This window comes from Bos indicus, chromosome 15 (assembly GCF_029378745.1).
Source record: "Bos indicus isolate NIAB-ARS_2022 breed Sahiwal x Tharparkar chromosome 15, NIAB-ARS_B.indTharparkar_mat_pri_1.0, whole genome shotgun sequence".
In the NCBI taxonomy this organism is placed as follows: domain Eukaryota; kingdom Metazoa; phylum Chordata; class Mammalia; order Artiodactyla; family Bovidae; genus Bos; species Bos indicus.
Window position 1 is genome coordinate 54,451,728 of NC_091774.1, and position 60,948 is coordinate 54,512,675.

The following is a 60,948-nucleotide window of genomic DNA, read 5'->3' on the forward strand; positions in this document are numbered from 1 at the left end:
GCGGGCCTGCCTCAGTGATGAGAGTGTACAGTGATGAGAGAGACCAGACTGCTGCATGGTTTAGAGGTCATTCTGCAAAAGTTCTCAAATGCCAGATGAATTTAATCTTTACCCAAAAGGATGCTGTGAGGTGTAGCGAGTCAAGAGACAGGATGGAGACTGAGCTCCATCATTTACTAGTTGTGTGACCTTGGGCAAGTCATTGAACATCCCTGAGCTTCCATTCCTTCATCTGTAAAATTGGATCACAATAACATATAATGTGCAGGTTAAATAAGATGGTGTAGAGCGAGCACCCAGCACAGAGCCTGGCACACACATTTACCTACAGGAAGGGGCACCTGTGTGTCTCCAGCAGATGTCCTGGGCTCACACTGGGTGCTCTGCCAAGACCCTGAGCTGTACCCAATTCCTTAGACCTTAATAAGCATGTCCCACCCAGGGCTTGACCCCATGGAGGGTCAAAAGTGAGGGGGATTCCTTCTCTCTAACCTGTCACAGAACTCACAGTCTTTCTGAGGAGCTAGCGGTGTGCATGCTGTGATTCTTACTGTTGACGGATCAGATATGCCAGGACGGGAGCAGATGTCCTGGGAGGGAACACCTGGAGATGTGGGGCAGAGAGGCAGTTCTGGCCCCACCACATGCTCTTTGGGGGTAAAAGTTCGATTCTGCTCTGGACGCTGGTTCCCAGCACAAGGCCAGGGTAGGGCAGACATTAGGGAGTCACAGTGGGCAGCCCCTCCTGCTTCAATTAGACCCCTCTCAATATAATTCACAGGCAGCCAGGGATGCTGTAAAGACCACATACTCAGAGGCAGCTCCTCCTGGGCACAGCGCAGCTTCTCTGCCACTAACAGTACAAAGCAGGACAAGCCTCCCAGCGGCCTTGTTGAATCTCAGTTTCTCATTTGCAGCCTGAGAATAATACCTGATGGGGTAGTCTCCTGATGGGGTTGATCTATTCCATGAAATATCATGTACAGAGCACACCCTCTGCATGACGCTGGCACAGTGGGTGCTCTCCAAAATGGTGGCAATTATGTTCTGTGTGAGTCCCATCTTCCCAGACAATGAACCCTTGGAGAGCTGTGTTAGGGTTTTTTTCTCTTCTGCCCCTCAGACCCAAATGGTGCCAGGCACCCAAGGTTTTTTTTTTTTTTTAATCCCTGAACCATTGATCAAATGACAGAAGAATCTGCTAACCTGAGAGAGGGAAGAAGGCAAGGATTTGCCATTTGGTGTTTTCACGCGGCTGAGGTCATAAACGATGAATCACGTGTAATTGGATGCTGAGTCTCCGTGTGGTTTCCAAATTGTGATCTCATTTTATTTGCACAGCCCCGCCCCCTGCTAACATCATGTTTTGTAATAGGAAATGGAGAAATGGGGATTGGTTGCCCCAATTTCCAGATGGGAAAACTGAGCTTGAGAGAGGCTGAGTGACTGAACTGGGTCACCTGGCAGTTAATGCCATGGCTGGGCCATTCCTCTCCCTTCCAGCCTGAGGGTTTTTGCAGGAGTCCAGTGCTAAGTGCGGGTTGCTCCAGGTTGCAAGGAATGGAGATCCACTGATTATTGTGGGTACATGTTGGAGTGGCGAGGGAACATGGGACTTCTCAGGAGGAATGGCCTTTTTGATACCAGGGTCTAAACTGTGGCTTTGTTGGCTTAGCAGCCCCTCCAGCCCCCTTGAGAAGTGCAGCCTCAGCTCCCACCTTAGCCCCTCCTGGTCCCATGACCCAGCCTTTTGCAGTCTCTGCTTCTCTTTCCTGCCTGTGTTCTGTACTTCCCATTTAAACCCCCTAAAACACAGAATCTGTTAGCTAGACAAGCGTTTTGGTTGCAAGGCACACCAGTTCTCTCAGGCCATCTTAGGAATCAATTTCTGCATTGGGGAGACACATGGTCTGGAACTGGAAAGAGCTCAGGCACCAAGGCAGCCCTCCACCCACTCCACTCTCATATGCCACTGCTCTGACCTGCTCAGTCCAGACTGAGGACTGCAGGGCACATGCAGACAGACCGAGCTAGTCACCACTGGTGAGCTAATCATTTCACCAGCCGACCCTTTGCAGACACCAACTAGGGGTCCAGGGACCCTGAGAGCTGATGCTCTCCTGACCTCTTGACAGATCAGTGCCCTTCCCTGGACAAAAACACCTGCCCGGCAGTGCTTTCTCAAAAGAGTTTAGGGTAGTTGCTTTACTAGAAGAAAATATTGGACAGGTTAGGCTGTGAACATCGTTATCCATGTGCTCAGTCAGGTCAGACTCTTTGTGACCCCATAGACTGTAGCCGACCAGGCTCCTCCATGGAATCTTCCAGGCAAGAATACTGGAGTGGGTTGCCATTTCCAACTCCAGGGGATCTCCTCCACCCAGGGATCAAACCCATGTCTCCTGAGTCTCCTGCATTGGCAGGTAGGTTCTTTACCACTGAGCCAGTGTGAACATCCTTACTGCCTTCAGATTGACTCTGCCTCTACTTACCCATCACAGTAATCCAAATCTATGCCTCTGCCACCAATGCCGAAGAAGCTGATCAGTTCTATGAAGATCTAGAATACCTCCTAGAACTAATACCTAAAAAAAAATGTTTTATTCATCATTAGGGATTCGGTTCAGTTCAGTCAAACAGTCGTGTTTGATTCTTTGTGACCCCATGGACTGCAGCACGCCAGGCTTCCCTGTCCATCACCAGCTCTTGGAGCTTGCTCAAACTCAAGTCCATCAAGTCGGTGATGCCATCCAACCATCTCATCCTCTGTTGTCCCCTTCTCCTCCTGACTTCAATCTTTCCCAGCATCAGGGTCTTTTCCAAGGAGTCAGTTCTTTGCGTTAGGTGGCCAAATTATTGGAGTTTCAGCTTCAGCATCAGTCCTTCCAATGAATATTCAGGACTGATTTCCTTTAGGATTGACTGGTTGGCTCTCTTTGCAGTCCAAGGGACTCTCAAGAGTCTTCTCCAACACCACAGTTCTTTGGCTCTCAGCTTTCTTTATAGTCCAACTCTCACATACATACGTGACTACTAGAAAAACCATAGCTTTGACAAGATGGACTTTTGTCAGCAAAGTAATGTCTCTGCTTTTTAATATGTTGTCTAGGTTGGCCATATCTTTTCTTCCAAGGAGTAAGCATCTTTTAGTTCATGGCTGCAGTTAACATCTGCGATGATTTTGGAGCCCCCCAAAATAAAGTCTCTGTTTCCATTGTGTCCCCATATATTTGCCATGAAGTGATGGGACCAGATGGCATCGGGGATTAGAATGCAAAATGCAAAAGTAGGAAGTCAAGATATACCTGGAGTAACAGGCAAGTTCGGCCTTGGAAAACAAAATGAAACAGGGAAATAATTAACTGAATTCTGCCAAAAGAATGCACTAATCATAGCAAATACCCCTTTTCAACAACACAAGAGATGACTTTACACATGGATATTCACCAAATGATCAATACCGAAATCAAACTGATTACATTCTTTGTAGCTAAAGATAGAGAAGCTGTATACAGTCAGCAAAAACAAGACCTGTGGCTGACTGTGGCTCAGATCATCAGCTTCTCATAGCAAAACTCAGGCTTAAACTAAAGAAAACCAGGAAAAACGCTAGGTTAGTCAGGTATGACTTAAATCAAATCCCTTATGAATTCACAGTGGAAGTAATGAATAGATTCAAGGGACTAGATCTAGATAACAGTGTGCCTTTTAAGAACTATGGACAGAGGTCTGTAATATTATACAGGAAGCGGCAAAGAAAACCATCCCAAAGAAAAAGAAAAGCAAGAAAGCAAAGTGGTTATCTGAGGAGGCTTTACAAATAGCAGAAGAATGAAGAGAAGAAAAAAGCAAGGGAGAGAGGGAAAGAAATATCCGATTAAACGCAGAGTTCCAAAGAGTAGCTAGAAGAGACAAGAAGGCCTTCTTCAATGAACAGTGTTTAATAATGGAAGAAAACAACAAAAGAGGAAAGCCTAGAGACCTCTTCAGGAAAATTGAAAACATCAAGGGAGATTTCTGCCCAAAGATAGGCACAATAAAGGATAAAAATGGTAGAGAGCTAGTAGATGCTGAAGAGATAAAGACGAGATGGAAAGAATACATGGAAGAACTGTATAAAAAACATCTTAATGAACCGGATTACTATGATGGTGTGGCTAGTTACCCAGAGTCAGACATTCTGGAGTGCAAAGCCAAGCAGGCCTTAAGAAACAGTGCTGTTATTAAAGCCAGTGGATGCGATGAAATTTCAGCAGAACGATTCAGATCCCTAGAGGAGGATGCTCACTATGGGACAATCGCACTTATCTCCCATGCTAATAAGGTCATGCTTAAAATCTTGCATGCTAGGCTTCAGTATTATGCAAACCAAGAACATGCAGATGTCCAAGGTGGGTTTAGAAAAGGAAGAGGAACTAGAGATCAAGTTGCCAACATTTGGTGGATTATAGAGAAAGCAAGGGGATTTCAGAAAAACATCTATCTCTGTTTCATTGACTACGGTAAAGCCTTTGTCTGTGTGGATCATGACAAACTGGAAAGCTCTTAGAGAGATGGGAATACCAGACCATCTTACCTGCCTCCTAAGAAACCTGTATGCAGGTCAAGAAGCAACAGTTTGAACCCTGTACGGAACAACTGATTGGTTCAAGATTGAGAAAGGTGTACGACAGGACTGTCTGCTGTCACCCTGTTTGCTTAACCCATATGCTGAGCACATCATGAGAAATGCTGGGCTGGATGAGTTATAAGCTGGAATCAAGATAGGCAGGAGAAACATCAACAACCTCAGATATGTGGATGATACCACTCTAATGGCAGAAAGGAAAGAGGAACTAAAGAGCCTCTTGATGAGGGTGAAGGAGGAGAGTGAAAGAGCCAGCTTAAGGCTAAATATTAAAAAAAAAGAAAAAAAAACAACTAAGATTATGGCATCCAGCCCCATTACCGCATGGCAAATAGAAGGGGAAAAGGTGGAAGTAATGACAGATTTCCTCTTCTTGGGCTCCAAAATCACTGTGGACAGTGATTGCTGCCATGAAATCAGAAGATGTTTGCTTCTTGGCAGGAAAGTGATGACAAACCTAGACAGTGTGTTGAAAAGCAGAGACATTACTCTGCTGACACAGGTCCATATAGTCAAGGCCATGGTCTTCCCAGTGATCACGTATGGTTCTGAGAGCTGGACCTTAAAGAAGGCAGAATGCCAAAGAATTGATGCCTTTGAACTATGGTGCTGGAGAAGACTCCTGAAAGTCCCTTGGAGAGCAAAAAGATCAAACCAGTCAATCTTAAGGGAGATCAACCCTGAATATTCACTGGAAGGACTGATGCTGAAGCTCCGGTATTTTGGTCATCTGATGTGAACAGACGATTCATTGGAAAAGTCCCTGAAGCTGGGAAAGATTGAGGGCAGAAGGAGAAGAGGGCTTCAGAAGACGCGATGGCTGGATGGCATCACTGATGCAATGAAGATGAATTTGGGCAAACTCCAGGAGATGGTGAAGGACAGGGAGGCCTGGTGTGCTGCAGTCCATGGGGTTGCAGAGTTGGACACGAATGGGCGACTGAACAACAACTACTTATCCTGGAGTGCCCCTAGGGGGCAGGATTTCTAGGCCAGGGTGAACACTAGTCTCTCTGAGGTCCAGTCTACAGATGGGGTTTTTTTTTGCCTGAGGTGTGGTGGGTAGAAGGGGCATGTAACTCAAACCTGGCAATTTATGTGTCCACAGGAGCCATTTTTATCAGCAAGGGCTATGCGAGTAGCAGGCTCCCCAGGGCAAGAATTCTCTCTTCACTGTGGATGAGTCTCGGAGTGTAAACAGAGTGAAATAGTCAGTGACTCCCTAGGTTCACGGTCAAAGCCTTTTCAGCCAACCAAATGTGCGATAGATGAGGACTCAAGGCAATTGTGGCATCGAGGTGTTCTGGAAAGTTCTAGGCAACAAGTGGGCAGGTGCAGGTGTGGTTAGGTGCCCCTGTGGCTATAGGGGAATGGCTAAAGTGACTGTGCAGGCCCCAGAGAAGCCCACCTGGAACGAGCCCACTGCAGAGTAGAATTCACTGTGGCAAGGTCAAAAGAGGAAGAAATGGCATGCAGGCTCCCTACTCCGGGTAAGCCTAGGGTTCTAGAGACCACAGTGGGCAATGCCAAGGGCTCTGGTGAGGGACCTGGCATAGTCAGGCCCCCTGGAGGGAAGTCAGATGTCTGCGCTGCTGACCACTGGCCCTTCCTGCTCTAGATCCTGCATGTGGCCTGTGTGAGGGCCAGGAAGATTGCAGCTCTGGCTTTTATTCCAGGAAAGGGCCTTCACATCTGGTCTGATTCACAGGGGGGTCAGGGAGAAGCTACCTAGTGGGGAACAGCCAGGCTCTGCCATGACTCTGAGGACCAGGATCGACCTGTGTAACGTGTCCAGAGGCTGCCACTGAATCCAGCCAAAGATGAGGCACTGAGGGCAATCTGGTGTTTCTCGTCATGGGACGTCCCAGTGCCCTCTCAGCTCTCATCCACATGGACATCCAGGACAGAAGGCTTCCAGAAGTAAGTGACGCCTCCTACAGGCTGTCTTCGCTGATTGAGAAGGAATCCAAGGCCTCCTAGGGTAATGAGCAGAGGCTCCATTCCCAACTTTACTGCCTGACCTTGGACAAGACATTAACTGAAGCCTCGGTTTCTTCAACTGTTACCTGGGAAACACAATATGGATTCTGTTTTGTGAGTTCACATGAAAGCACCTTGAACACAGCAGAGCTCTGTGCACACCTGAGCACTTCTGGCCATTAGAGTGTAACAGGACTTACCAGAAAGCAGGGGCCTGCCTGTCCAGTTCACCTTTGTGAACCCAGAGTCTGGCATGCACCAGGTGCTCAGTAAATCTTTCCCGAATAGGCCAATAATGGGAAAGGAGCATTTTGAGACTCATTATTAACAAGGGTCACCCCATCAGCCAACAGAGGAGACCAAGGGGCTTTGTGGAAAGGGCATTGGGCCAGCAGACCCAGTCCTGCCACTGGCTTGTTAAGGAACCTGGAGCAAGTCAGACTACCATTCTGGGCCTCAGTTTCCTCATCTGTTCAATGAAGGGGTTGGATAAGAAGAGCCCTCAGGCTGCTTCTCAGTTCTGAGGGCCTAAGGATTTGCTGGGAGTTGACCGCATGCTCACCCGCATCTGGATCCATGAACCATTCTCCAGGTCCCGCCCTCCTCCACTCCTGTTTCCTTCCTTCATGTTCTTGGTATGTTTTACTCTAATCGGGCTGTTTTCTCTTGTAGGCGTTTAAATACCACTTTGGTCTCTTTGTACTTATGTGTCCTAACCCCCCCACCCCCATCCCTGACCTCTACCCTGATTTGGGGAGCTCCCTGTAGGCTGCACTGTCTCCTCCAACCACCTTATAGGCAAAACCATCCTTCCCCTAGGCCTGCACATCCCCGTAGCCCCCATCAGACTGGAACAAGCCTCAGCTTCTCCCTTGGGTTGGACCCAGGGCTGTGGCTGCCCTCACGCTGGGTAGGGGGAGGGCAGAGTGACACGCTTGCTGACAGACCAAGGCGGCGCTCTGAGGGGAGCAGGCCAGCAGCCGCAAAGGTGCAGCATGTGCCAGGTGGGCCTTGCCAGCTGGGGCTATTTTTAGAAGCCATGTTTGCAAATTTTGTGTTAATAGTGTCTCTGTCCAAACTCTGGCTCCCAGGGCTTAGGGAGGCAGAGAGTTTTTGAGAAGAACTCCCTCCCTCCTTGTTCCTCCCCTCCTCCTCATCAGTGTTCTTCTCCTCACAGGTGCCTGGGATCAGTGGGGGGCTCCATCCAGGTCAGAGCTCTCCCCAGCCAGGCATCTGCAGACACAGGGCAAACGTGGGGGGATTGCTGTGGGGGAGGGGAGGTGAAGAGGCTTATAGCCAGGGTCGACAGAGGCCCAGTCTCAGAGGGGAAGGTCCCAGACACAGGACCCTTCTGTCAGTGCTCATGCCACTGGATGGAAACTGTCAGTTGCCTGGTCTGTCATCCCCCAACCCCCCCACTGCATGCACGTGATGAACCCAGGCTCCCAGTAGGCTCTGTATCCCTCTAATGATGCCCACCCTCACCCCAAGTCCCCTGCCCAGTCTTCACTGAGTCTGTTCTGACTGAGGGTGAACTCTGATCCCAAGGCACCAGAAATGCCTTGAATTGAAATACTGCTCAATCAGTGTATCTTCCCAGGGTGCTGAGAGGGTGCCACCTGCTTAGAGCTGACAACTGAAGGATGAGTAGAAGTCAGGTGAAAAAGTGGTTGGAAGGGACTTCTACATGGTAGGAGCAAGTTCTCATCACAGGAGGCCCTGGTGTAAAGGCCCAGAGAGTGGGCCTACAGTTCAGTGATTCTGTGACCTGAGCGGCCAGGGGGACCTTCCAAACACAGGGGCTCCCCAGGAGGAGGCTCCCATCTTTCCTTAGTCCCTACCCACCCACACAGACCTGCACCCCCGCAGGCACACACACTACTCCATTCTACCCCACCACCCAGGACAGTCCAGGATGAAAGCCTCCCCTGGAGGGCAGTGCCACGGGTACATTCCCAGGGGACCCTAGTGTCCGGTCTGGAAGGGACCTCAGACAGCCGCCCTGGCTCCTGCTGAGTCTTTGCTTGAATACTCCAGCACTGGGGAGCTCACTCTGACCTGCTGCTTGACAGGCAGGGAGCAGGTTCTGACCAGGAAAATAATTCCTGCTGAAACCCATCATCCTGTGACACTTCCCACTGGCCCGAGCCTTGGTCCCCTTCTGCTGAGAGGCAGCCTCTTGTAGCTTCTGCAGTCACTGGTTTTGGATTCCAGGCCTGGCTCTTCATTTAGAACTCTGTGACCTTGGGCAAGGCACTCAACCTCCCCGGGCTCCATCTGTAAAATGGGGCTATTAATAGAGTTGAAAAGTGAAAGTCGCTCAGTCCTGTCCGACTCTGTGACCCCATGGACTATGCTGCTGCTGCTGCTGCTAAGTCGCTTCAGTCGTGTCCGACTCTATGCAACCCCATAGACGGCAGCCCCCCAGGCTCCCCCGTCCCTGAGATTCTCCAGGCAAGAACACTGGAGTGGGTTGCCATTTCCTTCTCCATGAAAGTGAAAAGTGGAAGTGAAGTCGCTCAGTCGTGTCCGACTCTTAGTGACCCCATGGACTGCAGCCTACCAGGCTCCTCCGTCCGTGGGATTTTCCAGGCAAGAGTACTGGAGTGGGTAGCCTTTCCCTTCTCCAGGGGATCTTCCCAAGCCAGGGATTAGAACCCAGGTGTCCTGCATTACCGGCAGATTCTTTACCAGCCGAGCGACAGGAAAGCCCAAGAATACTGGAGTGGGTAGACTATACTATCCCTTCTCCAGGGGATCTTCCCGACCCAGGAATCGAACCGGGGTCTCCTGCATTGCAGGCGGATTCTTTACCAACTGAGCTATGAGGGTAGGAGGCATCAAGTCAGTGGGAGAAGTTTTAGCCCAGGGCCTGTACTACGGTAAGCGCTCAACAAATCTGAACTCTTAGTGATACTACTAGGTTACCATCCTTACCATGGACCGCATGGGGACACTCCGAGAGGGAAGAGATGGGGCTCTAGGGGGCCCCCCGAGTGGGGTGAGGGGTGGCAAGAGCCGCCGATCGGGGGGCAGGCCGGGCAGGGGCGGGCGGTCGTGGCCTCAGGGGCCCTCTCCCGGCCCCGGCCCCCCTCGCCGCCAGGGCACCACTCGGCTGCTGCGCTTTACGAGCGAAAACAAACACGTCCCACAAGCGGCCCCTGTGCCGCGCGGCCCCGCGCCCGCCAGCGCCGCCGCCGCCAGGTCAAAGCCGGCTTTGTGCCCGCCCCGCCGCCCCCGCGGCCCAGGCGATTTTAATTAGTGTCTGGGTCTGCGCCGGGAGATGGGAATCAAAGCCCCCGTTCTTCCAGCGTCCCCGCCCCGACCCCCGCCTTTCAGCCTCGCGGATCCCCCGGGCTCCGCGTACCCCTGCTGGCTGCTGCGGGAACTGGAGCTTTCCTCAGCAGCCGCCTTGAGTTCGAATCTCGCCTTTTTACAATGGAGGGACCCGGGGCACGTTCTTGGCGCTCTGAACCTCGGTGTGTCAGTTAATAATAGCGTTCACCCTGTCAGCCCGCCATTAACGTGGGTGCTGGAAGGGTTTCCATCAGAAAATAGGAGGGCTAGCCCTGGGGCAAGGCACTGAAAACACTTCTTAGGGGACAGGCCAGGTAACAGGGATGGGGGGTTGGTGTGGTGGTGGAGGGTGGTGTGGTGGTGTGTGTGTGTGTGTGTGTGTGTACACGGGTGAGAAAGGGCAGATTGGCTGTTTGGAAATTTCACTTGGGAACTGCCCTATAGCGGGGGGAGTTTAAGGGTTGGGACTGGAGGCAGTGGCTTGTGATGAGGGCCCATATGAGGGGCTGGGGCAGCCATCAGATTGGGGGTTGGGGGGGAGATGAGGAGGGGATCTTGAGGGAGAAGGTCCCACCAGGAGCAGCCTTCTACTACCTGAGGTTTGACCCTTATACTCTTGAGCCCTCATAAAGAGTAGCCAGGACCTTCAGCTCTGCCTGGAATGCTTGTTTAAAATGCCAAAGCCTGGCCTTACTCCACACCTGCTGAATCTCAACCTATGGCCTGGGGTCCCAGAACCCACACTTGGAACTGTCCCCATGTTGGTTCTTGTGGGCAAATATGGGGTATGCAGAGGGTGAATGAAGACTATGACTTTTCCATGCTGCTGCTGCTGCTAAGTCACTTCAGTCGTGTCCTACTCTGCGCAACCCCATAGATGGCAGCCCACCAGGCTCCCTGGTCCCTGGGATTCTCCAGGCAAGAACACTGGAGTGGGTTGCCATTTCCTTCTCCAATGCATGAAAGTGATAAGTGAAAGTGAAATCACTCAGTCCTGTCCGACTCTTAGCGACCCCATGGACTGCAGCCTACCAGGCTCCTCCGTCCATGGGATTTTCCAGGCAAGCGTACTGGAGTGGGTGGCCATTGCCTTCTCCATGACTTTTCCATAGTCTGCAGGAAAAAAATGTAATTCTTATTCCCTACTCCCCCAGCACCATGACTGAAGAGGGACTTTGAGCCCCTCAGTCCCCTCATAGAGCAGCATGTCCTTCACTAGACCTCAGTGTCCTTGCCCGTAAAATGGGCACAGCCTGGCTCATCCACCCGCACTTTTGGGGCTCTGGGAGGACTAAAGGTGCCCTTTTGTGGGAAAGGGTATTAGCAGCAAGAAACTCTAAACAGCCCCCTCTCCCACACACGGCCATTAACCAACCCCTCTAAAGACATTTTTGTGTGTGCATGACTGATGCTGCTCAACACCCTTCTGTGAATCCCAGTTGCCTTCAAATTAAAACTCTGACTCCTCAACCTAACGTTCTAAATTGGGTCCTGGCCTTATCTCCAGCCTCTTTTCTCATAGTCCCCCATCTTGGTCCAAAACAGCATCCCTACCCTGTCCCAGACACCTGTGTTTTCTTGCTTCCTTGCCTTTGTCCCAGTTGGACATAACACTTTCTCCCTCTCTCATCTCCCTCTCTCATCTCCATTTTCAAAAAGACGAATTCTGTCATTGCTTTATTATCCTGTTGAAGGGCTACCTCCATTCCTGCCCTACCCTGCCCCTGCATCAGTCTTCTATGAACTACTCCAGCACTATTTAGTCCTCTGTTAAAGCACTAATTACTATCTACACTGGTTAAGATCTTGAGTTTGGAAGTTTGATAAACCTGATTTGTTGCCATGATTGTGTGGCCTTGGGCAAGTTCCTTAACCTCTCTGAGCCTCTATTTCCTCCTTGTGATTACTGAGGGGATTCGGGGACTTAAGGAAAGGGAAAGTGATTGGGGGCAGTCACTGCCGTGTCATGGTTAAGACTTCAGACTTTGAACTAGAGGGCATGGGTTTGAAATTCTACCTCCACTCATTGGCAGTATGACTTTGGGTACATGCTCAGTCACTCGGTTGTATCCAACTCTTTGTGACTCTATGGACCATAGCCCACCAGGCTACTCTGTCCATGGGATTTTTCAGGCAAGAATACTGGAGTGGGTTGCCATTTCCCCCTCCAGGGGATCTTCCTGACTCAGGGATCAAACCTAAGTCTCCTGCACTGGCAGGTGGATTCTTTACCCCTGAGCCACCTGGGAAGCCTATGATTTTGGGTAAAATTACTAAAATCCCTCTTTGCCTCAGTTGCCACAGCAATGCGGTTTGGATAATATTCATGTAGCGAATAGACTATGGGATGGCCCTTGTGATTTCATATCCTGTACAATGCCCGTCTTTGAGTGTGAGTGGAACCTGTGATTTGCTCTGGCCAGTGGAGTATGTCAGAGGTGAAGGGATTTTGCAGATGTGATTAAGGTCTCAAATCAGTTGATTTTGAGTTACTCAAGAGGAAGATTATCTTACCTGGGCCTAATTTAATAAAGTAAAATTTCCTAAAATGAACCAGACCCTCCTTGGAGTCAGAGACTCTCTATTGCTGACTTTTGAAAAGTAAGTTGTTATGTTGTGAGACTATACATCCATGGGATTCTCCAGGCCAGAATACTGGAGTGGGTAGCCTTTCCCTTCTCCAGGGGATCTTCCTAACCCAGGGACTGAACCCAGGTCTCCCACGATGCAGGTGGATTCTTTACCGGCTGAGCCACAAGGGAAGCCCTGTGTTGTGAGAGGGCCCATGTAAAGGGCATGTGGTGGTCTCTAGAAACCAGGAGTGGCCCCTAGCTGACAGTGAGCAAGAAAACAGGGACCTCGGTCCTTTTACCACAAGGAGCTGAGTTTTGCCGATAACCCAAGAGTGCTTTGTAGTGGATCTTTCCCCCAGTCAAGTTTCTGATGAGACCTCAGCCCCTACTGACATGGTGATTATGAACTGGTGAGACACTAAAGCAGAAAACCCAGCAAACCTGTGTTCAGACTTACGACCTATGTAAACTGAGTGATAATGTATTTTTTTAAAAGAATAGTTAATGTACAGTATTATGTTCATTTCAGGTGTATGATATAGTGCCCTGACAATCATATACATTACAAAATGATCACCTTGACAAGTCCAGTAACCATTTGCCACCATACAAAATTATTAGTATCATTGACTATATTCTTAATGCTGTAGATTATGTCCGGCAATTTATTTATATCTGGAAGTTTGTATTTCTTAATCCATCTCACCCATTTCACCTATTTTACCCAGTGCCCCACCCATAATAAATGTGTTTTAGGCTGCTAAATTTGTGGTAGTTTGTTACTCAGTCTAAAAAACTGATACAATTGTACCTACTCTGTAGGGTTCTGGTAAAGATTAAGAGGTCACTAAAGTAAAGCGCTGCACTCAATATACCAGCAAATTTGGAAAACTCAGCAGTGGCCACAGGACTGGAAAAGGTCAGTTTTCATTCCAATCCCAAAGAAAGGCAATGCCAAAGAATGCTCAAACTACTGCACAATTGCACTCATCTCACACGCTAGTAAAGTAATGCTCAAGATTCTCCAAGCCAGGCTTCAGCAATATGTGAACCCTGAACTTCCAGATGTTCAAGCTGGATTTAGAAAAGGCAGAGGAACCAGATCAAATTGCCAACATCCGCTGGATCATGGAAAAAGCAAGAGAGTTCCAGAAAAACATCTATTTCTGCTTTATTGACTATGCCAAAGCCTTTGACTGTGTGGATCACAATAAACTGTGGAAAATTCTGAAAGAGATGGGCATACCAGACCACCTGACCTGCCTCTTGAGAAACCTGTATGCAGGTTGGGAAGAAATAGTTAGAAATGGACATGGAACAACAGACTGGTTCCAAATAGGAAAAGGAGTACGTCAAGGCTGTATATTGTCACCCTGCTTATTTAACTTATATGCAGAGTACATCTTGAGAAACACTGGGCTGGATGAAGCACAAGCTGGAATCAAGATTGCCAGGAGAAATATCCATAACCTCAGAGATGCAGATGACACCACCCTTATGGCAGAAAGTGAAGAGGAACTAAAGAGCCTCTTGATGAAAGTGAAAGAGGAGAGTGAAAAAGTTGGCTTAAAGCTCAACATTCAGAAAACGAAGATCATGGCATCTGGTCCCATCACTTCATGGCAAATAGATGGGGAAACAGTGGAAACAGTGTCAGGCTTTATTTTTCTGGGCTCCAAAATCACTGCAGATGGTGACTGCAGCCATGAAATGAAAAGACGCTTACTCCTTGGAAGGAAAGTTATGACCAACCTAGATAGCATATTGAAAAGCAGAGACATTACTTTGCCAACAAAGGTCCGTCTAGTCAAGGCTATGGTTTTTCCAGCGGTCATGTATGGATTTGAGAGTTGGACTGCGAAGAAAGCTGAGCGCCGAAGAATTGATGCTTTTGAACTGCGGTGTGGGAGAAGACTCTTGAGTCCCTTGGACTGCAAGGAGATCCAACCAGTCCATTCTGAAGGAGATCAGCCCTGGGATTTCTTTGGAAGAAATGATGCTAAAGCTGAAACTCCAGTACTTTGGCCACCTGATGCGAAGAGTTGACTCACTGGAAAAGACTCTGATGCTGGGAGGGATTGGGGGCAAGAGGAGAAGGGGACAGAGGATGAGGTGGCTGGATGGCATCACTGACTCGATGGACGTGAGTCTCAGTGAACTCCGGGAGTTGGTGATGGACAGGGAGGCCTGGCATGCTGCGATTCATGGGGTCTCAAAGAGTCGGACATGACTGAATGACTGAACTGAACTGAACTGAAACTGAAAGTAAAGCCTGGGGCTTCCCAGGTGGCACTAGTGATAAAGAACCCACCTGCCAGTGCAGGAGATGCAAGAGACATGGGTTCAATGCCTGGGTCAGGAAGATTCACCTGGTGGAGGGCATGGAAACCCCTCCGGTATTCTTGCCCGAAGAATCCCATGGACAGAGGATCCTGGCGGGCTACAGTCCATAGCGTCGCAAAGAGTTGGACACGACTGAAGTTACCTGATACACACACATGTAACGTAAAGCCTTAGCCTGGTGCCAGGCTCATGAGAGATGCTCAGTAAATGGTTGTCGTTAGTTACCATTGTTATTATGCTTAGAATATAGCACTTTACAAAATTAAGTTTTTAATCTTCTGCTTGTTAATTAGTGAATTAAAAAAATAGAATTTGCAAGCAGGAAACCTACCTTTGAGCAAACTTGCTATGAGACCTTCACCTTGCTGGGTTATATCTGTTAGGATGCTTTAGGTTGCAAGTACAGAAAATTGACCAATGATGGCTTTCCAGCAGCAGAGTTTGAGATGAGGAGTAGTGTGAAAATGTTGTGTTAGGAAGTATTTCCAAGACAAACCAGTAGTAAGGAAGTAGAGAAGTGGGACTGAGAGGGCAAGTATGATATCAGGCCAAGTCCCACAAAAGGGAACTTCGGTGCCATCTTGCAGAGGATTTCTGGGGATAGTACAGATCTCTCCTCAGAGCTATACAGATCAATGCAAGGAAGCTGGAGGACCAATACCTCCATACTCATCCGTCATTGGTTAAGGGGCACCTTTGAGTGGGAGGGAGTGTGTAAATTCCCAGGATTTTCTGGCTTTCCACACTCACAGGCAATGTGGGCTCCAGCAACCTGAGGGTAGTCTTCTGATAAGAAAAAATTGATACTGACTGTTGGGAGTGAAAGCACATTGGAGGCGTACAAGTATGAAAATATGGAAGGGATGAGAGGGTCATCGGCAGTACTGCTACAGTGGCCTAAGTTATGAGGATATATGTTGTTTTCTTAATTAAAAAAAATGTAAGTGGTCCCCAGATTGGCTCAATGTGGTTCATCAATTCAGTTACCTACAGCCTTCCTCAGCATTACTGACATTCATAAGCCTCTGCCTCATGGTCACAAGATGGCTGCTTCCACTCCACGTCTTATGTCCTTAACTGATAGCATCTGAAGCAGGAAGCAGGAGAGGGAGGGCAGCAGCAAGAAGACTCTCTTCTCCTGTGACTCTCTACAATGTGGAGGAAAAGCCCTGTGCCCCTCCCCCACTGACATCCTACCAGAAATGGGGTTGAGGCCCAGCCCTAGACCAGTCACTGGCAGAGGAGTGTTGGGTTGCCAAAGCCGCATTTGGTCAGCAATGGTTCACTCCAGTTGCTGAACACCTAACCAAATGGGCTTCTGTTAGCAAAGAGGAGGTTGGGGAATGGCTGCCAAGGGGGCAACCAACAGCATCTGCCGCAGAATATTTGCAAAAGAGAAATATTGGTATCTGTCTCTGAGATTCATGATGAGGATGAAATGAGCTCGTTTTAATTGCTATGCATGTCCACATATTTCTTCTTTCTTGCACTGTGAGCTCTCTGAATATAGAGGCCATGTCTCACCTTTGCCTTCCTTGATTCTACCCTCTGAATGGTGCTTAACCCCATCTATTTCTCTCCATCTCTGTTGCCACACCCTAGTCCCCACTGCCATTATCTCTCTCATGATAGCTATGATAAATTACTCATGGATGGCTTCCATTCTTGGCTCCCTCCAAGGCTTTGTCTCCCACAGAAGCCTGAGGAATCATTGTAAAACACGAATCTGATTGAGTCACCTCTTTGCTGAAAACACTTTCAGGCTTTAAAAAAAAATGGGAGTGATATTCAGAATTACTACTGATTTGGCATAGGCTCTGGGCAATCAGAATAGGCATCAGCATTGACAGCCATGGGAGGGCATCCTCCCTGAGCCCCATCCCTGTTCTGAGGGCCCTGGAAGGGCTGGTATCTGCCTACCTCTCCAGGCTTTCCTCTAGAGCCTGTTGTTCCTGCTCCTGGCTGGCTGTACCGCCCGCCTCCACTGCCCAGCCCAACTGTTTTGCTGGGCTGATCTGCTTACACTTCTCCAGATGTACCACACTTATTTGTCTCCAGGCCTCTGAACATGCTGTTTCCTAGGGCTGGAATGTGATTTCCCCACTTTCTCTGGCTACTCCCTTAAAGTCACTAGTTGGGTATCCCCTCTTCTAGGAAGCTTTTTCTGAAACCCCTCCCCCATCACCATGGTCTCTCACAGCCCCTCAGTGCTTTTTTCTATCAGAGTGCTTGTCCCCCTCAGCTGTCATGTTTATGGCTTTCTTCCTCATCAGACTGGGATCTTTTTGAGAGTACAATGAGACAAGGTGGACAGTTACGTCACCAGTGCTGGTAGTAATGGGTGGTGATGGTGGTGATAGTGAAGCGTAGGACCCCCCTTAGATCCAGGCAGGGGGGACCACCATCCTGGACCACACCCTCTAGAGGGCCCCACTCTGACCCCCTTTCAGCTGCACCCCTACCCATGTGTGCAAGGAGTCCATAGGTTCAAAAGGATGTGTACTTATCCCACTCTTAGACCAGGGAACCCAGGATTCTGGAATTCTCTGCCCAGACGGCCCAAGTCTGCTTCCAGGACTGTGCAGTCCTCTTCCCCAGATCTGTTCTCTTAAGCCTGGGGTGTTTGCCTGGGGGGAATGGGCAGAGGGAGGAGGGTTTGGATGAAACTGGGGCATTTTTCTAGTTACTATTGCTACATAACAGATTATGCCAAAGCTTAGCTTAAAACAAATATTTTTGGAGGGGATTTTACATTTTTTTATTGAAATGTAATTGATGTACAATATTATGTTAGTTTCAGGTTGCTCACAATGATTTGACATTTGTATACATTATGAAACGATTACTACTACAAGTCTAGTAACCATCTGTTCTATATAAAGTTATTCTGATGTTGTTGATTGTATTCTTTATGCTGTACTGTATATTACATTCCTGTGAGTTATTTATTATATAACTAGAGGTTTGTAATCTTAATCCCCTAAACCTATTTTATCTACCACACACGTCCCTCCCTTCTGGCAACCACCCACTGGTTCCCTGTATCTATGAGTCTGTTTTTATTTTGTTTTGTTTTTTAGAATCCACATATAAATGAGATCATGTGGTATTTCTCTTTCTCTGTGTGACTTATTCCACTTAGCATAATGCCCTCTAAGTCCATTCATGTTATCAAAAGTGGCAAGATTTCATTCTTTTTCATGGCTGAGAAATATTCTCTTCTGTGTGTATGAACATATATCTCATCTTTACCCTTTTGTATGTTGATGAACACTTAGGTTGCCTCCATATCTTGGCTATTATAAATAATGTTTCAATGAGCACTGATGTACATATCTTTTCAAATTAGTATTTTTGTTTCTTTGGGTAAATACCTGGAAGTGGAATTGTGGTTCCTATGGTAGTTCTAATTTTAATTTTTTGAGGAATCTCGTGCTGTTTTGCATAGTGACTGCACCAATTTATCATCCCACCAACAGTGCACCAAGGTTCAGTTTTCTCCACATCCTTTCCAACACTTGTTGTTTGTTGTCTTTTTCATAATACCCATGCTGATGGTTGTGAGGTGATATCTTATGGCGGTTTTTATTTGCTTTTCCCTGATAATTAGTGAGGCTGAGCATCTTTTCATTTGTCTGCTGGCCATATGTCTATCTTCTTTGGGAAAAAATGACTATTCAGACCCTCTGTTCATTTTTTAATTTTTTTTTATGTTCAGTTATGTGAATTCTTCGTATATTTTGCATATTAACCCCTTATCAGATGTATCATTTGCAAATATCTTCTTCCATTCACTTAATCTGCCATTTCATTTTGTTGATAAACTCCTTTGCTGTGCAAAAGCTTTTTAGTTTTATGTAGTCCCATTTGTTTAGTTTTGCTTTTGTTTTCCTTGCCTGAGGAGACACATCCCCCAAAATATTGCTAAGACTGATGTCAGAGTGTGTACTGCCTATGTTTTCTAGGAGTTTTATGATTTCCCATCTTACATTTAACTATTTAATCCATTTTTACTTTATTTTTGAATATGGTATGAAAAAACAGTCCAGTTTGATTATTTTTCATGTAGCTCTCCAGCTTTCCCAATACCATTTATTGAAGAGGATGTCTATTCCCCCTTGTACATTCTTTTATTGTATGCCTCCTTTATTGTATGCTAATTACCTGTAAAAGTGTGGGTTCATTCTCTCTCTTCTGTTCCGCTGATTTACGTGTGTGTTTTTGTTTTTGGTTACTGTAGCTTTGTAGTATAGTCTGAAATCAGGAAGCACCACACCTCTAGCTTTGTTCTTCTTTCTCAAGATTGTTTTGTCGATTAGGTTTTTTGTATTTCAATACAAACTTCAGAACTATTTGTAAAACAATTGTTTTTTAATGCTTGTGAATTCTGTGGGTCAAGAACTTGTATGGGACACAGTAGGAATGGTGCATCTCTGCTCCATAATGTCTGGTCCTCAGCTGGGACGACTCAGTAACTGGGGGCTGGAGTCATCTGGAGGGGTCTTTATCTGTATATCTGATGGTTGATACTGGCAGTTGGCTAGGTCAGTTGGGGTTGTTGATTGAAGCATCTATGTATGGCCTCCCCATGTGCTCTGGGCTTCCTCACAGTATGGTGGCCTCAGAGTAGTTGGACTTCTTATTTAGAGCAAATATCTTAGTAAACAGAGAAGTAGCTGTGTTGTTTTCCCTGGCCTAGCCTTGGAAGTCACCTAGCATAATCTACTGGTTACAAATGAGTCACAGCCTACCCAAATGTAAGGGGAGGGGACATGGGCCACACCTCTCAATGATAGCAGTATAAAAGCACTTGTAGACATGTTAGACATGTTTTAAAATCACCAAAGACATGCAGGCTAGGGTATTTCCACCAAGTCCGTGTGTGTATGAGGCCCCCCCTCATAGTTCAGGCAGAGCTGGAATGAGAAGAGAGGTGGGCCAAGAGTTGGAACCTGGGGATTGCCCTTCCTGAGCTTCTATGTTCTGGCACAGAATTCAGAGAAGTCAGAAATTTTAAAATTTGGCCTTCATTAAGAAATTACGTTTGTCAAAGTAGGAAGATAGAAGATATTTATTTAATAGTTTGTTTAGTTTGATTTATAGCTTTTACATATTTAGGATATGGTAAGTAGGCTCCATTTGTATTCTTGGTTGGACCCTGCAAATGAGAGGCGTGGTCTTTGTGATGGAGGCAGCAGCAATGGTGGTGGAAATGGTCGTGATGATGGTAAAAATTGTCGTGGTGATCATTTGAAGGCTCAACATTTACTGAACATCTATTATAGGTCAGTAGTCAACCACATCACATCACCATTGTCTTCACCATCATTATTTCTCTCACTTTCTTCTTCAAAAAGCATGTATTGTGGGGGCTGTATTAGGGGCTGGGAATGCAAAGATGACTGCAATGTGGTCTCTGGCTCAAGAAGCTTACTGACCAGTGGGATAAAAGGCTCAGAAACAGATCTTTGCAATACAAAAAGTTGAATTACAGAAGAACGTACAATGCTAGGAGCAACAGAGGGGACCAGGAGAGCCATTCAGAGGAGGGCTTAAAATCTGAGCTGGGCCACTATAGGCAGAGAATAGGGAAAAGCATTCCGGAAAGTGGGAACAGCATGTTTAAGTTATAGAAGAGAGGACAGTAGTTTAAGAAAGGATAACCTGGAAACAGGGATTCCTTTTGAACCTGTGTGTGCTATCCACACTCTTATTTGGGGAGGCTCCTCCCCCAATCCAATCACAGGATTCTAATACCTCCTTCCTGATCACCCAAGATGGACCATCTGAGTCCTTCCCTAGGATCTTTCTATTGGAATTGGAAGGGAAGAGCCTTTGTATATTATCTGACAAGGAGCTATCAGGATGCTGAACAGTTCACAGTATGTCTGCTTCTTAACAGAGTTGGTTGGAAAGGAAGTGCTATTATGCAGGGTGAAACAGAGAGAGAGAGAACACCCTGATGGTGTCGAAACCTGTGACCCAAGTCTTCCTGGAGCCCACATTCATCCCAGCTTGATCAGACGAAGCAGCAAACTGGACCCTGGGATGCAGCTGGGAGAAGAGGTGAGAGAATTGGAGCAGCAGGAGCCAGATCCCCAAGGGCCAGAAGAGGGAATTTCGATACTATTCTGAGGACAAAGGGAAGACATTAAAGCAGGTGCTTAATGGGGGAGACAGGGTGAGATCTGTGTTTTTAAAGATCATGCTGTTTTGATAGGCAAGACTTGCTATCAATGGGGTGAAGAGGAGAGGCTGAGGGCAGGGGGCTTGTGAGAAGACAGATCTCATCCTAACCCCAGATATCATGGGCCAGAGGGAAGGAGACTTTGGGGTCAGACCCTGTGGGTTCCAGTCACAGCCCCAGCTCTTCATTGCTCTTTGACTTTGGGCGAGTTATGTGGGCTCTGTTTTGTGCTGGAGATGGATAAAATCCATTAGATGTCATGTGGTCATTCAAACAGCCTTGAGCTGGGGGCCAGAGATCCTCGTCCCAGTTCCCATTAGAGAATGTCATGGCTCAGGTGGTAAAGAATCTGCTTGCAATGTAGGAGGCCCGGGTTCAGTACCTGGGTCAGGAAGATCCCCTGGAGGAAGGAATGGCAACCCATTCTAGTATTCTTGTCCGGGAAATCCCATGGACAGAAGAGCCTGGCGGGCTCTAGTCCATAGGATCACAAAGAGTTGGACATGACTGAGCAACTAACATTTTGACTTTGAAGATACCTCCTGTGTGTAGAAACCCATGCCACCCCACCCCTTCCCAACATCAGCCAACCTCTTAAGGCACTTCCTGTTCATCTTCCACAAACTGATCCTGCAGGAGAAGAAGGCCGGCAGTGGGTCTATTCCAGGGACCAGGGTGAGGGGAAGGAGGGTGGCCAGGCCTGCCCTGGAGAGAGATGCCATTGTGCCTGGTGGGGCCCCAGGCCTTCCCTCACCCCCAGGCCAGCCCCAAACCACAGGGCACGTCCTGTTTCTCAGAAATACTGCCATTTCCCAGAGCCCAGGGTTCGTGAGGGGACAAGGGGAGGTGGCTTCACAGCTGCTAGAGGAGGAGGAGAAGTGGAGGAGGGAGCCTCTCCAGGAAACCTGGAGGCCAGGCTTGGCCTTATAACAGGATGATCAAGTTTGGAGGCCAGAAAACTACATAAGAAATTTGAGTGGAGCAGAGGCTGTGCCTGTCCTAGCCCAAGACCTGGCCCTTCCAGTGCTCTGGGATCCTTCAAGGGCAGAATCCCAGACCTCCCCTGGAATCCACCCCCACCCCAACAACCCCCGCCATTTACTGATGTGTGATCTTGATTAGGTCACTTCCTCTCCCAGAAGTTTCTTCTTCTTCGCTATGTAGTTGACAGTCTCCACCTCACTGGGTCATCCTGGGTATCAGATGAGACATTGGATTTGACCGTGCATGTGGGAAGGGATGTACGTGCTTCACCCAGAGCCCAGGCTATGCCCAGCTTGGCCACCAAGCAAGATGGCAGATCCCACAGGACTCCCTACAGCAGTCTTGGGGAGCACCTGGAGACCACTCCATCCTTCTCCCACATCACACTCATGGGGAGCCCAGCCAGGGTTAGGCAGCTAGTTGGGGACTGAGGAAGAATGGAAAGTCACTATGGAATGGAAAGTGAAAGTGAAAGACACTCAGTCGTGCCCGACTGTTTGTGACCCCATGGGCCATACAGTCCATGGAATTCTCCAAGCCACAATACTGGAGTGGGTAGCCGTTCCTTTCTCCAGGGATTTTCCCAACCCAGGAATCGAACCCAGGTCTCTCACATTGCAGGTGGATTCTTTACCAGCTGAGCTACCAAGGAAGCCCCTGGTATGAATAGATCTTAACTTGTTCTTAAACCTTCCCTTCCTCCATCCTCACTCCTGTTTCTTCTACTTTTTCCTTTCTCATCACCAAGACATGCTTAAATCCTGTCTGAAAACCCGCTTCTTCTATCTTATGTCTATTGCCAGCCACTGACCTGCCTCTCTCCCCTCTTTCACCACTCAATCTCTTTCCTTATCTCCCAGACTCTGGCTCAGCCCCCCACAACCTGCTCCTGCCTCCCAGCTCCCCTGACATGGCCCATTGCCATGGTCCCTAGAAGCCCCCTCTGCCCGTGGAGAGCCCTTTCCAGGTCTCATCTATTGGACTCAGCCACACACTCTCTTGACTTCTCTCTTGCCTCCATGAGGTTCCTTTGCTGATGCCCCAGGGCTCTGTCTAGTCCCCTTCTCTTTTCACTCTACAGTCTCTCCCAGGCCAGCATCTCCCATGTCCAGGTGTTAGTTACCACCTGCAGGCCAACAGCTCCCAAATCTCTGTCTCTGGCCCAGCCTCCTTTCTAGACCATAATATACCCAAAGGACTGAGGTTCTCGCCTGAGACTCAGCTCAGCTGAAACTCCTGGGGTTTCCCCTCAGCCACCCCGTGAGGCACCAGCTCCACCAGACTCCCCGCTCTTCCTCAGCCTGCGTCCATTCCAGCCCCAGCGCCTCTCCTGCCCAGGCGCTGTCCTCCCTTCCCTGGATCCCACAACAGCCTCCTACCTGGTCCCCGTCTCGCTCCTCCACCCTGCCCTTCACCAGCAGGCAGGGCCAGCTTTCTAAACCACAAACCTGACCGAAGCACTGAAACGCTTCCAGGGCTCTTTGCTGCCCTCGGGGTGATGCCAAAGCTTCTCAGCTAGGTATTCAGCCTCACCTCCCTCTGCTCTTTCCCTCACATTTTATTATCCAGCAACAGTGAACTGTTTGTGGTCCTCCCTGTAAGAAGCTGTTTTTCATCTCCCCACAGCGGTCTCTTCCTGTGCCACTGTCCACCTACCTTCCCCTCCCTCCCCTCCACCTTTTCTTCTAACTCTTGCTTATCCTTCAGACTCAGCGAAGTGTTCTCCATCTGGGCAGGGGCTATGTTCCCCATGGCCCTGTGGTCACAGCCCTTGCACTCATGGTGTTGTAAAGACTCATCTCCTGCTCAAGATTTTGGCTCACTCAGGACAGGCAGGGAACCATGTTGGTTCCTTATATCGTGTTGGTCATCTAGCACAAGGCCTAGACCAGAGTAGCTCAGAAAGTGTTTTAAGAATGAATAAAGGGAAGGAAAAGACAACTCAGAGTGATGTCAAACCCTGGGAGAGCTGCTTAGAGATTCTGAGTGTGTTGACACACTCAGAAAGCTCTGGACCAAAGTCAGGAGGTTCTGATGTGCTGAACATGCCTCCCACGGTGGGAAAGATTTGGGGTGTATAGCACAATCTTCGAATAAGTCCATCAGAGAAACCAGGGAGGGGGTTGGCCTGCAACATCAGGACAAGTATACAAGGAAGTCGTTACTGTCCTGAGGACCAGGAAATGCCTCTGCTCACAGATCCCTGCCTCCAACCCCATTCTCCAGCGAGGGAAGGGATCCCTGTGCTGGGAGGGGCGGAGGTAGGTTCCAGGAGGTAGAGAAATCTCCACTGAGTAGAAGACATCTGAGCTAGGCTGAAGGATGACCAGTTACCGGTGTTAACTGATTCCTAGACTTTCAACTCAGGATTCAGAAGCCACCCTGGACTTCAAATTAACCCCATGTGGTGAGCAAGCCAGGCTGGAATGAGGAGTCTTCTCCAGGAGGGACAGGCAGAAGCTGGGAGAAGCTGGATGTCTTTTTACTCCAAGGATGAGGGGGAGATTTCAGGCATGTTCCTCAAACCCCACTGTCTCAGAAAATGCCCTGGGGAGCAGGCAGGGGGATTTTGGGGAGGATGATACCCCTCCCTGTCAGTGAGGGCGGTGTTGGGAGGCAGCTTAGCTGACTTCCCCAACCTCAGACGCCCAGGGACAAGACAGGGGCTCAGAGCAGAGCCACGTGGCTGCAGGTGGCAAAATCCAGCTCACAGGCCACTTGACACCATCTCTCCATGGCTTCCCATCAGGTTTGGGGATGGGGGGGTGACATGTGACTGTGGATGAGAGCACAGGTCTGCGAGTCAGTAGGTCTGAGCTCTGGTCCTGGCTTCACCACTCATCACTGTAAGGCTTTGGGGAAGATACTGGGTGATTCTGAGCCTCTGTCTTCTCTCTAAAATGGGGGTAATTCCTATATTGTTCACCTTAAGTAGAATCATGGGCATTAAAACATCTTTGAAAGGGAAAGGAACTGTACCCATGGGCAGGATAAATGACTGATGTTGTCTTTAATTGTAACTGTTAGGCCTTCTTCCCAGACCGTGGTGCCAAGGCTGGCAATCTGACTGCCAAGTCTTGGAAAGCCTCTGAGGTGAGAATATTCGGGTTTATAACATTGGTCACGGTGGAATGGGAAGGAGTGCGAGCTTGGAGCAAGAGACCTGGCATACAATTCCGAATCTGCTACCACCCTGCTCTGTGGCTTCAGGCAAATTACTGCTCCTCCCTCAACTCTGTGTCCTCATTGTAGAGAGTAGCTGACGACTGTCAGGACCCCTGCACTATCTGCTGGGAAAGTACTCTGAGACCCCGTGCATACCCCTCGGCTGGCTGACTGGAGTCAGTCCCCCTCACTAGGCTCAGTGCCAAAGAGTTATGGGAAGGGGGCTGCCCACAAAAGCAGGAGGCGCTGTAGCTGGGGGGCTGCGGACAGCAGCAGCCCAGAGCAGGGGAGAGGCCACGATGGCAGACAAGGGCCTGGGTCAGAAGGCAGGGTGGGGGGTGGGGTGGGTACTAGCCCTGGCCCTCAAAACCACTCACTGTGAGGACTGGGGCCAGCCTCTGCCCCTTCTGCACCTCAGTTCCCAGCCCTGTAAAATGGGGATAACCAGGCCTGCCTGTAATCACTATGAGAACACGCAGAGACTGGAAACGGACTCAACAGGCAGGGTTGAGGGGTAATGCAACTTCTTATTTATTAATATATAACAACAAAAATGATAAAGCTCATATCTGCAACTGTTCAGATCTTTGTTATAAGGTCTTGGTCATTTTGTCTGGACTGGCCGTGACCTTCAGCTCCGGGGTCTGGGCTAGGAAGATGTTCCAGTGACCTGCATGGAGGAAAGAGGAAGAGTTGTGTGCGGGTGTGCAGTGTATGTATGTGTAAGGGTGTGTTTGTGGTGTGTGCGTGTGCATACGTGTGCACAACTGAGGCAGGGTGACTGGGGTGGGGAAAACTTGGGACGAGGAGGACCGAGTAGGCTGGGTTTGAAGCCCACAGAGGGGAAGGAGATGGGGACCCCATCCTACCCCCATAAGCCCAAAGGGTTCTGGCCCAGGAGCCCACCTTCAACCTGACACCTGTTGGTGACCTCCCCTCTGTGACTTCCTCTCCACCCCCCTGGGTCCATCTTCCTCAGGGTGGTGGGGAATAAGCTGGGGGCCTCTGTAGGAACGTGGTTAGGAGGTTTCAGTGGGAGAGGTTCCAGTAGAGGGACTACGCAGGACCAGGATTTAGGGGCTCAGAGTCCCCTCTGACAGGCCTGTCTCCCTCGCCCCAAGACCAGATCCAGCTGGCTCTGCTTCACCTTCCTGCTCCCGAGCTCTCGAGTGCCTGAGTTGGGAAATCTCTGGCCCAGACACCCACTGGATTCCTGTGCCGGGAACTGACGTCTGTGGCTGACAGCAACCCCCTCCCAGCACCAGCAGCCTGGAACTCCCCAGCTTCTAGCCCGACTCTCTTCCCAGGCCCCTGTCTTCGGCCCAGAGTCCCACCTTCGTGGGTGCCGGTGAGCAGCCGGAAGTTCTGAGCCTCTTTCTGGAAGTCTTGCTTCCTGACTTTCTTGATCTGAATTAAGTGGAAGATTCCTGAGGGCAAAGACAAGGGCATGAGCACGAAAGGGAGGGTGTGTGGTCAGTGAAACGGGGTGACTTAGACCCAGGACAGACCCAGTCACCTCCCTTCCTTCCCCTATTCTGACCAGACACCCAATCCTGAGGACTCAGTTTCCTAAATATTTTGAATCTGTTCACCCTATCCCCCAATGTCACCATTCCCCTCTGGGCCCCATCGTGTCTTACCTGGGTCACTACCCTAGACTTCTGACCTTTAACCCCGCCTCTCATCTTTGATCCCAGCTGCAGGCATTGGAAAACATGCCTGTTACCCTGTCACCCCCTCCTTCCATGACCCTGCTCCTCTCACCATCATCATCCTGTGCTCACACCCCTCACCTGTCAGCAATGCAGAGGGGCAAGGAGGGAAGAAGGGAGGGAGGGAGGGTGGGAAGCTGCCAGGCCTATAGGGCCTAATTAGTCTTTTTTTTTCTGGACATAGAACATATGATAAAAATCAACAGGTGATTTGCTTCAGACACCAAAGCACTACAGGTGTCAGGGTTGTAGGCACCCTTTCCACTCAAGGCTCAGTTCACCCCATCCCTTGCCTGTACTCCAGCCCTAACCAACTCCTTGAGGTCCCTGAAGGGGTCAAGCCTTCCCATTTGCCATCTCTTCTGCCAAACTCCATTTTCTGTTGCCACAGGTGAACTTCTCATCCTCCCAGCCTTACCTGGGAAGTCTTCCTGATTCTCCCTCCTCCCTTAAATAGTTATAGTTTCCTTCTTGGGTTGCCCACACCTCTTGGCTTCTGTTTGTGATTGTTCCTATTTCTAATATGCTATCATTGTGTCTGTTCTTGCCTCCTCCACCAGACTGGGAATGGAGAGGACTCTTCTTGGGTTCCCTGAACCTGGCCCATATTAGGCATGCTGAAGGGGTGAATGAATGAATCCCTGGATGGATGGATAAGCAAATATATGAGTACCCTGTCTAGGCCAGGCCCTGAGGGGGAATGAGGTATTAGCTGGATCTCCTGATGTTTGTATCCCCCAGGGAGCTGGCCACAGGCACCACACATGGTGCTAAAGCCCTGAGCACTTGGGCTATGAGGTCGCGCCAGCTGTTGCCACCAGGGGCTGTGGCCAGAAAGAACAGATGTGACAGCTAGGCCTCTGCTAGGCCAGTACCACCCTCAAGAAAACCAAGAACTGGCCTTGCTTATGGGAATCCGGGTGGGATCCCGCCTAGGGGCACAGACTGCTCTGGTCCTGGGACTGAGCTCCAGGAAGCCAGGAATACCCAGCGCTGTGCTCAGGTCCCCCACCCCAGTGCCAGGGACAGAATATGGGAGAGACTTGCTCCAGAGGCCCAGGCTGCATCACAAGTATGAGACGAGGATGCATCCTGGTGCCCCAGCCTGCCACTGCACAAACCCCCAAACACAAATTGGAGAAGTGACTGGAAGAGAGAGGTCTCCATGCTGTCACTTGCAAAGCGTGATTGAAAGGTCTGGGCGTTTGGGCCTAGAAGCAAGAGCTTGTCTGAGGGTCATGGTTGTGAACGGTGAAGGGTGATCTTTTGACCTGTGAAGGGTGTGCCAGGCCTGAGAGTGGCTGGGCTCTGTGTGTCCCAGGCAGAGGTGTAGTGGTGGGTGAGTTCCAAGAGACAGGACAGGCTCGGCTTACTGAAGAACCTTCTCGAGCACAGCCATTCCCAGAATGGCAAGTGAACCACCTGTCTGGAGGTGAGGTGGGGCTGAGTGCAGTCAGGGGCTCGAGACCATCAGGGAGGTTAACAGAGGGACTTCCTTCCCTAGCTGGGGAGGAATTGAGAACCCTGAGGTCCCTTCTCCTCTTGAAATGCTAGAATTGAAAAATCCTTAACGGTAAGCCAGTTCTCTGCTTAGACTCTGAGCCTGGAGCTGGCCCCACTCTGGTGTGGTCTCAGCCCAGTTTTCAGCTCACTTTGTCTCCAGGTCAATTCTCCTCTTCTTCTCCTGGCCCCCAGGGCTGCTGTTTCCACTTGTCTGGGTGAGGAAACAGCAACAGTCTCCTACTGACAATCGGCCCTTGGGAGAGTTTGTTTTGACTTTCTCTGTCTGGGACAGGGAGGGAATGCGGGGTGTTGATGGGGTATTTCAGCCACCCAGGGGCTTAGGAGGTGATAGGGTGGGTAGGTTTGCTAGTGAGAGGGTGGCAGGGCCTGGCATTGAGAAATTGAGGAGTCCTCCCCACTTCTTCCTTTTCGCTGCACCCCTGGTAATGAGATTTGGCCTTGAGCTATGACTCTCCCATCTCTGCCATCCTGTGCCTTCCTCGGGTCCTTCCCTAAAAGCATAAGGTCACCTTTGTGGAGGTGGCACTGGGGACAGTAAGACCTGGGTTTGAATTTTTACTGTTTAAACTGTGTGATTTTGAGCAAGTCATTTTACCTCTCAGACTCAGTTTTCTTATCTGCAAAATGGGGAATTAACACAATACATACCCTTCCGGTTTCTTAGGTCTGTGAACTGCTGACATTATACATAGTCCCTGCTACTCACCGGTCACAAAGCGCCGGACATATAAGCATGGGCTCTGGAGCCAGTTTGAGGCCGTCGCCGCAGTGTGCCCCTCTTGCCTTTTTACATCCTGTCCAGCCCAGGCCCACCCTCCATGAAGGTTTCCCTGACCAGCTCGACTCCCAGGGAGCTCCTGCAATCCAGGAGGGCCTGAGGACAGAGGCTTGGCCTGTTACTCTCTGTGGTGCCAGAGCAGGTGAGAGGAGGCCCAGCATAAACTTGCAACCCCGCCTGTCCAGGGACTGATGGACTCCCAACGCTCAGAGCAACCATAAGGATTACTGAACCTCCCCCTCAGCCTCTGGTCAAGTCTCCCCCGTGCTCTTGCTTACACACTTCTGTGAATGGAACTTGCTCCCTCCCTTCCACTGCAGGAAGACTTCAGGTTGAGAAGGCACTTCCTCTCATTAACAGAAACGTGCTTCTCTGACATTCTAACCCAGCCAGTGAGGTGGGATGAGAAGGATGCAGACATTTTTAGCACCTACTATGGGTCGGTGGTGGTACCTATGTCATTTCACTTCAGCCTCTCAAGCCCCTTCTCTCCCATTCACAGGAGAGAAATTTGAGGCCCAGAGAGGTCAAGTGATTGCCCGAGGCCACACAGCTAAGAAATGGCAGAGCCGGGATTCAAACCTAGGTCTGTCTGATTCCAAAGCCCCTGCTTGTTGTTTTGACCCTTGTGGTCACTCAGAGCACAAATGCTCCCTCTGCCTGGGGCAGTCCTTCAGAGCCATGAAGCCAGCGGTCCTGTTCCCCTGAGTCTTCTCTTCTCCAGGCTGAACAGCTCCGCTTTCTTGGTCCATTCCTCCCACGACAGGGGGCAGAGTAGAGCAGGGAAAGAGCCGCATCTGACGTCACAAGACCTGGGCTCTAGCTCCTCCACTTACTGGCTGTGTGGCCTTGGGCCAGGTACTTCACCTCTCTGAGCCTCAGTTTCCTCATCTGTAAAATGGGGATAATAATACCTAACTCTCAGGATCGTTGAGGATCAAATGAAATGATGAATGTGAAAGCACTTTGTAAATTTCAAAGTGCTTCACACATTGGTTGTTATTATCATTGTCATCATTCTTATTATCATTCCCTCTTCCGCCCCCCATCCCCTCCACCTCCCCACTGCCAGCCAACCACATCAGTAGAGAAAAGTGACCTTAGAACTAATTCCCAGTTAAAGGTTTAATTTGTTTTACTCTACCCAGGGGATTTACATTTAACAAGAAGAGCCCCAAAGCTGAACTCTCGGCAATTCCCTTCTCTTAACCTTCAGTTGGTGATAGAAGCAGCCTGCTGAACAGGGTAAGTTTCTCACAGAATGAGAAATATGTTGACTTACCGTAGAGGGATAGGATCCACCATAAAGGAAGGCTAGATGAAACTGGCCTTGAGGATTTGAGGGAGCTGTGAGGGCCCTCCTGCCTGAAAAGATCTCTCCTCCCAGTCTGCTGAAATTCTACCAATGGACAGCTCTTTGGTTCATCGGGGTAGGCATTACTCTGTCCTGGCTCCTCACAAAGTGTAACAACCCCTTTCCCCCAGGAGAGGGAGCACTTCAAGGCTCTGGCATCTCAGAGTGGGCGAGAGTATCACAACTGTCAGAGTCACTGTCTCCCTCTATCTTGGAATCTGGGACTCAGAGCTGGAAGATGACCTGAGGCAGGTCTTCTTGGGCCAGAGGCACTTAATCAATTCCCTAACACCCCTGGGAGGGGGCAGCTGGAGCACAGGAAGGGGGACAGGCCAGAGTGGGAATGGACCAGTGCTCACCTTTCACCAGCTTCCAGAGGTAGATCTCCACCTGCTCAGAGGCCTCACGCTCGAGGGCAAAGCGACGCAGGTTGTCCGGGCTTGGGGATACTGACGTGTGAACGAGAACTCGACCTGGCGCCTTCGGACACTTGGTGGCACTGATCTCACTGTGGCCCGAGTCTGCCTTGTCCTCTGGGAGAGACAAGGAGCTGTGAACGCTCTGTCTCCCCACTCCTGGTACCACTGGGGGACCACTGGGGCTGACATCTCCCTCAGGGTCATTAGGGTCCTTGGGAAAGTTCTGGTGCCCCTGGGAAGACAAGGAGATTTCTGGGGAACAGAGAGGGGGCCTCTCCCCTAGTCTCCTCCCATTGATTAGCCTGTCAGAAAGCTTCTCACCCTTCAGGGCCCAGCTCACCTTCCACCTCCTCCAGGCAGCCCACCTGGAACAGCTTAGTTCACCCTATATCCTCCCACCTATAGCTGTTAACCCTTCTTGCTTATGCCTCTCACTCATGCCCTTAGTTCCATGCTGCCTTGCATTGCCTTGTAGTTGTTTCATTTGGGTATGTTTTCTCTCTAAAATAAACCCACAGGGGGAAAGGCAGGAATCCTGTTCTTCAAGTCTTTTGAGTCACTCACATCACCAAACACAGGCTCACAATGAACAGAAGGAAAGGTTTGGGAGAGGTTGAGGAGCTGACGGCAGTAATGACGATGGAGTGTCACACGGAACAGGTGGTGATAACGGTGATGATGGCGACTGTGGGGGGGGGTGGGGGGTGGGGGTGGGGGTAATGTTTGTTTCTGAATCCTGCAAACTGGATCCAGTCATAAAGCCTTGACATGTTGGAATTTCAAGGACATTCCCAGAACTTCCCATGTATCAATACTCCCTGATTGTCTTTCAGGGAATGAAGGACTAAATCCCTACACATCTCCCCACTTTCTAGACTCTTACTAATTATGAAGACCTTTGAGGTGTCCAGCTAAAAGCTATAAGCTGTCTCGATATCTTTTAGGGGAAATGGAGTAGGATCTGAGGGTAAGCCCAAGACTACGTGTGTTTGTGAAGGAGCCCAGCAACAAGCCACAGCCATTCTCATAGAGAGTTCAAGAGAATTCCTGGGCGGTTCAGTGGTTAGGACTCTGTGTTTTCACTGTTGAGGGCCTGGGTTCAACTCTTGGTTGGGGAACTAAGATCCTACAAACTGTGCAGTGCAGCAAAAAAAAGAGAAAGAGAAATGTATTTTAAAATAAATAAAGAAAAAAAGAAGGAATTCCCTGGCTGTCCAGTGGTTAAGACTCCACACTTCCACTGCTGTGGGCCTGGGTTTGATCCCTGGTTGGAGAACTAAGATTTTGCAAGCTGCATGCATGGCCAAATAAATAAAGAGAATTCAAGTTGAACCCTCATCCATCATGCCATCATGCTTCTCTCTCACCTTGCCCCTACTGTTTATCAATCTATAAGTGATTGTTATCCCTTATGTCTTGGTTTTGATTTGCAATTCATAAAGCACTTTCATCAACTCTATGTCTAAGGCTCAGAAAGGTAAAGTAAGCTGTCTTTGGCTAGAAGAGTAAGTTAGGTAGATAAGTATGTCAGGGAGCAAACCCATGCGAACTCACATCTCCTGACAGCAAATTCTGGAGCAGGTGGAGACTTAGGATAATCATAGCCACTCGGATATCTCATTTGTGAAATAACTGAGATGGAAGAATTAAGTAAACTCTGAAATCATAGTACAATACTGGGTGCACAGCCGGTTCTCAGCGTTTCCTTCCTCTGTTTCTTCCCCGTTCTTCTCCTTTCAGCTTTGTAGCCAGCCCTGTCAGAGATGTGACCGGGACAGCGCCTTCAACCCCACCTGCCTTCTTTCCAGGCTTGAGGGAACGGGCCCGCCCCTTACAACAACTCCTGCTGACAGTCACAGGCTGCTCTTCTCAATGAGATGCTCTGACGTTTTTTCCTGCACAGCCATTAATCCTACGGTCACTGTTGAAAGAACTCAGCCGGCAACTCTGGAAGCCTGACTTCTAGAAGCTTTGTTACCCCCACCCTCTGCCCTTTCCTCCCACCCTTAGCTTTTAAAACCTTCCTGCTTATGCCTTCCACTCATGCCCTTAATCCCACACTGCCCTGTGTGGCCTTAAAACTGCTCGGCTGTGTTTTCTCTCTAAAATAGACCCATAAGGTCAAGGGAAGGAATCAAGTCTTTTGAGTGACTCATACCACCAAACACAGGCTCACAATGAACACACACAGAAGGGAAGGCTTGGGAGAGGTTGAGGTGATGGTGGCAGTAATGGCGATGGTGAGTGTGATACGGGAGAGGTTTTGGAAGGACTTCTTTCCAGCTTCATTGCTCCTTTGTTGTGTGACTTAGGCAAGTCCCTTCCCTTCTCTGGGTCTCAGTTTTCCCATATGTTGAGGAGGACGGAAGGAAGACAACAGTGATCAAGAGTATTGTCTTTGTGGGGATTCCCTGGCAGTCCACGTGGTTAGCAGTTGGCTCTTTCACTGCTGTGGCCTGAGTTCAATCCCTGGTCGGGAAACTAAGATCCAGCAAGCCTCATGGCATGGCCAAAAAAAAAAAAAAAAGGAGAGCATTGTCTTTGGAATAAGACAGACAGGGTTCATATCCCAACTCTGTCGCTTACAGTTTTGGGACCTGGGACAAGGTATTTATCTTCTCATTCTGTAAAATGGAGATGAAGATGACCACCCTGTCCATTGTCGTGAGGATTGCATGAACTCATGCAAAATACCTATGTGGCACATGATAAGTACTCATTTCTCTTAAAAGGAGGTTCAAAAGGGAGGGGATATATGTATACCTATGGGTGATTCATGTTGAGGTTTGACAGAAAACAACAAAATTCTGTAAAGCAATTATCCTTCAATAAAAGAATAAATTAATTAAAAAAAAAAGTCCTAAAAAATAGCCTAAGATTTTATGACTTCACCGAATCCAGGACATTACTTGATTCTGTGTGTGCCTAAGAGTCTTTGGATCTGTAGCACTAGATGGTTCTGTAAGTCTCGTATTATGAGTTGGGCATTTCTCACTGCCATGTTTCCAGCATTCTGTGCATCTAAAAGCCCCTGAACCCCCTGACTCTGAGTCCATGCCCCATCTATCCATGCCCACAGGAGAGGTTCTACGTGTCTGTGCCCTGGGGAGAGAGACCTAGGCCTTGCTCTAGCCAGTGCCCTCCCTGCCCCCACGCTCTCTTTGTACCTGGACAAATCTTGCAGCACTTCCCGGCTACTTTCTCAGGGTGATGGCAGGGGTACGCAGTGGGGCAGATCACCCGCTGGCAGTCCTGGCGGCCATCCTGACAGGTGCACAGGATGCAGGGCAGGGGTCCGAAGGAGCGGAAGGCCGGGTGCCACACCTCCCCATGGGAGTATGTCTTCCCACCATGCACACAGGCTGGGCCAAGGAAGGCAGGAAGGGAGGAGGGTCAGTACCTTGGGCTTGGGACAGAGTCCAATAATGGGTGAGGGTAGGTCCCTGGGGTGCCCCTGCTTCACCAGTCTGGCCCAGCCACACTGCTTGTAGAGGCCAGGGAATAAACCAGTCCCCTGTCCCTGACATTCCCCATCTTAGCACTCAGGGCAGAGGTGGGACCGGTAAGTTCTTGTTGAAGATGAAGAGTCCTCCCTGCCTGTCATGGGCACCCATGATGAAGTGTGGAGAGGGCTGGCCTGATGGTAGGAGACCTGTGCTATCAATACCTGGCCATGCGAGCGTGGGCAGGTCCCGTGTGTTTTCACCGCCTCAGTGTCCCATCTGTCAGAGAGGGGCTGGACGGATGCCACTGTGGCTCCTCCCACTCCACCAATCAGGGTGACATGCAGTGAGGTCTCTCTCCCCATCTGCTGCCACAGTTGTCTCCTTGACCTGCTTCCGTGATCCATCCCAACCATCCTCCTGCAGCCCAGCTCTGCTTCCCCCTTCCTTCATCAAAACCTTTCCCTCAATACCTCCTTATCTTGTAATAATTGATTTACATGCTTGTCTCCCCTACTAGTCTATGAGTCCCTTGAGGAAAGGGACCATTTTCATCTCTCTCTTCTCTGCCTCTCAATCCCAGCAAAATCATACTCAAAGGAAGATTGTTATATGGCTTGTAGTCCTAGTTTCAGAACAGGTTCTGTCTTTAACTCAATACTCTGAACCTCAGTGTCCTCATCTGTCAGATGGAAGTTTAGATCTAATGTTCTATGAGTCTACCAGCCCATGGCCAAGTTGAGACTGGGGAACCATGGGGTGGAGGTGCAGGGATGGGAAGTAGGAGCAGACAGGGGCCTCGTTTCCCACCTCAGGGCCTGCAGAGGCTCTGGTTCCCACCTTTCTTATGTTTCTCCTTCAGAACAATCTTGACTGTGGTGCTGCCTGCCTCCTTTGGTCGGAAGTGGCGAGGGATGAAGCCCAGAGAGGCGCTGGGCCCAGTGGGGGACGGGGTGCTCAGGTCTCTCTTTCTCCCGCTGTCCCCTGAACACAGATCCTGGGAATGTTTCTGCAAAGGGCAGGAAAGATGAAGATCACTGATGGGCCTCTGCCAGTGCAGAAGCAGAAAAACAGGCTGCAGTGAGAGGCCTGAGGTGGCTCTTGTGACGGCATAGGCTCTGGGCAGAAGGAAGGTCTGATAGGGTCAAAGACACTCCCAGGCAATGAATCTTTGAAGATGCTCGGAGGTCAGTGGTTTGGAAGTCCAGCCTCCACCGAGCCCTTCTTCAGCTGGCAGCGCCAGAACCTTGGGGCTGAAGAGTGAGCAGAGGGGGCTGAGGTCTTGATCTGGAAGGTGCAAGTGATCAGGGACCCCAAGAACTTAATATTTAAGAAATGGAGTGAGGATGAGCGTCAGGAAATTCTTTGTCTGAGAAGATTTAGGTGACGGGACAGGGGATGGACCTCCAAAGATCCCACCTGACTGCAGAATCCCCCAGATGAGAGGACTGAGAGATGATGGATCTTAGGAGCCCCTTTTCTGAATCCAACACCCCAAGACCCTACACCTCCAGATCAGTTCTTGAGAGGGTTGGCGATGAAAGCAAAGGGTATGTGTGACGGCCATGAAACACAGCAGGAGCTTCCTGATCCAAAAATTGGGGATTGAGAAAAAAGCAAATGGGCTGGGGGCAGGGGTGGAATTTATCACCCCCTCACTGACACTGAGTCACATTCCTTCTTCTGCAGCCCCTTCCTGACTGTACAGTCTCTGAGACAGTCCTTCAATGTCTGTACTAAGCCCACAGGAATTCCCAGAGTGAAAACTATGTCCCAGCCCCAAGCACGGGCCCAGGAACACAGGAGGTACCCAGGAAATATTTGTCAAGTAAAATAGAGGCAAGAAGGAATTGAAGAGCCCAACACCCCTATATGACTTACCCACATCATCCAGCTGAGTTCAGTGAATAGCTGGAACTACTTACTGGAACTAAGTCTGGTGGGTTTCACTTAGCTGCCTCCTATGACAAGGACAGGGGCTTCCCAGGTGGCACTAGTGGTAAAGAACCTGCCTGCCAATGCAGGAGACATAAGACGTGCAGGTTCAATCCCTGGGTCAGGAGGATCCCTGGAGGAGGGCACAGCAACTCCAGTATTCTTGCCTGGAGAATCCCAAGGACAGAGGAGCGTGGCAGGCTACAGTCCACGGGGTCGCAAAGACTTGGACACAGCTGAAGCGACAGCACACGCGCACGCATGGCAGGGGCGGGGAGGGAGGTGGGTGGCATGGTCAAGGACCCTCTAGGGAAGACCTAGCCTGGAAAGGGGGTGAGTTGGCAGAGGAGAAGGGAGGCTCGTTAGTTCAGACCTCTGGGGAGTCTCTGGGGAGGGAAGTCCCACTTCAACTGCCCCAGGGTCCAGGTGATCCAGGCGGAAAGCGCAGGTGGAGCTGTTCACAGGGTAGGCATGGACAGGAAGCTGAGTCAGGGTGTGAGCCCATTCTCCCAGCTCTTTTCTTTCTGACCAGAGTCAGGCAGTTTAGCTCATCTGAACGCTAGACCAAGATGGAGAGGGGTCAAGACGGAGCCAGAAACGTGAGGTAGCCCCAGACAGAGAACTGGAACCTTAGGAGTGGGATGGAAGGCTGGCCTAAGTCAGAGGCCACTCCCTCTGAAGACATGCTGCCCAGAGGTGGCCTGAATAAGGACAGACACAGGCTCCGGACAGGACAGTGTCAGAATTTTCCAGGAGGGAAATCAGGAGGCTTGAGGCCTGCTTCTGCCCTGTGTGGAGTTTTTTTTTCCCCCAGACCCCTCCTTCCTCACCAGCCACTGTGGGAGCTGGAATGGAAGTCTAAAGAGGAGCCTGGAACCTGGTGGTGGCTAATGGAACCGACATAGGGGACAAATGAGACATGAAGGCAATAGCTGGGATTGCCTGCTCCACAGTCAAGGAGATTCAGGCCCAGGAGACCAGCCCCCTCGCCCCCCTCCCCACCTGCTCCATAAAGCTGTGCGCTCACCACCCCTTGGTGTGACTGTGTGGTGTCCTCTTCAGCCGACTTCTCACTGGACCCATCTAGAAACCCAAAGGGAAGTCCAGTGAGCCTCCACCTCCTCAGCCTTCCTGGCTGGAGCCCTGTGGGCCTCCCCACCTCTAGGCTCTACCCCTCCAAAGCCTGGCACTACTCCTGCAGCCCCATACCAGTAGTTCCCTTGGCCCCATGGGTATTTATTCCTACTTCTCATTACACGTCTCCTTACCTTTGGGTTGATGAAATCCCTACAACTGAACTGCAGACTGTATCTCCACATTGGCCTCTTGGTCACTTAAGACTGAACCCCTTGGCTAGGCCAGAGCGTGTCATTCAGTGCTCGTCTCAGATGGTGTAGGGGCTGCGAATCCCACCCCCACAGCCTGCTTAGCTGCGGTCCCCCAGCAGCCTCTCAGCCCAGCCATACCTGAAGTCACCAGGCTTGGCTTACACTATACGCTCCCTTGCTGCCCTTAGCCTCTCTGTCCCTCCCACTGGAACAGCCTAGGACTCCTCCACCCCTACCTGTCTGGGCCCCAGCACTCAAAACCCTGTGAAGTCCTACAACTTCCTAGGGCCCCCCTACCGCTGCCTCACATACAGTCTGGCTGCCACTGAGCAGTCTGGATTCAAAGACCCAGAACACGGGAATCAGACTGCTTGCTAGAAATCACCAAGCGCACTCACTCAGTGCATGCACAGCACAGCTGAGGCCCACAGAAGGGAAGGAATCTGCAGGAATTCACTGGAAGAACCAGAACTAAACTGGTTTCTGGTCTAGTGCTCTTCCACAATGCCAACATCTGGGCAAGCATTCCATGGTGGAGTACTGCCCTCCTCGAGGTCTGCCTCCTCCAGGAAGCTTTCCTGGACTACCTCAGCCCACAGGGAACAATCTGGCCATCCATGCATTTCATTTTGCCCAAGCTGCTTGCCCTGCACTCGCCACTGTGTTGCCTGTCTCTGTTCCATACAGAGATGCTACCTGGATTCTGCTTGACACAGGGGCTTGGAGCCCCAGTGAACCCAGGCCTGTGCCCAGCTCTGCGATGAGGAAGACAGGAAGAGACATGGTCTCTGCTCTACACACCCCTCTCCTGTGCCTCTTCGGATCCTCTTGGCCTCATCTGACAGCAGGCATTTTATCCCCTCACTGCAGGCACTGCAGCAGCACCCTCTTCACATGGACTGCAGCCAGCTTCCTTCAGACTCAATCTGGCAGCAGGTGCCCTCAGGCCACACCTCCTCCATGTCTCCGCCCCCATGTCTTATCTCCCCCTCCACCACCACTCCCTCTCCCATTCCCAGGATAGCCCAACACAGTGGGGAGTGGGAGGGAATGACCCTGCCTTGGGGTGAATCTTTGACCAGTGGGAGTCGGTGGCTGGTGGACCAATTCCTCCTCTCCCTCTGTCACCTCCAGACCTTTCTGAGGAGCAGAAGGCTACTTGGAGCAATAGGTCATGCTTGATGTCAAGTCAAGGCCAGCTCCCCAGCACATTCCTCTGCTGTTGTTCCCTCCCTCCCTGCTTCACTTTCTGTCCCTTCCTTCCTGCTCCCTGGGATTATAACACAAATACTGCACATCAGCGTCTGGCACAGGCTCAGCTGTCTGAGGGGTGCAGCTAAGCCACCACCCTGAGGAAGGAAGGGGCTGGGTGACCCCTGAGGGTCCCCTGAACAGTCCATGGCTAGGTCCCTGTGCTGGGTGGGTGCACACTGCCAGATGTAGGGACAGACTCACCTTTGCAGGCCTGGCAGCAGGAGGCGGGCAGCGGGAGGGGTGCGGGGCAGCCTGGTTCTGGGCAGGTCATGAGGCCGCAGTAGATCTGGCCCTCCTGACAGACAGAGCACACAGGAGCTGGGAGATGACCTCTGCTGAGGACCAGCCTTGGGGCTGGGATAGCCCCCGCTCTGGTGGTTCATGGCTTGAGGTCTCCTCTGAGGTGGGCAGAGGGGAGCAGCACAGTGTCCGGGGCAAGGCCCAGGCAGCTCAGAGGAGGGCCCTGCACCTTTCCCACTCAACTCCAGGCCCCAAGGTAACAGTTATCCTTCAGCTTCTGAGCCTTTTCATACCCAGGCCCTTCCTAGGCTCTCACAGCAACCTAGTGAGGTGAGATTTTCCCAACCTACAGATGGGAAGGGACTATGGAGGGGCCTGAACCCCCTGAAGTCAGAGACGCAGCCAGGCAGAATGTTTCGGGCTCTTCCTCCTGCTGTCAATGTCCTTCTCCCCTGGCCTAGATCAGGGAGCCCAGCATAGATGAGCAGGACGAGTGCATGTCTCCTTGAGCTCATCTTGCTCTTATGCAAACTCTAGGTCCCCAACTTCAGGACCCAGCCTGGAAAGGCGAGACTGCAGCAGAAAGGGCCTTCTGGGAGTCAGGAGGCCAGATGACCTTTGGTGAGTCACTTCTCTGGGCCTCAGCTTCTTCATCTGTGAAATGGGGGCACTTCCATCTGGGTTGTGAAATCAAATGAGGGAACGGTTATGAAAACCCTTTTTAAACTGAAGGCACAATATGTCCCTGGGAGGGAGTGAGATTACTTCGAATCCTTCCCCTATTCCTTTTCCAGTGAGTCTCAGAAGTGAGGATTCCGATCCTTCAAACAAGTCCCATATAAACAGGGATGAGAAGAAAGAAGGGGAGACCCAAGTATCCAGGGGGAGGGGACAAGGGATCACAAGAATGCATGTACCACGTTCCCCCACCATGAGTTCTCTCTTCCCACAGCCCCCTCTTCATCCACGTGCAGCACAGTACAGGTGAAAGAGTGTGGGTTTGGAACCATGTGGCCCTGCGTCTGAATTCTGAGTATGCCACTTAACTAGCTGTGTGTGTGTGTGTGATGTCTGATTTTTTGTGACACCATGGACTATAGACCACCAGGCTCCTCTGTCCATGGGATTCTCCAGGCAAGAATACTGGAGTGGGTTGCCATTTCCTACTCCGGGTAATCTTCCCAACTGAGGGATCAAACCCACGTCTCTTGTGTCTCCTGCATTAGCAGGCAGATTCTTTACTGCTGTGCCACCTGGGAAGTCATGTGACCCTAGGCCAATCGTTTAATTGCTCTGAGCCTCAGTTTTCTTATCTATAAAATATGATTAGTGATAGCCTTCTCATAGGGCCATTGGGACACTGTATATAAACATAAGGCATTTCCTAGTAGGTACAGTGCCCTAGTTTACTTCAAGAGGCCCAGGCCTTGCAAAAATAACCACTGTCTAGGTTGATTTCTAAGTGGCCCCTTTTATTATAAGTTGTTTGCTCTGCAGCACAGATACCTTGGAATTTAGACTCAGAGTGATGGGATCCTCTCACTGAAAAGATGGGAGACAGATCCGAGAGAGATGACTGTCTCTAACAGTCACGCATGGAATGGTGGCAGAGCCAGAGCTGAAACTTGGGTGCCTGACACCTAGAATGGACCTCTTACCCTCTCGTCACTGCTGAATTGATGATTATTTAATGAGAGGACCTCGGAGATCACCTTGTTAGACTCCTGGGTGTGCATGCATGTGTGCTTAGTCATGTCCAACTCTGTGCAACTCTACAGACTGTAGCCAGCAGGCTCCTCTGTCCGTGGGATTCTCCAGGCAAGAATGCTGGAGTTGGTTGCCATGGGCTCCTCCAGACTACCTTCCCGGCCTCATGTCTCTTATGTCTTCTGCATTGGCAGGCAGTTTCTTTACCTCTAGCACCATCAGGGAAGCCTAGACCCCCTTACACACTCAGAAGAACTGAGGCTCAGAGAAGTTTGCTGGGGAGGTGGTAGGGAAATCGAGACAGCAGGGCTTTCTCCCACCCCAGTGCACAGATGCACTAAGCCCAAGGGTGAGGATGACATACTGAAGGCCACCTACAAATGTGCAGCAGGGCCACGCCTGGAACCCCCGAGGCGGAGGGGAAGACTTTCCAGCTCAGGTCCTGCTTGACTTCAGTCTCTGTCTCCTGATAACACTGCTGGTTCAGCTCTGCCTGACCTGACCCTAGGCCCAGCTCTGACCAAAGCAGGGGGAGTTTAATTAGCTTCAGATTAAATTACATTTACTACAAACAGTCTGGCCCTGTCTCTGCACCCCAGGATTGATCACTGATCATTCATTCATTCATGCTATGTGCCAGGCCCTGAGCTGGGGGCCCTGCAGGATACAGAAATGAGTTGAGTATATCTCCTGCCCTCAAGGAGTGCAGTCTACAGAGGACACAGAAATGGCCAGGGTCAGTGCGAGGTGACCAGGCAGCTCAGAAGGGTGTGGAAGCCCTGAGCAGGAGGTTCCCACCCACAGATGTTCCCTTCCCTGGAGCCCATTCATTCTCATGCCCTTTGACCAGGAGGGACAATCCCCCGGGGCCCAGACCACTGGCCTACATGAGAGGGGAGTCGAAGTTCTTACGGTACAGCTGCAGAGGACACACTGGTTGGGCAGATGGGAGGGGAGCAGCTCGTGAGCACTGAAGATCTCTCCGTGTTGGTACGTGGTCCCATTATGCTGGCAGGACCTTGGTGGGGCCCGGAGCCCAGAAGGGGTATGAGGTTCTGTAGGTGGGGAGGGGAAGGAGGAAGAAGAAAATGGTCTAGAGCTTTATCAGAACTAACTGGGCCACTTCTCTGAAATGTTTGTATCTTATCCCTTGTTGTCATTTAAACCAAGCTCTGGCCTCAGCCCTCCCAGCCGGACCTCATATTGATGAACCAAGAGGAACCCTGACATTCCTCTCTGACCATGTCACTCCCTCCCATGGCCTTTAAGCCCCTGAGTGTCAGTGGTGGCTCTGATTGCAGCAATAAGGCAAGGCCAGAAGCCTCAGCTCCACTGAGTGCCACTCAGTTTAGACCTGTGCTAGTTCACTCAACATTCAGTAAGCATCCATGGAGCATTTGCTAGTGCCAGGCACTGTTCTAGGTTCTGGGGATACAGAAGTGAACAAGACAAGGTTCCGTATGGAGTTTCATCCTTGTGGAGTTCACTCGTGTGATCTGGACTGTGCCTGGTCTTGGAGTGAGTGCCTTCCACTCCCTGGCCACCAGACACCCTCCCCATCACCTGCCAGTTAGCCTGTCCTCACCCTACTGAGTGGAGGGGTAGCCCTCCAGTTCAAGTGGAACCTGCTCCTTTTTTCAAGGCACCTTTCCTAAGCACCTTCTCTGCACCAGGTGCCATGCTACATGCTGGGAATGGAGTGTAAATAAGGCCCAGCCCCTCACATCAGGAAACTGATGGTCTCACTGGGTAGAGAGACAGGCCCCAAGCAGTGACTCTGGTATGGTCTGGGCTAGGGCAGATGGGAGCACAGAAGATGTGGCAGCATAAAAGAGGCGCCGCTAACTCAGCCGGGAAGGGCGGTCAGGGAAGGCTTCCTGAAGGGGCCGATGGCTGAGATGAGTCTTGAGGAATATGCAGACCAGGCAGGCAAAGGGTCAAGGCTGGGAAAGAGGAAGGGAGTGAGGAGCATGGCAGGAAGAAGGGGGCTGGGCTGAGGCACAGCGGGGAGTGGTCAGGACTCCTGGGGTCAGCCTCAGCCGGGAGGAGGTGTGATGCTCCCACACTGGGAAGGATGAAGCCTAGAGACCCCACTCCCCTAGTGAACCCAGAGCCAGGAAACCATGACCCAAGGTGGAGTCACAGTCAGATCCCTACTGGGATCCCACTTGGAAAAGAAGCCCCTCTACGCCCATACTCCACACAGGTCTCCAGTCCCCCAAGAGAGCTGCTTCCAGAGTCTGGAGCTGAGGCTACAACCTGGGACTCCCTCCCCTCATCACCTTCTCGATGTTACTAAACACGGGTCCTCCTCTTGACCTCTCCTGCCTTCCGAGTTGGCCACCCCGCTGACTGCCCCTCATTTGCCACTTGGTTATGTCGGTTTCTTCTCAGATCACCTCTCCTCTCTCCTCTCTTACCTCTGCTTCCTGGAATCCCAGTCTCAGCAGCTATTGGTAGATTCTTAAAATCATGGACATTTAGCACTGGGGCACATATTAGAACCTCTGAACCGCAGCACAGGAGAAGTCTCAGAGAACATATTCAACTCCTGTGGCCATTCCCAGCCCCGGGCGGTAATCCCAGGGTCACCCTGCAGGGCCTCCCAGCCCCAGTTCACTCACCTCCACTCACACGGGGTGCATCCACTCTCTCAGGCTTTGGCCAGCCCCTGAGAGAACGAAGCCCACCTGTGCCATCAACAGGTCAAGCACGCCTGTTTTCCTTCAGCTCTTTTCCACATTCCCTCCCTCCTCCTGCCAAGCACAGCTACTCAAGGCTGAGAAGTCTGTGGCCACCCCAGCCCTCCTCGGGGATCCAAGGAGGATGAGTTTTGTGAGCACCTTGGTGTCTCAACAGCTCTGGTGGCTGGAGTCTGCCCTTCTCATTCCAGGAGTGGCTGTGTCAGGAGTGGGTCAAGGGCCAGTGGGCAGGTGGGAGGCTGGCACGAGGGCAGACGCAAGGCCACTCACCCACACAGCGGGGACAGCACTGCTGCGGCTCAGTCACGGGCTGGGGACAGTGGACGGGCGGACAGTGGAGGCGATAACAGCTCACGTGGGCATTCTGAAGGGGACACAGGGGTCAGTCGTGCTTCCAAAGAGCCATTGCCTCCCACTGTCCTCTTCTCAAACCCCTCCCAACTATGGGGCGCTGCACTCCTTTTCAGCCTGCAGTGGGATAAAAGTGATAAATTCCACGTGTCCAGTCTCCCTCCCGCCTGCTCACTTGTGTGGCTCACTCATCCGTGTCCCTTCCCACCACGGAGGAGCACACCACGTGCCTGGATCTGCACAGATCTTGTGTCCCTTAGTGGTGAGGGACTAAGGAGAGAAATCCAAGTAAAAGACTTGGGTTATTTTGACACTGACTTTTTTTAAAGATTTTTTTTTCATGTGGATCATTTAAAAAGTCTTTATTTAATTTGTTACAACATTGTTCCTGTTTTATATTTTGGGTTTTTACCCTGAGGTATGTGGGATCTTAGCTTCCCCAGGGAGTGAACCCACACCCCCTACATTGCAAGGCAAAGTCTTAACCACTGGACTGCCAGATTAGTCCCTCAACATTGATCTTGACTGTGCTGTCTTAACTCCAAGGCTTTGTTCTTCTACCTCTGGATCTGAGCCTCGTGGCTAATGGAGGACTGTGACTCATGAAGGCAGGTGACAGGGAAGTGGAGAAGACTCAGGGCTCTGTGATCTGCTCCCTAAGTCTCTGGGAGGTGTGAGTGATCCCACACACGGCCTTGGGACTGGAACCAGAGGAAGGGCCTGAAGTTCTTAGGCTTTTTCAAATACAGCAAAGGAGAGAGAAGGGACAGAGAAACATGCACAGGACAGTGGGCAGATATGGAGGAGCTGGGGGGAGAGGCCACCCCGGGAGGTTTTCTCGGGCAGTTTGTCAGCCTGTCTCAGGTGCCCAAACCTTCCTCCCCCTTCTGCTCTAAGAGGTGTTGCCCTGGGTTGTAACAGTACATCTGTCTCTTCTGTTCAGCAGAACATCGACCAAGCCTCCTTCTGTTCATCTCTGAATTGTGAGCACGGGGCCTTGCTCCAAGCGAGTGCCTGCTGAAGTCTGAATGAGTGAATGAATGAGAACCAGCAGGGGAGGGAGAGATAGTCTCTTTCTTGGTCAACTGGAGTCAGCTTTGTTTAAACTTTGAAGTTGCCGAGTGAGATTCCAGACCCTTGGCCCACCTGAGAGGCCCTAAAACACTTCTACCAAAGCAGCTTCCTGCTCCATGGAGAACCCTGGACCAGGCCCTAGTCCTTCTGGGGTCACTGCTTCCTAAGATGGCCAGAGGTGATCACAAGGATTAATCAGTGCTAAAGGGCATCCTAGAGTCCACAGAATCTGTCTGAGCTCTAAAAGTGGTCTCCTTGAGGCCTGGGACCCAGGGGTGCTGGATAAACCTCCAGAGCATGAATGGAGCCCTTCAGATGAGAAACTAGGATAGAATGCAAGGAACTTTGGTACCTGAAGAGTTAGAATCCGTCTCTTGATTCCGGCCTTGAAGGTATCAAGGAATGGAGATTATGAGTAAGATGCAGCAGGAAGTAAGGTAGAAACAGGCTAGGGCGCAAAAGGTGGCGGGGGCGGCCGTGGGGGCAAGGCATGAGGCCTTGCAGTCAAAGGGCACCTCTCAGGAAAATCATAGCTACCATTTATTGAATGGCTACTAGGGCCATTTATTTATTTATTTATTTTTAAAGTCATTATTCTGTTTTAATCGAAGAAAATGAGGTTCTATTTATTTATATAAAAACTGCTTATGAAGCAGCTATTTTGTATAGGTACTATTCCAGCTACTGAAGATACAGCTTTCATGGAGGAAGCATTCAAGTGGTTCTGATGATTTCAAATATGTAACTTTAAGGTGTATCGGTGAGGGGTAATGATTTTATCAAGCTTGCCCCCCAAAACAGGTTTTACAAGACAAATTTTGTGAGTATAAGGAGTACAGTTGCAAAATCATAAAAATCTAACCACTGCAGTGTAACTCATAAATTCAAACATTTTATTTATTTATTTTTTTAATTCAAACATTTTAGCATCTCTATCATAGGCTCTCTAAAATAAATGGGCCTTGAATAATTAGGGGCATTTATTGAATGGCTACTAGGGGCATTATGTTATATAGAAATGTATTATCTCACTGCATTCTCTCAACAACCCTGCTGCTGCTGCTGCTAAGTCGCTTCAGTCGTGTCCAACTCTGCTCGGCCCCATAGACAGCAGCCCATCAGGCTCCCCCGTCCCTGGGATTCTCCAGGCAAGAACACTGGAGTGGGTTGCCATTTCCTTCTCCAATGCATGAAAGTGAAAAGTGAAAGTGAAGTCTCTCAGTTGTATCAGACTCTTAGCAACCCCATGGACCGCAGCCTACCAGGCTCCTCCGTCCATGGGATTTTCCAGGCAAGAGTACTGGAGTGGGTTGCCATTGCCTTCTCATAGGTATTATTATTTTTCACAATTTCAAAATGAGAAAAGAGCCTCTGAGAGGTTGCCTAAGACACACAGCAGGTGAGCACTGTGTAGGTCTGAGCACTTTTCGTGATGCCAGAAATGCCTCAGGTGGAGGGAACAGGGCCTCATTCATTCACTCGATATTTACTTCATGGCAACTGGGTGCCACGTCCCTTCTGCACTGTGGACAGTGAGCAAGAGACAAGAGTTCTGCTCTCACGGAGCTTCCATCCTAGCGGAGAGGGAGACAGACTATAAAAAATAAACAAGTAGGAACCAGATCATGTCAGATGTTAAATTTATAACAGGAATAAAACAGGGTAACGTGATTGCGTTAACAAGGTTAGACTATTTTAGAAACGGCTGTACAGAAAGCCTCATAAGGAGGTAACTTTATGTCGTGCACTGCGAGATGAGAAGGAACCATTCCTGGGAAGATCTGGGGGAAGAACATTCCGAGTGGAGGAGCAAGTTGGAATGAGTTTGCAGTATTGGCACAGGTAGGAGATGAGGTTGGAGAACAAGGCAGAAATCAGATGGTTCAGATGGTGTAGATCCCACAGTAGGCAATTTGAATTTTACTTTAGGTGCAATGACAAGCTATTGAAGGGTTTTAAGAGCTTCTGAATGACATGATTAATTTTATGTTCAGAAAAGATCCTTTGAGCTGCCATGCAGTGGACAGATTAGAAAGAGTACAGGAAGAGGATTTCCCTGACAGTCCAATAGTTAAGATTTTGCCTTTAATGCCAGGGTGCGAGTCTGATCCCTAACTGGGGTGGGGGGAGCTGAGATAGCACATGCCTCACAGCCAAAAACCCAAAAAACCTAAAATAGAAGTGATATTATAACAAATTCGATAAAGACCTTAAAAATGGTCAACACCAAAAAATATTTTAAAAAGAGAAAAGGGGTACAGGGAGACTCTAGAATGCTCACACAGCAGCCCAGGTGAGAGAGGAAAGTGGCTTAGACTAGGGGAAGTGATGATAATGGAAAGAAGGAAGGAATTCAGAGTGTATTTTGGGGATGTCAGCTACAGCCCCTTGGGGTGAGGAAACTGTGTATGTGTGAACTCCAGGGAGGGAGAAATGAATTAGCTCCACTGATCACAAAACTTGGACTTGGTCAACTGGACCGCATGATATGTCTGGAATTTTCTGTTATGGTTTCCTTCTTGTTTTTTGGCTATATTTCACAAAGTTCTTTTTGAAAAGGCTGATTGGCCTCAGATGTGCTAAGAAACCAAGGGGAGGCAGGGATGGGGGGTTGTGCTCCCACTGGCATCAGGCTTGACCAGGGGCCAACATGGTAGAAGCTCTGCCTTCTGCTGCGTAGGCACAGGAGGCTGGTGGCAGCAGGAAAGAAGCCTGGGTGAGAGAGGGGAGGTTCGTGTCCTCATCCCAGTCCAGCCACTGATCCACTGTGTGATTTGTCTTGGGAGGCCCACAGTAGGCCTCTATGCCCATGCCTGAGTACTCAGTAGTGAAGTGGTGTGGCCCCAAGTCCCTCAGATGCTGCCGATAGACCCCAATTCTATGGGGGCCTGGTTCTAGAGTCCCCCCACTCCAAAGTCAGGCTGTCCTCTTTCCCTCCATCTCCCAGACATACCTGTCACAGGAGGCCAGAGGAACCTACCTCGGAGCAAGTGCAGCGGAGGCAGTACATCAGACCCTGAGGCTCCAGGTAGGGGTGCCAGCTCTCGCCGGGGGAGTATCTCTTCCCATGGAAAAGGCAGAACATGTCTGGGCCTGGCAAACCAACCGGTGCTTTGTGAGTCCCAGGAGGCTCCAGCCTGGAGTCCCTGCTTCATCCCTCCTTCGTTCTGGCTCTAGGAAGGATGTCATTTGGACACTCAAGCAAAAGAGAATCCATAGGACACGCTCTCCTAGTCAGGGGGCCAGAATGACTGAGTTTCAATATCAGCTTGCCTGGCTGTGTGACTCTGGGCATGTCACTGGCCTTCTCCGAACTTTGACACTTCTCTCACAGAGTGGTTAGAGGGTCAAGCAGTGAACATGCTTTTTACAGATTTAAATTGTGGTAGAAATGTTAGTTATTATAATTAGATGAATCATCTGAGGCCCAGAAAGGCCAAACTATACCTCTTAGGACACACAGTAAGTCAGTCATCAAGCAAGGATGACCCCAGAGCCTCTTGACTCTCAGCGCAGTGCTCCCACTCTCACAGTCACTCTTGCTTCCCTTTCCTTTGTCCCATTTGGCTTGTTTATTTACCACATCTCTGCACCACCTTCTCTTGCCCCCTGCTGCTTACCTGCCTATGCACACACACACACACACACACACACTCTGGGCCACGTGATATATCTTTCGAACAAAGCTACTGAAAGCAGCTTTCTTGCTTTCATACTATGCTGTGTCCCTATACCTCAGTGAGCTCTGATCGTTAAGTGTTTGAATCAGGAAAACAAAGTGCTGCCCAGTGAGAGGTTGCTACAAAACTGACTTTTACAATATCCTTAAAAATGGTCAGTGGTACTGTGACTGCACATCAATTGATTATTTTTGTAATGATTTACAAATGATATTTACAAATGATATTTACAAGTGATTTACAACTGATACAAACAACGGATATGTTGTCAATATGTAGAGGAATGCTTTTAAGAATGACTGAAATAGTTTATTTCCTTATGTGGGTTAGGTATCTCTCCTGCAATCCTGATTTCTTGAGACCTCCACCCCTCTGTCTTTCCATAGCCAGTCAGTTGCCCAGTCTTTGGGGCTCTGTCCTGAATCTCGTGTCCTCACCCCTCACCAGCTCTGCACCCAGCCCCAGGTCAGGGCTCCATGTTGGGGGTTGAAGCCTCCTCGCCCTGCTGCTCTGCCTCTGGCCCTATCCCTTGCCAACCCTCCTGCATACAGGTACCTTGTGATTTTTACAACAGAGAAGGGATGCTATCATTCTACAAAAAACTCTCCATTACCTAAAGAATAATCTAAGCTCTTTTAGGGGGGAATCTGGAAGGCCCAGCACAAGCTAAGTGTCCATAAAGACATACTAAATGAGATTGAAATTTGGAGAAAGGAACCAGTGTTTATCGATGATATTCTATTTACATAAATTACTTATCTTATTAGCATCAATGTTTTGACAATTAAATTGGATAATGCTTGGAAAACGCTCACTTAGCCCAGTTGCTGACACATAGTTGAATGCTATAATTATGACAATTATGGTAACAATGACCCTGCTGGATGGACATTATCATCTGTTCTAGATTCAAGAGGATAAGGCAGTTTTGCAGGGTCATTGGGATTGTTAATTAAGAAAACTAGATGAGAAAACTGAGGAGCTGCAAAGACCAAGTTGACTTGCCTGAGGCCACCCAGCTATCGATTTGAACCCAGGACCCCATACTCCCAAGCAGACTTCCCTTCAGTTCACCTCACCTGCTATGGTTTTTTGCTCAAACTCAGGGCCTAGAGGTTTCTTGTCCCCACTGGCCACCATCCCCCTTTCCCAAATTTTTTTCCTTCAGTTCAGTTCAGTTCAGTTGTTCAGTCGTGTCCGACTCTTTGCGACCCCATGAATTGCAGCATGCCAGGCCTCCCTGTCTATCACCAACTCCTGGAGTTCACTCAAACTCATGTCCATTGAGTTGGTGATACCATCCAGCCATCTCATCCTCTGTCGTCCCCTTCTCCTCCTGCCCTCAATCCCTCCCAGCATCAGAGTCTTTTCCAATGAGTCAACTCTGCATGAGGTGGCCAAAGTACTGGAGTGTTTTTTTTTTTTTTCTTGGTCCTCTATTAATCTAGAATCCAGATATTCCTCTCCATGCCTCCGTCCTGCACACTTTCTAGAGTCTCACACTTTCTGAATCATTCTCTTAGACACCTAAACTCTGCAGGATCGCAGGGCATCGAAAGCAGTTCAGTAGCAGGAGCAGCTCGCCCTTGAGACAGGAATTCCCCCTCCACGTTGAGGGTGGGCTGGAATGGAGGACAGGAGCTAAGGGCCATTCTTAACCTTTAGAAAGCTGCCTTTGTGAGAAGCTGAGACCAGCTTCCTCGGCTCCCTGCACTGCTTCTGTTGTGTCTCTTGGGTTTCCCAGAACAAGGATTTGAGGCCATGGCCATGATGCCCTCAGGGTCTGTGTTTCGGTAGCCACTGGGGACCATGGCTTGGTTTGCCCCATCTGCTCCCCAGCCCCACAAAGTAGAGGGGGGATCAGACAGCAGATCCCATTCCCAGCAAGGCCCCGGCTGGCCCGTATCAAATGAGCTGTGTTTATCTCTCAGCCTCCGCTGGCAGAGAGGGCAGGACACAGGCCCAGCTGGGGTGCTTGTCAGAGCCAGCCCAACTCTCCAAGGATTGAATAATGTCTTTCTTCCTCAGTCCCCTCCCCCGACCAGGAAAGGGCGCAATTGCAACACTGCTGCAGCCTTAGGACTTAGCCTTGCTGTTGAAGAAATCCTGTTCCATCTTCCCTGGGACGGCCCTGCAGACTGGCCCGTGCCAGCTGGCACCCCCACTCCATCCCCTCGCCTGCTCAGAGCATGAAGACAGAGAGAATGTATCAGCCTATGCCCAGGCCAAGGGGCCCTTTCCCCCACTGATGGACCTGGCAGCAGCTAAGAATATGGGGGGCCTGGCAAACTGTCCGTCAACCCCAGGAGCCACAATCCCCACCCCACCACGCCCTCCAAGGTGAGAAGCACAAGGAAGGGTGGCATTGCCTGGAGCTCCCTTTTTCTAGGGAGGTGAGTGCCCAAGGCCACGCCAAAACCAGGCAGGAGGAGGACCTGGCAAGACTGCAGGCTGCCTCCGTCGTGCAGCTCTGGCATTTGCCCCATCCTTGCACTTGGCTGGTAAGGGGCTCTAGCTCCTTATGCCATGAATTCACTGTGTGATGTTGAGGAAGACTCTTGCTTCCCTTCTCTGGGCCTCACTTGCCCATCTTCAAAATAAGGAGTGGGCATGAACTCTGATCTTCACAGGTTTTCTGTACAGATAGTTTATGAATACATGATGTCAACATTCTTAGACTCTAAGGTTCTAAGTTTCTAAGACTTAAGATTTGAGAATTCCAAGTTTCTGAGAGCCTACATATCATGAGACAACAAAGCTCCTAGAACTGCATGATGTTGTGATTCTAAGATTTGACCATTTCAAGCTTCCATGATTCAGGATATGTTGATGGTTCTGTACACCTAGGCTTGCAGGGGCTCCAAGCAGGGCAGGATGAGGCCCAGGCAGCCAGTGCAGCCGATCCTGAGAGACACAGAGAAGGAGCAAAGTCTGTTTCTCACATTCCCTCCCTTCTCATCTCCTTTCTGTGGTCCTCTGTGGTCTTCCCACTCCGGCCCTGGCACCCCGCCACCACATCTCAGACCACCCATCATCTCTTTCTCCAACTTGGGGACCAATTGCTCCTTCTCTCAGGGGACTTAAGGAGTTAATGGCCCCCAGCAGTGATGTCTAATCCAGGAAGACGTTAGTGGAGGAAGTTTTTGCTTGAGGCGGATGATTGGAGCTGTTCTAGAGAGAGCTGTTCTAGAGAGCTGTTCTCTGTCTTTAGAGAGACAGAGAAGAACAGGGACGGGTCTCATACCCCTCACCCAGTGTGTATATAGTCCCGAAACTCTGATTTCAGAGTCAGATAGGCTGGGGTTCCAACTGAATTTGGCTTTTATTTGCAACCTGCATTTAGACAAGCTATTTAAACACTTCAGGCCCGTTTCCATATTTGTCAAATGGTCGAGTAATAATCTTGACCTTTTGGGGGTTATTGCAGAATTAAGTCAAATAACATATATAATATGACTAATGCCTGCCACATATTAGATGTTCAGCCAAATGGTAGGCTAAAAACAAAGAGAGAAAAAGCAGACCTTGTTGCTGACCCCAAATTACCCTAACAATTTCTGTTTCTCATACTATTCTTTTTACTCCAAGAATCCTATGGGCAGCCCCCAAGTACCCAGAACATCATGGTACCTGCCACTAAGGTCAAACATTCTAGATCTCAAATTGGAGGCAGAGAGACCACAGGAGGTTGTTACAGTCATCTCTTCTGAGGTCACGCTGACCTGGAGCAAGGCAGAAGCAGTGCTGGGGGACAGAAATACAGATTTGAGGACTACCTACTAGGTACAGTGGGTAGGCTTTCAGACAGACTGATAAGGGTGGAGAGGGTGAAGGGGCAGTCAAGGGTGGGACTGGAGTTTCAGGCCTGAATAACCAAGTGAATGTGGGGTTCTTAGCACATAGGCAGTAAGTGTTACCATTAATTTTGATGTTTTATTATCATTAGTAATAGTAACATTGGTTCCTTTATTCATGTACTGAGCATTTTGTATATCAAGTTATACATGCCCATGGACCTGGTACATGCCTAAACAGGACATAGTGCCCACCCTCAAGGAGCTTACAGCCTAATGAAGAAGACAGATAGATATAATACATGCAGTCAGACAAATGCTCTGACAGTGGAAGCATGGGGTCTTCAGGGAAGTCTTCCTTGAGCAGATGCCTGAACTGGATCTTGAAGGAGTTAACAAGGTGGAGTCGGGCAGAGAAGAAGTTGCACGCAAAGGGGTGGGAGTGACTGTGGTCCATGTAGTCTCCTGAAGGTGACTGGGGTGTGCTGGGGCTAGTTTCTCTCCCTGCAGGAAACACCCACTTGGCCAGGGCAAAGCCGAATCTCTTTACCTAGCCTGATGATTGAACTTCGTTGACCTAATCTGAATTCAAGGTAGCTACGTTTATCAGACAGACTCTGGTATGTGTCATAGTGTTATCATGTCACTCCAGCCTATGATGAGCAGGCTCCCACCTGCTTTTCCAGCAGAACTCTCTGTGGTGGCCCTTTTTTAAGCCTCACATCCTCCCGCTAAATTTCTCACTCTTCCCATCCCCACCCCGCCCCTACCCTCGCTCCTTCATGCTTGTGTACCCTTACGCATACTCTTTCTTCACCTGGAATGTGATTCTCCATCTCCAATGTTGGACCAACTCCTCATCCTCCAAAGCCTGTTTCGATGCCATCCTGTGAAGCCATCCCAAACTCCCAGGCCACTTGCCAGTCCTTTCTGGCGGTCCTACAGACTGAGTTCAGCCCTCTGCCACAATTTGCATCACACTAGGTTAGAAGTACTTTTTGAATGGACTTCTCTTCCTTAGTAAACTGTGAGTCTCTTGAGAGCAAGGGCCAATGGCATTCATTTCTGTATCCCCAGTATTCTGTGCAGAGCCTACACAGAATCAGCGCTTGGTAAATGAATGTGGGATGAAAGAATGGAGTTAAGAAAGGTTCTGGAGGAGGAGGCAATTGCTGGTCCTTTATCTTGGAAATTTCCTGCTTCAACAAAAAGAGAACTTAATCATGTGACAGAAGAGCCAAATCTCTTTGGGCACTTTGACCTTGTCGCCTAACAGAAACTGGCCCTGGACCTCCCCTTTCCAGCTCCCATCATCTGAACTCCTAAACTGTTCACCAAACATTATGTACAAAATAGCCAGGAGCCCAGGAAGGTATGAGGCTGAGTGATTTCATGATCTTCACATGTAAGTCCAAATTCCCAAGCTGTCCCATCCAAGGTCATCCCACAGTCTGCCTTGAGACTCTCATGGTCTCTTAAGATCTCTTAAGGGGTAGCCAGGAGTGGGTAGTGTTGCTGGGAATTCTTCCAAGAGGAGGCAGAAAAGACAACAAGAATATTCTGGGCTGCAAAACAGGCAGGATGAGACCAAGAGAAGGGCACCAGGTAGACCTGGGGCTGGAACTGTGGCTGGCCTGACCCCAGCCTGCAAGAACTCAGGAAACCCGAGTGAGCCAGCCTGCATGGGGATGTGAGAACGTTCACATCTCTTCCCTCATGCCCACTATGCCGTACTTTATTTATTTATAGTTCCCTTTCACACCAAAAAACTTGCTCCTCTCTGAGACATAAGCTCTGTGCTGGGTATTGGCACTCAATGAGGGAGGCCTCCTAAGGGAATCAGAAGTAAAAACCTCGGCTCCTCAGTGCATGAGCTGTGCAGTCTAGGGAAAGGACCCTGGCTTCTGTGAACTTGAATTCTTATCTGGCACATGACAAATGTTCAGGAGCATAGAAGGACCTTAAAAGAGAGAGTCAGCAAACCAGGAAAGACAGCTCAGTTGCCTGGCAAGGGTCAGTGGGTAGAGAATAAACTATTTACATTCTCTTCTTCCATGGACATGTATTAATACATTTATAGGTTCAGAAAATCTTAGAAGGAGAAGGAAATGGCAACCCACTCCAGTATTCTTGCCTGGAGAGTTCCATGGACCAAGGAGCCTGGCAGGCTAAGACCATGGGGTCGCAGAGTCGGACACAACTGAATGACTAACACACAAAATCTTAGAAAGTTAGGGATTGAGAGATTATGTCCAATCCCATATTTTACAGATGTGGACACAGTCCCGAAGAGAGCCTGACCCTGGTCTAAGATAATTGATTTTTTCCAGCATGAACTCCAATGTGTCTTCAGATCCAGGTAGGTGGGGGCTTCTCATAGGAATGCCCATCCCCTAAGGGACAGGATCAGAAGAAATGGCTTTAAATTGCAAACAGAAGGATTTATCTGAGGTAAAGGAAGAATCCTGACTATAAGTATGGGTAACAGAGTATGAAACAGGTTTCTCTGGGATGACATCCTGCCCAGAGGCAGAGGGATGCCTGCAATGATCTCTGCACTGCACCTTCCAGCAGCACTGCTCGCATGCCAGTCCTCTTCTTTGGGAGTCCAAGGGATTCAAAGTCTCTCTCCCAGAGCCTGGTGCCATGGCCGGCGGCTGGGGGAACTTGAGAGGCCAGCCCTGGAACAGGTGCAACAGCTGGAGCAACTGCACAGCTGCTGCCCAGCTCTGCTCAACAGCCTGCAAGCGAGTGAGTGATACAGAGACCTCTACTGGTGGGAGAGAGAGGTGCAGAACCTCAAGACAGGCAGAGAGGGATCTGACTGCAGCCAGACGTCAGCCCTCTGTACCCTCTGTCCCAGGCCCTCTAGGCCCTTTCTGTTGGTGTCTGATTCTCAGTGGATGTCTGTCTATCCAGGCAAGGGTACCAGGCTGCAGACCCACACTCCCCCAATTCCCTTTTCCAAAGGCCAGAGCGGACCCTGAACCGAGGCGATAGCATCTTTGGGTCTTAGAATCATGAGATGTTAAAGCTGGAAAGGTCCTCAAAGATTATCTATTTGACTCCCACCGAATTGCTCTACAGCTGGGAAAAGTCAAGGCAGACAAAGGCAACCTGCTGTGGGTCACAGTTGGAACTGGAGGCAGAGCCAGGACCGGAGCCCTGACCTTCTGATTCCATCTGTACCATGTCATAGCACAGAAGCTCCTTTCCTGCCCCCACCCTGCCTCTTGGGTCTGAGGTTTTGTCACCTGGGACCAAAAACTTTGATTTCCATGGTATACATAAACCTTGGAGGTAGACGAGCTGGTGGTTTTACCTGATAACCAACTCTCTCCTGAAGTCAGGATTGGATGGAGGGAGAGATGAAAAAACAGAAGCAGCTGTACACCTTAAAGCGGAGGTGGGGGGGAGTTACGAGAGGGGGTACAGTTAGTAAAGTGAGTGAAGTGAAGTCGCTCAGTCGAGTCCGACTCTTTGCGAGCCGTGGACTGTAGCCCACCAAGCTCCTCTGTCCATGGGATTCTCCAGGCAAGAATACTGGAGTAGGTTGCCATTTCCTTCTCCAAGGGATCTTCCTGACCCAGGGATCGAACCCAGGTCTCCCACATTGCAGGCAGACGCTTTAACCTCTGCGCCACCAGGGGAAGAGCACAAAGAAGAGGAGCTGACAGAGGAGAAAGAGCACTGGAGAGGGAGTCAAGGAACTGGGCAGGTTCTCATTCCACAGACACAAGTGGGGATGGGTGCCCAAAGTGACTGATGTCATACACACAGGTGGCTCAGCCTGGGACTGCACTGGCCAGTGACCAGATCAGGGGCTCATCCTGGCTAAGGGCTCTAGGTGGGAATGGAAATGGGGCTTGATCCACAGTAGTGTCTGAGGATTAGAGCTCAGTCTGTGGCTGGAGTTGAGACTCAGTCTGGGCTGGGATCAAGGCTCAATCTGTGGCTGGAAATAGAGTCAAGGATAGAATAACCTTTGCTTGAATACCCTTGCACTTTAAACTAAGGAGCAAGCTGCCATACATGTTCACAGGCCTATATATTCTACAGGACAGGGCCATCTCAGGAATCAGACACCACAGGGTTTGAGAATTTCTATCTGTGGGTACCACTTCTGAAAGCACCTAAGATGTCACCAGGAGATTTCTTACTTACAACAGGCCCCAGATCTTACTAACTAAACTTACTAAACTAAGACAAGGGCCTTCACAGGAGACCTTCAAACAAGACCTTAACAAATGACTACAGGACTGTTTAAAGATTCATAGGTTATTAGCATTACACAGAAGTTATTAGCCTTCTTTGAGAGGCTAAAAGAAGGAAATAATTTGTCCTAATTCACATAACCAGTAAGTGATAAATGAGGGACTAGGATCCAGGTCTCGGTTCGTTTCTTTAATAAATTTGCTGTGTGACCTTGGGCAAGTGACTTGTCCTTTCTGGGCTTTGGTTTAACTGTATGGATTGGTACATTGAGGTGTAGAAACAGGTGACTTTCAAAAGTTCTTTCAGCTTTGAAATCACAGCATCTTACACCCCTTTGACTACCTCCACGTCACCTTAACTCAAGAATTCTGCTCCAAGGTTTTTCTTGCATGTCGGTAACTAGGCTCCAGTCTAGGGGAGATGGAATACTGGCAGCACCTAATGAGAAATATGGCCCGAAGAGTGGAAGCACAGAGGAGGGAAGATCAGCATGGATCAGGTGGCAGGGAGAGTTTGCTGGAAGAGGTGTGACCTAAGCTGGGCTGTAGAGGGCTGACAGGCTCTGGGAGGCAAGGAGGAGAGCCGTGGGGAGATGTGAGCAATCTACATAAAGATGATTCTAGGCCATCTTTCTAAGATGCATCCAGGGCAATGAAATCTGGGGGGTTAAGAGCCATGTGCCAAGTGCAAGGGAGGCAGGCATTAAGGGCATCCTGTGCTAATTCTCTCTTTTAAGAAGCAATGAGAAGGTGTTGGGAGGAAACCTCCAGGCCTCAAGGAGGAGGAGGAGACACTGACAGAGCAGTAGGCATTGTGCTGGGCACTTAACAGTCATCTCCTCTAATCCTCCTGAGAAGCCTTCAGGTGGGTGTGCGTCTTAGATGCAGAAAGTGAGGCTCCGAGAGGTTGTCACTTACGAAAAGCCACACAGCTACTAAGGGGCAGAGCCAGGACTTGAACTAACACGGGGCTCTTTTCAGGGCTTGTTACTAAGGACTTCTGTGAATCTCATGCTGGTGGCCACCCAGAGACGGACAGACATGCAGCCTGCCCTGATGATCAGAGACAGGAATGAAACAACACCCAGCAATGCTGGCTCCAGAAAGTCATGTGCAAAAGAAGGCAGAGATGGAGGAGCTGAGCTGTGGAGAGGAACGTGCTCTAGGCTGGGAAAATGGGGTTTAATGCCAGGCTGTGCCCGGTGTAACCTGGGGCGGAACACTGCCCGTGCTGGGCCTTGGTTTCTTTACTGGGTATGTCTGCATTTGAACCAAGATGCTTCCTTCTTTTTAAGAGAATCTTTGGTTTTGTTCTTCACCCTCCCAGCCTTCCAAGAGACGGTCAAAAGATGGGTAGGAGGTCCGCCACCAGCCGATTGTGGAAAGAGTGAGGAAATTGAGGCTCAGAGAGTTGATATCAACTCACTGAGGTTACACTGTGTACAAGTAGAAAAACATGATTTAGGGAACGTGTTTTTCGAGAACCTACCATGGACCAGCTAGTTGCTGGTGCTGGTTGCTTTCCATGTTTTCTTCCATTTAATCCTCAGAACAGTCCTGGGATTTTCACTCCCATTTTATAGATTAGGAAACTGAGGCTCAGAGACATATCTGCCTCCTACCAGCTGGTAGTCAGCAGATCTGGGATCATGAAGACCCTGGTCTATCTCCCTGTGCCCTGCTGCCTCCCAATGTCACAGCTCAAAATCAGAGTTCCTTCCAGGTGCTGTGGGACCAGGGGGAAAAGCATCAGATTGGGAATTGAAGACTCTGGCTTCGGATGGCTCACTAGCTCTGTCAACGTGAGCAAGTTTCCTCTCTCAGTCTAAGTTTTCTCATCTGTAAAATGCAAATGATAATACCCACCTGACCGGAGTGTTGTAAGTCTCAAAAGAGAAAAGCAATGGGAAAGTTATCCCAGTTAACTCTTCTTTCTTTCCACCGGCTCTCTTTAAATGCAATAGCCTCTTCATCATCACACCCTTGCCGCCAAACACGCCAGACTCTCTGCTAGGAATAAGCATCCCCCGCTCCTCCAGAAGAAGCACCGTGCCCTGCCCTCTCGCCCACTGCTCTCAGGTCCCTCACCCTCGGGTCCGTGGCCGCAGCCCCCTTAGCTCTGAGTCTTGCCGAGTTCCCCCCAGTCTGGTCAGCCCTAACTGGTCCGCAGAGAAGCCTCCACCCTCCCGGCACAGGTGCTCGCTGGATGGCTGTCAGAACAGTCTGGGGTTCCAAGTCCTGGCACTTTCCAGCACATCCCCAGGGTCCCCTCTTCTGCCACCCAGCACACCCACTCCGCTACTTACGGGCTCGTGCGTGGGAGTCCAAGGGGAACCAGAGCAGCGCAAGTCCCAGCAAGGAGGAGAGGACCCTTACCTCGGGAACCATCCTTCTTCCCCAGGGCCAGGCCCTCAGGAGGGGACTTCGGGGAAAGTGAGATGCGGGGGACACTGACGCCCAGGGGCACAAAGCAATCCACAGACCCGGGGAGGGTTAGGGTTAGAGATTCAGAGAAGGCTTGAGAGGAAGGTGTTGAGGACAAAAAGGGAGGTCCAAGGTGGGAATAGGAGGAAGGTGGAAAGCCAACGGAGGGAAAGGGTTGGAGGGATACAGGAAGGTGTGCAAGAGGGGAAAGCAATTAAAGTAAAGGAGAAGGTGAGAGGGAGGGGAGGAGAAGAAAGACGGGAGAGGGAGGACCGGAGTCCGCCCAGCTGCGCAGCGTTGGGCCAGGCGCGCGGGACCGGCGGGCTGCTCCGGGCGTGCGGGCTAGAAGCGGCCGGCGCCCCCTGCTCGCAGAGCTCGGGGTCGGGCTGCCGGGTCCTGGAGCCCGGCGGCGCGGCGGTACCCGCGGCGGCGACGGCGCGGCGGCCACGGGGGGAGGCTGCGCGCGGGCCGGCTGTGCACGCCAAGGGCGCCAGGCGCCGCGCTCGGGCGCATTTGTACTTTGCCGCGGGAAGCAGGCAGCCCCGGCCTGGCGCTGGCCTAGCCCTGGCGCCTCCTCTGAGGCACCGCGGGCTCGGTGGATTGGCCACCCGAGAAACAGGCCCACTTTCCCCCTCCTCTCTCGTGCCGGTCTCTGGGACAGACGCTCCAGGCGCCGCGCCGAGAGGAGGCGAGGGGGCTGGGGAGGGGGAAGGAGCCACCCGGGCCACGGGTTTTAACCCCTAACTCCCCGCGGCGCCCCGAGCCCAGGAGGACTGAACCCTGTTAGAAACTTTCGGGTGGGGAAGGGAGAGATGTCGGGGTCGGAAAGGCGAAGCGGGCTGTGGATCCGACAGGCGCCCAGGTGAGGGAGTTCCATGGTGCTTGCACAGAACCCCGCCTCTGGATGAAATCGGGACACTTGCTGTTCTTGTCTGTGCACTTGGCCACTCCACCTGAGTCTGTTTCCCAGATCCCCGTGCTAAAATGGGGACCTTAGTATCTTAAGTATCTTTTAATGTTTTTAATCCCACAATTGTTTCGCACGTGGGATGAGCACGTCAAAGCACTCAGATCTCGAAGAGAAGGGGTCCGAATTCCAGGCGCCTGGAATGCTCTGGCTAGCTATCCCCGAATCTAGAGGCGCCATGCGGGATCCCTGGCCCTTCCTCTGCGAATCTTCTGCTCCCTCCCATCCCACCCTAGCACTCCAGAAGCAGGACACAGTCTTTCCTTTGCCTCTGCAGGCAGGGCCTGCACCTTTCTGAGAGGGTTGGTCATACTCAATCCTCTTGAGTAAGGGCTTTAGGTCGAAGCATTGTCTTTCTTACCTGAAATTGATGGGGTGGGGGTGGGGGCAAGGGCCTGGAGCCCCTCACCTCAGCCCATCCTTGGTGTCCCATACCTCGTGGTAAATGAGTGTATGAATTAATAGGACCTAAGAAGAGAACCACCAGCTCTGTCCAGACAAGAAACATGCAAACTCTGAACTCAAAAGGACAGGGCTCCTGTCCTGGCTCTCTCCCTGGCTTGCTTGGATGTCTTGGGTAAGTTCATCTATCCCAATTTTGGACCTCAACTTCCTCCCCAGAGGAACTTCTTGCAGAGCTGCTGGAAATTCAGTAAATGTTGGAGGGGAGCAGACTGGGAAGAGTAAGAGATAAGACAGAAGGGATATTGAATCACATCCCTCTCTGGTAGGGAATCACATTTCCAGGTTGAAACACTTACGACTGTGTCTGTAAAGATAACTGGGGTCCCCACCTCCTGTGTTGCCAGTTGATGCTCTCCAAGAACAGAGAGTGCTGGAGGAACCAGTGTCCCCAGAAAGAGAGCTTCTGGGGGACCTCCGTGGCAATCCA

General features: G+C 50.2%; 1 protein-coding gene and 1 long non-coding RNA gene across 3 annotated transcripts; one reads left to right on the forward strand and one right to left on the reverse strand.

The window, feature by feature from the left end:
- Positions 1-25,663: 25,663 nt before the first annotated feature.
- CHRDL2 (chordin like 2) lies at positions 25,664-59,519 on the reverse strand. 2 transcript variants are annotated; one of them, XM_019975632.2, is made up of 12 exons: positions 58,972-59,519; positions 47,958-48,070; positions 43,823-43,916; positions 41,763-41,905; positions 39,105-39,198; positions 37,349-37,404; positions 35,227-35,395; positions 34,111-34,305; positions 30,884-31,057; positions 30,007-30,061; positions 26,491-26,583; positions 25,664-25,826 (listed from the first exon to the last, which is right to left on the reverse strand). In XM_019975632.2, exons 1-12 carry the CDS (start codon positions 59,051-59,053, stop codon positions 25,736-25,738), a joined length of 1,359 nt encoding a protein of 452 aa, XP_019831191.1. In that variant the 5' UTR covers positions 59,054-59,519; the 3' UTR covers positions 25,664-25,735. The 2 variants fall into 2 exon arrangements, with proteins under 2 accessions (XP_019831191.1, XP_019831192.1); XM_019975633.2 differs by lacking the exon at positions 30,007-30,061 and having other exon boundaries at positions 58,972-59,518.
- On the forward strand, positions 30,197-33,772 carry LOC139187340 (uncharacterized). Its single transcript, XR_011570892.1, has 3 exons — positions 30,197-30,415; positions 31,462-31,603; positions 32,684-33,772. It is a non-coding gene; the product is annotated as an uncharacterized lncRNA (long non-coding RNA).
- Positions 59,520-60,948: the final 1,429 nt, after the last annotated feature.

Coding starts and splice junctions, on each gene's coding strand:
- CHRDL2 (XM_019975632.2), bottom strand. CDS start 59,053: ATGGTTCCCGAGGTAAGGGTCCTCTCCTCCTTGCTGGGACTTGCGCTG. Junction 35,396..37,348: donor CACAGTCACACCAAGGGGTG/GTGAGCGCACAG, acceptor TGCCCTTTGCAG/AAACATTCCCAGGATCTGTG. Junction 25,827..26,490: donor GCTCACCGGCACCCACGAAG/GTGGGACTCTGG, acceptor TCCTCCATGCAG/GTCACTGGAACATCTTCCTA.